The sequence below is a fragment of the Dromaius novaehollandiae genome, chromosome 3, assembly GCF_036370855.1.
Source record: "Dromaius novaehollandiae isolate bDroNov1 chromosome 3, bDroNov1.hap1, whole genome shotgun sequence".
Lineage (NCBI taxonomy): Eukaryota > Metazoa > Chordata > Aves > Casuariiformes > Dromaiidae > Dromaius > Dromaius novaehollandiae.
In genome coordinates this window covers 22,141,627-22,213,371 of record NC_088100.1, presented here as the reverse complement: position 1 = coordinate 22,213,371, position 71,745 = coordinate 22,141,627, and the positions used below count along the sequence as shown (strand labels likewise).

Genomic DNA, 71,745 nt, shown 5'->3' with positions numbered 1-71,745 from the left:
GCAATGAGGAATTTGTAAGACACCACAATCTGTGAATATGATGACTCATGCCCCAGTAAAGAAGCAAATTTATTTTAGTAATAACCTGAGTGGTGCATTCCACTAACCTGATGCCACTGATTCACTGCTTGATTAGATATGGCACACAATGGCTCCAGTGAATAGAGCTAGGAAGCCTTAAAGAACAGATTGCAAGGCTCTTCTTATCAAAGACCTTTAGAAATCTCTAGAAGGTAGCTGATCCTATTTGGCAGCTCCCACTATCATTTCTACCTTATTTTTCAGGATACGCTGCACTGATATTTGCTACAGCTTCCAAAAAAGTGTATAAAAGGTACCTGCACTAATATCTCTCTTTAGCATAACAAAGAGTTGTTGTTTTTAAAAGCTGCTGCTGGATTGGGCACTTCTCTGAAACTTCAATCTGTACACACACACATATATATAATCAAATATAACATGATGTTGCAATTCTTTTCTGATGTAGAAAAGACTAGAAGTACGATCAATCAGAATCTTGATGCTGTAATTCAGTAAGATTTCAAACTGGGAGTGTTAGAGAGATATTTTTTATCACTTACTAATCTGAAGTTTGAAAAATTACATTGCTTTGTGTAGATTAGACACAATATGTTTCACATAGACACAGTCTCACATAAGATATTGCTAATCAAAGTAGGAGAACCATAGTACTCACAGTCTCCTTAGGACTGAAATGACTTATCAACCCAAATCAAGATCCAGGAAAAAAAACCCAGGGATTTTATCTCAGAAATTAAAATGCTGAAGCAATTTTTATAATGATGATAAAGGCTAGCAGCTTGAAGAACTTGCTAGCGTCCACTTTCTATAGGCTTTTTTCTCTATGCCTAACCTAAACTACTGCAATTTAAGCCTGTTTCTTTTTGTTCCAACTCCAAAGGGGAGAACGGTTCATTCACTTCCATTCTTCAGCACCCTTTCATATATCTGAAGGGGATTGTCATGTCTTGCCTTAGACTTCTTTTTCTTTCACTCAGCAACATTTCCACATCTTTCTTGAAGAGCAGAGCCCCAAACTAGAACAAGCACCAACAGAGGAATCACTTTTGAAGAGGGAGGAAAGGTTATTTTACACATCAGGCAGACTATGATCCTCTTTATACACCACAGGCTGTTCATCTGTAGCTCTAGAGCATGATATCACTGGGTTTACATTCAATGCATTGGCCATTATAATCTCTAGATCTTTCTTTTACAAAACTGCTAGCTTGCCAGTTGCTCTGTGTTCTGAATTGCCTAAGTAGATTCTCAGAGTGTATCCTACATTTGACTTTATTAAATATCATATTATTTTAAAGACTATTTTTCCAGGTTGTCAGGATCATTTTGAATTCTAATCCTGTCTTTCAACATACTTGTAATACCTTCAATATTGAATATTGTCTGTTGTTTTTCTCACTATTTATTTGCAATTGTTCTGATTTTTTGAAATACTAATTGTTTCTGACTATTGCAAAATGAATATGACAAGATTATCCTGCTTCTTATGATCCCTAAGCAGTTCAGTAATTCTGAACTACTAAGTAAAAGTATTCACAAAACAGAACACTCATAAAATACTAACATATTATTAATAGGATTAATCAACCTGGAATAAAGCCATGGACACATTATTCCAGGCAGCAATTGTTCTGTGAATAATATGAATAGTATAAAAATAGTCTAGATGATTGTGTGAATAACTGATTTTTAATATTAATACAATTTCTTTTATTTTTTTCTTATAGGGCAAAAGTAACAAGATTTTTTGCAGCCAAATAAAATGTCTGTTAGAACTGAATCAGAACATTTAATTTGGGGGCTTTGTTTGTTTTTTCTTCTGGAGTTTTGCTTGTTTGTTTGTTTGTTTTTTCCTTTTATTAAAAAATGAATAGTAATAATGCATAATTGAAACAGTTTAAATTTTTTAAGTATTTTTTTCTTTTTTTCTTTTTCAGTTTCCTTTTTCTTTGCTTTCTGAAACTCTTGGACTCCTACTGCAGGACTGCAGAAAAGAAATCTTACAATTAGAGGGTTAAACACTGAAACAAGTTGCCTGAAAATATTGTGAAATCTCCATCCTTAGAGATTTTCAGAACTTGACTAGACAAGGCCCAGAAGACTGATCTAAATTTGATCTAACCCTGCTCTGAGTAGGAGATTGGACAACATGATCTCCAGAGGTCCCTTACAATCTATATTTTTCTATGATCTTATGCAAATTAAATAAAGAACATATATTAAAGCTGAAAAATATGAATAATTTGTTTACCTGATAAATTTCAGTATCCAAAGCTTCTACCAAAAGGGATAAGCTAGCATTTATGGGCCCAATGATGTTTTAACACGCAAATAGAGATATATTTGTTAGGTGAAAGCTGGATCATAGGAAAAATTATTTGAATATCTTGAAAGCTGAAAAGATGATTCTGATTCTTTGTGGGAAGTTTCATTACTACACCTCTGAACATCAGTGACACACTTGAGCTACATCAATAATTTCTGCCTGAGGCATTCAGAGGCTGAACTGCATTGGCCAGCTGTATTTCATTTCTCATAGCCTCGTTTTGTGTATGTGACTGTGGGTGGGTGAATATGAGCATGGATTTCACTTCAGCTTCTAGCAATTTTATATAGATACCTTTCACTCCTCTTGCTGTACTAAACATCATGTATCCTTTTTCTTTCCTTTTTTTTCCTGGTGTCGAAACTACTAAGGGAGGTTTATGACTGTATTATTATCCATAAGATGATTAAAACGGGCCCATAAGTCATACTTCTGGTTTCAGCGGTTGCAGTCCAATCCTCATAAATATCAAGACCAGAGGATGTTGTTACAAGTAGTGGCCAACAGAGACGTGTTTGACCTGATTTGGAACAGGATGAAACACTATGAAGTGAGAGTGACCTAGTAGCAACATAGTTGCAGGTAGGTTGCACTAAGGATGTGAGGAAAGCAAGGTTTATAGGAACAAGGTAACATCTTCTAATAATTAGGTGAAATAGCTGGACAGAGCAGGGAACCCTTGCAGGTCTGGTTCTTTTCATCAGACTCGACAAAAATCACAGCTGGGCAATCTGGAAAGCTTGTCTGACATTACTTTATCAGCTAGTGGTAAAAGAAATTACTTCTCCCTGCACATATTGCTTCCTTCAATGTGACTTAATGTATCCCTGACTGGGTAAGCTTCTCCAGAGCTTCAAGGTATAAATCTCTAAGATTCCCCATCTGTAATGAGTACTTGGGGCTACTGCTTATTTAAAATCCCAGTACTCCAAAAAGTTGCCCCTGTTTAAGATGAAGGACAAGTCTTTGGGCCAAAGGTTTATAAGCACCGAAAGTGGAGCCCAGGTAGAATAGGTCTAGGAGTATGATCCACAAAACCCCAGCAGAAATCCCTCCAAAATGTCTTGAAATGGACCGATTTGATTTCTGACTCTGAGGATGATGCGCTGGCCACCATACAGTCAGGACTGGCTACACAGCAAGTTGCGGGAAGCCCAGAGATTAAGGAAGCTTTCTTGTCTATATCTAAAAGATTCACAAAGATTAGCTCCTTAAAAGGGAGGCCTGAAAGGTCTGACACAGTGACAGCATTTTATAAGCATTCACCCAGGAAGCATAGATGGCAGAGGCCGATGCTCCCATTGCTCACAGAAAGTGGGCAGAAGTGAGCCTGCCACCTGACCCTGGCAAGATGAGAGAGGGTGGTTCCTGCGTGTCTTGGTGAGGCTGGGTCACATGGGGACAAGTTAGGGCCACCAAGAAAGGAGACCCTGTTAGCATTGCCCTGTTGCTGAGCTGTTCAGCAGAGACAGCTGGTTCTGTCTCCAGGCATGTACGTGCTTTGGATTAAACACCCATTCAATAAAAAAAAAAAAAAAAATAACCAGGAACCCAAACTCTCCCAAAGGAAACGGCAGCTGTAGTCAGCCTGTGGGTCGGGGCCCACATTGGGCCCGGTGAGGGAAATGGGGGGCAGAAGCAGATTCAGCCCCATGATGGCTGCGTGCTGAGGCGAGGGCTGGGGCTGGGCGGGCATTGCTGTGGGGTCAGGGCCAGGACGGGGGTCAGAGTGAGGGCCGAGACCGGGGGGGTCCCATGGCTGGGCAGGAGCCGGGCCACAGCGGGGCTGGAGCCATGGCCAGGGTGAAGGCCGGGGGTCTCGTGGCCGGGCAGGGCTGGGCCGTGGCAGGGCTGGGGCTGGAACCGCTGTGGTGCCGCGGGGTAGCGACCCACAGCCCTAGCCCAGGGGCTGGGGAGGTGGAGGCCCTGGACATGCTGGGCAGAGCCCTGACACGGATGTCTGAGAGGAGCCCTGATCCTACACGGGACGATTTTGCTCCGAGGCCACGGTCCCCGATGGTGCTGGCTGCCTGCAGGCCCCCTCCGGCGCAGCTCCCTCCAGGAAGGGCCCCAGGGCAGCCGACGGGTGGCTCAGCTGAGGGCACAGCCCAGGGAGCCATGGGAGGCGCAGGCCCTGCCGAGCCTTTTCCCGCTCCGGTGGCGACCGTAGCACTCTCATGTAGCTGGCGTAGAGGGAAAACTGCCCCCAGCAGCACAGGACAGGAAAGCTCAGCGTCGTGCTGTGAAAACACCGCTCTGGCGGGTTATCACAGAGCCTCATTGCTGTTTCAAGTGCTCTGAATGAAGCACACACAGACACACACTGAAATAGAAACCGTGTCTCAGAGACGCTACCGGGAGCCCAGGGGGAGCAAGGCAGAAGATGTGTGGTGCAGCTCTGAGTAACGGGAATGAATAGAAATGCCAGTTCTGAGCAATGGGCACAAAAGTCAGCCTCTGCCCATTGGTCTGGGGCCAAGTTCTCCTCCTGGTGCAGTCTGCAAGTGCATTAAGGACACAGCTCCTGGTAAATCTGAAACTGCAGGCAGTATCAGGCTAATAAGTCTCTGAGCACGGTGCAGTTATTAGAAGTGAACATAGTGACATTAAGTTGTGTCACCTGAGGTAGTATCCTGAATGTGCTGCATGGGCAGCTGCCAGGGACCTTCTGCTTGGACCCATGCTCCCATGCTCGCAACAAGGGCTGGTGTCCTGGTCACTGCGCTTCCTCTGCGGTGGCGTCCTAGCACACAGCTCTGTTTAATGACCTCAGATATAAGGATCTTGAGCTCACATGGTTTGATAGATGCTGCTTCTAAGGTTTTGTTCTTCACTAAGACTTTATTCTTGAACTGCTGACCCTAATAATGGTCATGGCCTTAATAACGCTAAGCGTGACCTGGGCTTTTTTTATTCAAAGTTCTTTCACATTTTAATGGTTATTCTGTTAACTTACTTGATTGTGTGCAACAGGGGACTGACATCAAGTTCTTGCAATGACGTATCAAAGAGAATTTTCATTCATGAATTGTAAGCTATTATCTTACCCAGACCATTACATCTGGGGTTTACTAGACTCGGTTGAAAATTTTCAGACAAAGCCTTTCTAATAGAAAACGGTTTCAACCTCCTTCCTTTTACCTTCCTTCTGCAACTGTCCTGTTTGAAGGATTTGATTCCCCACATGAGCATCAACCTATGCAAAAGATCTCAGCAAGTTAGTTTTTTAACAAATATTCTGTCCGTGAGTGTCTGTGAAACAAGCTGCATTAAACCTCCAGTGAGATAAAGTCCCTTTGAAATTTACTTCATGGTGGATCAGAGTTTAAATTCAGTGACTGGAACAACTTTTCTTTTGCTCAGGAACAATGCCCTTTAGCCTAGCTCCAGGCCTCCAGCCAGATTTGCAAACAAATAGCTGTTCTAGATAATATCTATGAAAAAAACCCACAGAGTGCAGCACATAGATTATAGGCTATAGTTTACAGCTATATAGATGCTTGATAAGTTCAGTCCACCACCAGTTTGTCAGATCTTTCTTCCAGAATAAATGTGTCAATGTCCCTCTGATCAGGGCTGTTTCACTGTACATTGTAGCCTAGGCTGTGGAAACCAGAACTGACTATGGTATATTATCCCCTGAACCTCAGTAGAGGTGATACTTCCACAGATTTACCACCTGCAAGAGTGATTTGCTTTGATTACCCCCTAGTGACAGCAGATTCTAGAGGAAAATATTTTTTAAGGTACAGATACTTATAACATTTAGAGCCTTGTAACATCATTAATGTTTCATTCATCCACTGTATTGGTCATGTCTGAATACAGTTGTCTTTAAAATGTTCATGCCTCCAGAACACTACCTCTCTCAGACAGATTATATTCCAAGGTGACAAGCAGAATTTGTACATGACTTACACTGTGTCCTTACACACTCTAATTCTCTATGTGAAAAGAGAAGTTGCCTGTATTAGATCCTGTTTGTTGTCTGGCACTGCTGATAATGACGTACTTAAGTAAGCCTGGTTTTCCTGTATAGTTCATATCCTTCTTCTCACCTAGTATGTTGTGTTATAGCATTCAGACAATTTATGTAATTATAAACCTTCAGCTGATCCCCACGATCTTGTGAGAGCTGTTGAAAGCTCCTAGCACATTTTAGAGCTCTAGTAAATGCAGCAAGTAAAACTCTAGATTCACTGAAGCCACTGGAAATACTGCCACCAAGTCCAGGTCAATGAGACCAGATTGCACACATTGAAACTGTTCCTCCTCTTCTTTTATGTAATCTCAGTTCATTTTCTCCACAGCAGCTGCTTTGGGAAGATGAACAAGCTACTCACTAGCAAGGTCAGAATTCTGAAATATCCCCCGAGTGGGGGGGATATGCATCTGCACCACCAGGCTGCTGTGCTTCCTGCTTTACACCAGGGCTCGGCCCCTGATGGCACGTTCCAAGTACACGCTAGTTGGCTTCCAGTCTCCAATTTGGAGCTCCCCTTTGCAAGAAAACCTGGACACAGCTGACAGGGTAGTTTTTTCCAGTGTCATTTTGCTACAGAGCAACACGAATGCCAGGAATTCTGATCGTATTAGCTCAGGGAAAAGCCTCACTCCATGGTGAGCATGGTGTTCCAAAGATGCTACAGGAGCAGCCTTGCACACACTCTGCCTAAAAAGAGGCCATTTTCAGCAAGATGTTTGAATGGAATGTTGTGATTACCTGAGACATTTGCATAATTTCCCCACTATTACCCCAAAATCATTCCCAAGGTTTTTGAGGTCTGCTTAAATAACTGTGCTGCAAAAAAATGTGATTGCAGTGATTTTTGTTTCCATTTTCTTTAATGAGGTTAGTAGGGAATTTTTGCTTTCTTACAAGATTATTATTAGTTTCAACTGCTAGCATCTATGTATTCCTCTCAATTAGAATACCATATATGAGAAATGATAATATACACAGTTGTACAGTAATAGCTCTTTTAAAAGGTCTGTAGTATAGAACTTCTAGAATAGAAGACAAAGTTTGACAGGGAAATAGCAACAAAACCATAACCTTTTAGTGCCTAATAGCAGGAGCTGAATGGTCAAAGTTACACAGATGGAGAATGCTACAGAAGAAATAATAGGCTTCTTAACTGAAAACAATGAATACTAAAAATAAAGAGGCAATACCAGTAATTTGTAAAAATAAGACTTCACTAGCAGAATATAGCTGAGGAAAAATCTCATTTTGGTTTTCCAACACTGATATTTTAAATGTTTACTTCTTTCTTCACCTATGTTGGCAGTAACACAACTGTTGTCCAAATAGCTCCTTTGCATGATTCTGCAGCCCAGATAGGCCAGATTAGTGACTCAGAGCCATTCACTCTGTGGGAGAAGGATCTGAGAACTGAAAAAGAGATGTATTAATAAGGATGCTGTTCTTTTATTTTCTTTTTGGTTCTTCTGAACTGCTTCATAGGATCCATTCCTGAACTTAGAGATGATATATGATTTCAAATAAATTAAATTTCTGTAAAGTCTTCTTTAAAATTTCAGAAAACAGGGAACTCACAGATAAGACTTCAGAATCCCTTGTGTCTAACAGATGGACTACACGTATCTACTCTTAAGTATGTTTTCAGTAAAAAGAAATACAGATTTATGAAAATTCACAAACATGTAATTTTGGTATTTACCCAGGGCTGCATTCCAGAAGGGCTTATTTGCTATTTTTGAGTAATTGCCCAACTTCTTATTTCCTCTTTAGTTCAAGGAATTTCAGAAGTATGTAATCGCAAATTCAGGAAATCCAATACACATCTGATAAACCATAATTTTACCTACTTACCCAAGCAAACATATTTCAGGCAAGAAAAAGGAATCCATTTAAAGAAATATGAAATATACTGGTAGCTTTATAACACTGTCTTGCATAATTAAAACAAAAAGACAAAGATTTCCTAAAACTGGCTTAGACTTATGTGAATAATGCCCTGGAATAAAAAGGTTAAGTGTACACCAGTTATATGTAATCATTATCACCCAATACTGCTCTTGCTACATTTCTTGCATCTGTCTCTAAAAGCCTATGACATGTTGTAGCTGTAGTTTAACTTGAAGTTACCAAAATGGACATGTTTATCTAAAACCAGCAGTGATATGTAGTATAGATGACAGCTCTTCAAAGATTACACAAAAATAGAACAAGAACATATACTTCATAAAGACCCAGAAGGAACATGGTTTTAAAAAAAGAAGAGAGAGGGAGGTAGAAAATACATAACTTGTGACATATTTTTTAGTTCTACATAATAGTCGCTCCTAGATTTATTTGTTGTCTTTCTTCTGCAAGGCAAATTTGAGCTAGCAGTTATAGACAATCTTGAGTTGTGTACTTAATTGTTAGGTGGCTGTTAATTTTAGAATTGTCCAGAAAATCTTGAGACCTTATGGCTGAAAGCTTGCATGATAAGGAAACAATATTCTATAAATGGTTTAAAGGTGTTAGGTGGAAAACAAACAGTGTTTAGATTGTCTAACAGCGGTAACCCAGGGTTAAATGTCGTGCACAAGGAGTCTGGTTTTATATTGCAGTTAAAGCTGATTTTGGCAGAAAGGCAAAATTGGAAACACTGAATATAAATGAGGTATTTATGACACCGTTGTAATCAGGATGTCTCCATGCAATGAAATGAAGTATGTCAAAGTGGTTCTTCAATAACTGCACAAATAAAATAAAATTAAATGAAAAACAATTAAATATTGTTATCCTAATCAATTCTTAAAGAATAAACAGCTAGAAGTCACGATCTAAACAGCATCTTTTAATTACTTCATGTAACTTTGTTATATACCAAATATGAAAATGTCAGATGCAATATATATATTAATTAAAAATGTACACTTAAACTTACAGTAAACTTACCACCAGTGATTAATCAGAAAAAAAAATGCAGATGAGCTTTTTTTCAGTGATGATTAACATCTTTGTAACATATTTTTTTATGACTTAGAATTCATTTAATTATACAGTGTTGTGTGTTTCTTCTGCTCCAGGACAGGCTGAATCTTAACTAATACTCTCAGGAAGAGGCTCAGTGACCCTTTCCTTCCCGTACTAATGGTCACCTGGAGATGGAGAGCAATGGCTTTCTGACAGCTGAGCAAAGTAGGTTCCTTTCCTCTCTCTCTCACTAAACAGAACTTGTACATCCTTAACCTCGGTATGTATTGCCTTTTTATATAAAAGGGAATAATTTTTACTCATCTTTGTGAGGTGTTTTCAAAGGCAGTGAAAGGAAAATCCTGTACAAGAGCAAAACATTAGGATACAATAAAGTTGTGTCAAATAAACAAGATCAATTGCCTGTCACTATTATTCAGGCAGTTCGCCAGTCATTTTTACAGCTCTCTTAAGCAAGGATGAGTAGTATACTGGCAGTGGTGAGGTATTTTAGCACCCTTGTTGTATTCGGATTCCTCCAGGACTTGCTGCCTACCAGGCACCCATGTACCATGGACACGCAGCGCCTCTGCCCAGGTAGCAGCAGTGGCAGGAACCGTATCTAATGGGACCTGAAGACCTTTTCTCCTATGCTGCACTTGCCTTAGAGGGCCACCAGGAGCCAGTGTCTGTCTTACCCTGCCCTTCCATGGTATTTCATCCTGTCACTATGGCTTTCTCTGTCATCTTATTTCAGGACATTCAACTCTCTGACTTTTCTCTCATTAAAGTCAAAGACTTCATAGGTGTTGCTAGCATGACTTAACTTGAAACCTCAGATAACTGCTTTCTTATCCTTTTCTTATCTGCTTCCTTTCAATTCAAAGAACAAACAAAACAAGACATTACTAGAGGTTTTTGTTAAGATAAAGTGAAAAGTTATCTGAATTTTATTTTCCAAATTTGGGGAGTGTGGGGGGCGGGGAGGGAAAGACATATATATAATGAAAGAAATAGATGGGGGAAGTCTTATGCTTCATTGAGGCTGGTGCTCACATCACGCTGCCTAGGGAGTGTCCCTTGTGAGAATCATAGCTGAAGTCTGTGTCAGATTTTGCCCTCAAACTGTGAGAGAATTTTAGGCACAGCTTTGACCTAAAATTTGTGAGTTGAACTGCTGTATTTTTGTATAATTAAAGGAAATGAGCACATTTAAAGTAATGCAGGCAAAGGTTCTCACATCAAAAAAGGGCATTCTACTGTCCATTTTCTAATTTTAAAAGTATTTTTGATGTATACTGTACAACTTTGTTCATTTGTGCCTTTGGAAAAAACATAGCTGTACAGTATACATCTGAGAAAGCAGCTCAGAATTTGTCAAAACTGTTAGATACTTATTCAGACCAGAATTCCAAACCTGTAAAGTTTACCCATTTTTCATAAGACCTGAACAGTCAAGGTCTTTGCCTGTATTTCTGGAAAAAATTATACAGTGGAACTGACACAAGTGAAACAATAACATAGCAATACCTACAACATTGATGGACATTAAGAATGGTCTATAAATTAAGTATTAATTTATCTTTTCATAGCAAAAGTTTCAGATATTATGACTTTTAAAACTGACCAGCAGCAGAATGTTTAACAGCGCAAAGTAAAGAAGGCATTGGGACATGGTGCTTATTCTTTTATACTCTGTGTATTTTAAGTCTGTAGTTTTCTCATATGTTAAAGTAATCAACTCCACTTGTAATACAAATGTCAAGTACCATATATTAAGGTTAATGTAAATTTTCCCTCTTGCAACATGAAAACAATATTCTGTAAACCTGGAGAAAAGCCACCATATAATACTAAAATGTTTTCAGCAGTTAAGCAGGAAAAAGCTGTCAACAACAACAAGAGTAATGATCATTTAAGCTGCTACAAAAAGATTAGCAACAGCCCTTCCTTGACATGTGCATGCGGTTAAGAGTTAATTTTACTGTACATATTGGCAGTCATTATCCTACAAATTCCCATGCACATGAGTACTTATAAGTGGGCAAATAAGATTATTTAAGAAAAGTATGCATATATATAGGGGTTTGCAGCACTATATTTCTTTGTTCCTAGAATGTTGCATTGCTAATCTTTTTTTTAAAAAAATAGCAGAGCTTAAACATTGAATAAGCTGGAATTGTTCCTACAGTACCTCTTGATTCCTTGTTTCAAAATTTTATTGTTATTAGTCCAAATGTGCTATATTTGAAACATTTAAACTAATTAATATTCCTATTTTTAAAGCATGTTTTGCAGTGTGATTTCTCTTTCCATTTCTTTAGTGATCCAGTGACAAAAAAACATTTCTTTAGTGATCCGATGACAAAATTATCCATACAGAATAACTTAAGATTTATTGAAGTATTCCTAAAAGCAGTTCTAAAATATATAGCCTATGTTTACATTCATATCAAGATAAAAGCAAAAAACAAAAAGTAGAGAGGACCTCTCCAGCATATTTTGATGGCTAGACTGCTTGCCAAAGTTGAAGGAAATCAACAGGCATGTCAGCAACTGCACCTGGTCACACCAAGTTAGAATTTGAGCCAAGTTTTCTTGTTGCCTAATAACTGAACTTTGAAGTCGCTCTCTTTCAGGCTAAACTGGCTTTCTGACAGGAAATAACAAGAGGCTGCCCAGGAAGATCTAATAGGATATTGATAAGGGCACTCCACTAGGGTGAGTCTCAAGCTTATGCCTAAATCTGATCAGGGGTATGCATCTGAGTTATACCCCTTTCTAAATGAGGGTCCTGTTCACTGAGTTGTCAGTTATTCTGAGGTTCCCTCCAGCTGTTTCTGTCTGATCAGCAATTCCAGCCTAGACTTGAGAAACCTCTCCCATCAGAAATGTTGCTGAAAACAGCTCATTCCTAAAATGTATATATCAGTTTCAACAAATTACCAGAATACACTTGGTCAAAAAAGTCCCAATCACCTTCACTTAGGAGAACAAGAAAGCAGCAGACATGCCATTTATCCACAGTGAATTTGTCAAACTGTAAGAAAGGTCAGAATAGCACTGTCAGAGTCCAATAGTCTTTGACCAGGTTCTTTTAGATATTCCACGCATGGCAGGTTTAATATTTAATACCAAATTTATTTACTTTAAGATATCTGACATTACACAGGATTTTGATTTAGCAGAATGATACAGCAATGTACTTAAATCACAATACAAATACAAATTGCACTTAGCAAAGTATAGCAATTGCAATATATAGTTGAATCAAAACACAGAAGCGATTCTCATTACTTGTCTCTCTAATATGCTCATTGTCATGATGCTTGGCATCCCCAGTCACCAGGAAGGTGATTTCAATGAGGGCTGAACCAGCTCCAGCCCACTGTTCTCTTCAAAGTTCTGTTGTTCAGTTTTTATACTCTGTGTTGGGCTGAGCCACATATACATCCCCTCCTGCACTAAATGCTGGTTTGATGGACTCAGGAGGACATTTACACTTTTTCATTAACTCAGAGACAAACATTGACACAACCAATTGATTCACTCAACTGATATAGTCAGCTGATCCACTCAACTGATAAAGCCAGTTGATCCATCCAACTGATACAGTTTTTTATTTAAAACAGAGGCAACTCTCTGGTCTCCACTGTGTTGAGCCAAGTTCAGTTTCCTTTGCAACAGCTGTGGTCAGTCACTCCCTATACTCTTCCCTGAGCTTCACAAGTGCATCACCCCCGCCTATCTCCCCCGAGCCTTCTTTCACTGTAGGAGTTTATTGATAAGTCACAGGCATCCACTTGTCCTTTTAAGCAGGGACCATCTAGTCCAGCCATCTAAAACGGAGTATCATGTATAGTGTACACGCTTACTTGTGTTCTCTCATTTTGCTTTAAGAGTTGTCTAGAAGTCATTAAAAGCTTGGAAAATGCTGAAAAACTTTATGCAAGTTAGTATTGAAGTTACTGAAAGTTTGAATGAGTTAAAAAAAAAAAACCAACAATTGGACAAAATCTTGGGGGGGGGGGGGGGGGAAGTGCATTAAGAGCTACTTTACACAAAGGTTCTGGCCTTTTCATATGTCCCAGTATGAAAATCACCAGATGTGGGGAGGGCCTGCTGGGGCCATGTGATTTTTTGTTCTTATACACTTCATCTGCTATGCATCTGCTATGGGTCAGAGGCATGAGACTTGATTAGATTTGGTCTGATACAGCAAAGCCACTATTTCATTCATTTTTGCCATTAAACAGAGCTCTCAGGATGGTAATATCATATCGGTCTTTATAAATCATTAATTTTTACCTTTTGAAAAAATTAGGAAATATAACCTACACAATGTAAAGGCAGACAGTATTCTACATGCAACTATAAGCAGTACTGTACACTCCAAACACTGTCCACTGCACGGTATGTATCAGATTTCAAACTGATGTGTAAATGAAATAAGTGGCCATAAACTGTAATGATCGGAAAAGCTGATCTTTCTAAGAGACTAGGGTGGCAAAGCATAACATTCTGAGAAGATCCCACCGTCAACATTGGAGGGCAATATGTGAGTTTCTCCGATTAACTCCTTTGTTTCAATGGGAAGGGTCATAAGTCCTCTATCTCAGCTCTTCAGTTTGCTAGCAGCTTAAGGGCAGAACCAGAGCTGTCGGTATGAGACCACCTACAGGCACGGTAAGTCACATCCACTTTCTTAACCTACAAACTGTGATTTAATGCAGTTTGAGGAAAAGCACAACATGTCTTACTGCAAAGCTGGATGGATTCTGCCTAGTGTAGATGCTTGCATATTAGTTTTCACTAGTCTGGATGACCTGTCTGCCTTCAAAAAGGGTCAGAAAAGGAACTATTATTGGAATCCTTGGTATGGTCTCCTATTGTTCTTTGTGCTGAGATGTGTTTTAATGAGCTTTTCAAAGTGGAGTCAAAATAGGATCCAAAATAAGATAGCTTCATATAAACATTTACCCGAAGCACTGAAGTGTGAAGGAAACATCTGCTATAAAAAGCAAAAGCTGGGTAAGTTTGAGTATACTAAAGGCAGAATCTGGTAAGCTTCATGTAGTAGACTTCATCGCCTAGATTTCAGCAGAGGAAACAAAACTTCTTTACCATGGAATTGTTAGTGATCCTAAAGGCTTGACTTAGTTGCTCATTTGGAAACAGAAAAATTCTTGAATACTTTAGGGGCTGAAAGTTCTGACAGGTCTGAAGTACTTTGATCTGAAGGGAATCACTATCTTTTTACATCTTTTAGCGTCAAATTAAAAATCCATTCAAGTGGAGAAAGTAGCCACTGAGAAGTTCAAGCTAGTGGACATTGCATAAATATTCCTGCCATTAATTTGCTCTGTGACTGCACAGAGGTGTGTGCATGCCAGCCACTCAGGGTTTATTCGAGAGGCCATTGTGGCTCCCCCGCTGCCAGTAAACAGGTAGCTAATTTAAATCCAGCTCAGTATGTCCACAGGAGTTGTAATTACTATGTGTGATACAGGGTTTATAGTTTCACTCTTCTAATTTCTGCTTCTCTAGGGGAATTATGCTACCTCTATTCTGCCCTTCATGTCATAAGAGCAAAGGCTGTATTTGTCTTATTTGTATTTGTCTGTGAGCCTTTTAATGGAAGATAGAAAGTTACATCCATAACCACATTCTACGATTGACTTGGTCTTATTTCTATACTTTGTGATTTAAATAAATAGTTTACAGTAAATGTTAGTGTAGAAAAATAGATTTAAGGCATGCCATGAGCCATACAAAAGCCAGGCACAATTGTAGATGAGGTACCTTTGAGACTGCAGTCTTAGGAAAGAACATTGAATACTTCATCTTTTTAGCTGAGTGTAGAGGCAGGTACTATTTTAATAGCCAGATTCTTTAAGAATGAAGATTCTAGTCTTTTCATTGTATTGACAAAAGGAGTTTGAAGGATTTGTGAAGTAAAGTAGGTCAGATATAGTTACCAGTTTCTCATTTTTATCTGTAGTATTTCCCACACGATTTCATCCTACATCTTCTTCTCACTTTACCATTTGCACTTCTATTGTAGCTAGAGTATAACTGTCCACATACCCGGTTTGGGAACCTTATGTCTTTTATTCCCACACTACAGTTTGGGAATGGTAGCTAAAGTTCATACGTTGGATAAGGTGAGCAATATAAGTGATTACAGCAGTATTACAACATTTTTACATGTGTAAAATGATATTTTTAAATGTATAAAAGACATGGACTGTCTTGAACTCTTGCTGTAGGACAGAGTCTATCAGTATTTGCAAGTTGAAAATCTCATTTGAGAAGAAAATATTAAGTCCTTAGTAAAGTCAGAGAAAAGAAAATATCTCCATTGGCTCTCCACTAACTTCTGTTTCTTGTTAGTGTTCACTCTCTTTCTTGAAGACTTCATACCAAACTTTTGGCAATACTGAATTATTTCTGTATATGGTTAGGTTTTTACATGAGAATTGTAACATCATTCCAATACCTTCCTGCTAGTTCTGTGCAAAAACTTTCATGGGTCAACTGAAATTCTGTCTGGGGAGGGGAATTGCTAGCATCAACTCAAGGTGGGAGAGCAATCACAAAAAAAACAAGGAGGAACTGAACTAATGAACTTGGGAGATCACATCAAGATAGATATAACCAAAACAAGGTTTCAAAGTGTTTTAAGAAAACACTGGTCTATACTGTCTGTTTAGGGCTCAAATCAATACTCCTTGATCATGCTTACATGCTGACTCTCACTCTGGTTCAATTCTGGAGTTAGCCCTTGGCTAACAGAGGAAGGAACCTGGGCTCAGTGAGAGATTGGCTTAAACTTGGACCTTTCTAGTAAAGAAACTTGAGCCATGTAGTGTAAGGAACTGACACAAGCTAGACCATGCCAGAAATACCTGTTACAGGAAGATAACAAGGGCTAAATTCAGTCAGGATGATTAAATTGGTCCACAAAGAAGCACTCTTGCAATTCTGGCTGCTTGCATTTGTTAGGGCATCATCATAACGTACCATCTGCTCTTTTATATGCTTCTTTATAGCTCTGACTTTCAGAGAGATGGTTGTGATTACCTCACATCTTTAATATATAAAAAGAACCGTTTGCTAGTTCAGTGTTCAGGGGAAAAAAAAAGTTTTTTGTCAGTTACTCATCAATTTGCTCATCTGTTTGTCCTGTGCAGCATGATGATTTCAAAGTCTGCTGACACTGTTACCCAAAGGAGTATGATTCATGCACTAATTTTCCTTCCTTCCTGCCTATTTCTTTTAAACTTGCTGGAACTTTAATATATCCCATACACATTTTTCACCTTAAACTATTCTGCCTTTCACTACCAGCACTACATTCATTTCACTTCTAGAATCTTATTTACTTCTTTAGATAGGCGACTTACTAATGATAGAAAAATACTCTAAATTAAGATGGCATAACATTGTGATTTATTATTGTTAACACCCCATTCTTGGCAAGATACCTATTCTTTTAAAAAGATCTGTATCATTTCTCTTGGAAAATGAACTCCTTTTGCAAGAATAAAGACTAATATTAATAACAGTACTATTGTGTCTGTAGAGCCCATCTTTACCAAGGCTATCAAAGTATTTTAGGAAAATAGCTTGTTTCTCTTTTGTCAGTAGGGAGGTCATTTAGCATGCTCCAGGATACATAGTAAATCCGTGACCTTCAGAATGAATCTCCTGACACTGAATCTTGTAGCAACTAGAGCATGGTTTGTTGTAGGGAAACCCACCAGGGACTTCTGAGTGGATCAACACAGGACTTTCCATTTCTACTGCAAGTAAAAGGCAGCTGCAGAGGAGATCACACTGGCAATCATTTTAGTTTGGAGAGCTCAGATCAGAAGATTTACTCTAAAGTTTGAAAATGCAAACCTGGAGCAAAGTATTGATCCTGGCAAAGGTCCTTCCTTGTATTTGTCTCATTTGTGACCCTTTTCATACTCTAGGTGAATTGAGCTGAAGGAAATATTTTGACTCATAAAGGTCACCCTAATCCACAGAGTAAAGGAATATCTTGCAATTAGTCTCCCTGTTCAGGAGAGAGCTAGCAGCAGTGCATGAGATTAAACAGCTTTTAACTCTCAGAATTGACCTATTTTGTAAATGTTTATTTGCTATTTCTGAAAGAGAATTTTCACTCTTACGTATTGGTAGGTTTAGCAGAGTTTACAGCTTATACAAACAACACAATTTTGCCTCCCCTCACAAGAACTCTTGTAGAGGATCTTCATCCACAGGAACTCATCAGTTTCATCCCAGATGAAGCTGGCAGGCTCTAAGGATCCTTTCTGCTTATTTCCCTGCTCCCTTATATAAATGTCTTATACTGTGTCAGATATAAAAATGTCAAGTACCTCTCTTACTTCCTCCATTTTCCTCCAAAATTACACCTTCTCTGGTGATTTTTTCATGAACTTTTTCATTGCTTACTCTTTGCCTTGACTTTCTTCTTTCTTAACTTTTTCTTCAAAATATTGGCCTGCTTTGATTTATTTTTCTTTATTTGAACAAACAGAAGCACATCTGACTTTAACGCTCCACTTCACTCAAATTCATTTCCATGAACGCCTTACTTCCAGTTCCTTTCTAGACTCCCTGTAGTTTGCTATGTACACTGGAGTCTAAGGGGACCTCTCCCAACACAAGTCCTCATGATTTCCTCCAGAGCAAAGCTGAAAACTCTGTGCCTATCCCTCCTTATTTGCCACCTGCATTTGGCAGCACTGAGTATTTCTTCCTTCTGCCTTAGTTTCTGTGCTGGTTTCTTTCTCTTCTTCCTCTATATAACCTCACTCGTAACTCAAATATAACTACTATTGTTGTCATGTTGACCTACTTACCTATCTTTCAGCTCTGCATATGCCTTTTTTTTGTCTGAAGTACAATCTCAGTCTGTCTCTCTGGTAGCGTTTCACAGAAATTTAGGTAGCAGCTGAAGCTCAATATGATTAAAACAGGAATAATTATCCTTTCTCTGTCTCCAGCTATATTCTCAAAAACTATCAAACTCCTCCTCCTTTGTTAAGGCCTAAAAATTGTGCACCATCTTTGAGTCGAAGTTCATAGGCCATCAGTTTCAACATATATCTAAAGACTGTGGATTTGTTTTCCACAGAACATTTCAAAATCTTTTGTTATATACTTATAAAGTTGCAGCTGTTCTTCAAGTTCTCTTATGTCTCAGTGTGGTAGCCCTCCCTGTGACCTTAAATACAATCTTCTTCTAGACATAGCCACTCAGTATGCTGGTGCAAGTTCACTTTTACCATATCTTTGCTCTTTTTTCTCTTTCATATCAAACACTTATTTTTTGTGATTCTAGCCCTTTGCCAGAGTTACTGCTACTATTACTATTACTGTCATCTGTTCTCATATTTCTTCTAAAAATGAGCTGAGTCATACATGAATCCCCTGGCAAGAGGATAGGAGGGACTCTTATACTCCCTCTCCCTGTAAAAGATTTGCTGTTAGGAGACAGCACCCCATCCCAAACTCTTTAAGTAAGTAAATTAGTTTGACAAAGAGAAAAAACTGCACCGCAACACTGTAATTTTACACAGACACTCTCGAGGGACAGTGAAGCATTTAGAAAATCATGAGACATCATTAAGTCATGATTTAACCATTTTGTCTCTCGACCAGTCTTCATGATTTTGAAATTTGGGGACTGAGAATCCTGTTACATTTATGATACTAATTCCGGTAAATCTATATAACAGCTTTGTAGACATTTTAGTTTATCTCACAATCCTAAATCTACGTCATCAGCCATTTTAACCAGCTTGGAAGATTCGGCACACAGTCAAAGCCATGTAAACAGAGTTATTATAAAGCCTAAATTAAATTATAGTAGATGTCAGAATATGTTAAGATGTCAAATTACCTTATTTCCCAGTACTACATAGCAATGGAGCCCTCTAAGGGTTGCAAAGCAAACTGATTGCTTTCTAGCTAAGATGTAATATTGTCAATTATGTATTTAATTGAAACAATTATGCATATTCTCTATGTTATCTTCTTCGGATGAGTTAATACAGCTATAGTGTATCATATTTAATTGGGTTAAATTTAACTGAGATGACCACTCTGTACGGGTATCTCCTAAGAGACCTAACTTAATGATATTGAATGATAATTGCTGTTGCTTATTAGAACTGAATTAATATCCTGAATTAATGAGCATGTAGACTACAAAAATAGAGGGATTCTGTGTCATTTTGCTGAGTGTAATGTTCTGACTGGTAGCCTTTTAACCTGTAATTTGCTAGAAAATATATAAAAAATTGCTATTAAAACTGATTTTAATATAATTAGTATACTACTTCTGCTACTATTCTTATTCAGCACTTTATATTAAGTCCCAGTTGGATTTTTAAAACAGGGTGTTTTTTTGGTAGGGGGGAGATAAGGTCTCCATCTTTCAATTAAAAGGATTATTAGTTATATTCTTTAAGTTATTACAGTCTGGAATATGTCAATATTAATGTCTATTAATATGCACAAGAATTAAATAAGCAGTAAATTAAAAAAAAAGCAATAATATAAAAAATCGGTAATTTTAATTGACATTTATTTTATATTGCCCAATCATAAAAAAATCATGTTATCTTTAGATGAATTTACTATTTTCCACTTTAAAAATATATTGCTTTAACTTCAAAAAAATCTAAAAGACTGCAATATATTTCACTGCACTTAAATGTCAAAACTATGGTTTCAGACTTATTTTAGATGATTTCTGTTAACATAGAAGTCTAGAAAATAATAAATTCCATGAGTCTTCATGAGCTTGGAGAAGAACGTGCGTTCTGCTTTCTAATACAGATGTACAAATCAATTTCTCTGATATATTTTATTCAAATATAAATCTTGCCAAACTTTTTATAATCTTTAGCAAGTTAATTGTTTTGGGAATTTGTTAAAGTTACCTATAAGCTTACAGAAAATTTATATGCTCTGCATGTTCTATATATTTTTAAATTCTTCTCTTTTAAATAGCAAACCACTGCTGGTAAATCAGTTACTGATAAGGCTCTATTTAATCATATTTTGGAATATTTTTACTTCTTTTTCAAAGAGAATTACATGAAAATCATTACCATGATAACAATTGTCATTCTTCACTCACATATAAATCTGGACAGCTAATTTGGCATATTAAGCTTGTTCCTTCTGTGACATGGCAGCAGATGCAAAAGTAGAAAACTTGGATAACACATGCTTTATTTGCTAATTAATTTGAATCTTTGATGGTATAAATCAATAAACCAATTTGCTAAAAAGAAATCACTCTCGTGTTCTTTTTATAAATTAGCTCATTTTCATCAGAGGGATGTTCCGTGTCCTGCTTTTTTATAACCATTGAAGAAGGATTAGCTTAATTTAGGATTTGGTGCAATTAAAAAAATACAGGAAATTATATAAAATTAGATTGTTTCCTTCGTTTCTGCTAACTCTGTGATTTCAAAAGAAAAATGGACATAGTGATTGATGATAGTGATTATTTAGAAAAAGTCTCACTATTAATTAACCTACAAAACCAACACCTTCAAGTAGAGCCATTAAACCTGTCTTTAATTCCATTTTTTACAACACTGCAGTGGATCGAATGTAAAAATCCCCAAACTGACAGTTCCCTGGATTCTGTTATAAAATATTTTGTCATGAAGGGCTGGACACTTTTATACTTTATTTGGTACATCAGCTTCCTGATTTTTGTGATGCTTTTGATTGGTACAAATCTCATAAATCACTGTCTCTTCAAAGGTTGCTACAGGAAGCTGACTACTCTTGCTAATCCCTAAATCAAAGCATGGAGTATGGTATCAGAAGCATGAATGATAGAGTTATTGACCTAAAATGATTCATGTCTTGCAGGTCCTACCACACATGACTTCAGGAAAAAATATTACTAATGAGCTATTGGTAAATTGTCATTGCAGACTGCAAAGGAGTAATACATTTCTACTTTTGTTTGCATATTTATCCAGATTCCACAAAGCAATTTCTTGAATCATGTGAGGAATTTCTAAAAGCTCCTTGTTTCTACAATACTAAATCCCTTCCAAGGCTAGTGTTCTTCAAGACCAATGTGCATCTGTCCTAATTATATGAAAAACTTCACAACCCACCCTGCCAGTTGTAGTTACCTGGATGCATTTGATTTCACAATGCTAAGATTGAGGTATAAACACAATCCCAGTGAAGGGACTTAGCCTAGGCATCTCCTTGTCCAGCTGAACTTCATTTTGTGTGCCCTCAGGCCATTATGCAAACCCTTTTTCTCAGGTCTTTGCTGGAGCAGATGGGAGGAAGGGGATACTGGATAGTATTTCTTTGATTCAGGATTAACATGTGTGTTATAAATGACACTTGGAACTTGTCCATTTTAAGAAATGTGTCTTGTTTCAATCAGTTCTGCTGAATGCCTTTCTGATTTTTATAATGTTTTCAGACCAGAATGGCCACACATCTGATCCTGACGTTGGTTTCAGCTGGTTCTAACTCTGGACAGTGCCAAAGACAACAGGACCCAGTATCCATGGGACTATTTAAATGTTATACTGTTACAAACACTGACTATTATCGGCTACAGCTCTTTTCCTGGCTTTATTATGTCTGAGAAACTGTGTAAGAAAGGATCCTGCAAGTCATATTTAAATGAAATATTTAAATGTGTAAACACAGACACAAACATAGAGGCCTTCCTTTTGAGTCCTGAATTATTCCTATTTGGTACAACACTGTTCCAGTTTTGCAGTAAAACAGTAGTATCAGCACAGCCACAAAGGGGAGGAACTGGTCAGAGGAAAGCAGGCTGCAAAACACAGGTCTACGTAGCCGATCAGTTTTGAGGTATGAGGCAGGCATTTCACGAGCATGGCAGGTTAAATTGCCAAAGCTATTCATAGTTGTTTTGTGTATGTGCATGCATGCAAACTGCAGGAAGGGGAGTGAAAACAACTCAGAACTGCAAGTCTGTGTTCTCAAAGAGGGAGCAGAAAGAGAGCTCAGATGGATTCTGAGGATAAATAAGAAACAGAGCAGCAAGATTACAAGCTCAACACACGAGATACAAAGGGGAACGTCCAGTGGAGAACTCTGCACGTACAGCTTCTCAAAGGGAGTCAGAAAGCCTCTGAACTTTGCTGGGTATTGTTTTTCAGAATGCAGAGAAAGACCAAAGTGATTTCAGACACTCTGACAACCTCACTGATGGCTATAAGCAACTGATAGCTATATAACTTAATAAGGACAGCCTTGGTAATGATGCCTTATGTAAGGGTAAATCACAAAGAAATGGGAGATATGCATAAGTTCTGTTAGTTCATGAACAAGACCAGTTCAGTACACTTTCCTGCATATTGTTTGCAAAACATTGTAATTGTTTTCATTTTAGTTGTTAATAATTGGTTGGAGATAGGCTCCTCCAGGTGAAATGCAGGTGAGTGAAGGGGGATATTTATTTCCTTGCCTAATTAAGAAGCTTTAAAATACAAACCAAAACACAATCCTGACTTCAAAACACTACATACGTGCTCATCTTCACTGCTACAAGAAGTGCTTTTGAATGAAAAGAGGAAGAATTTGAATAAACTTTTGCAAGTGACTGGAGATCTATCTTGCAGTTCAGATGACAATTTATGCTTTCGAAAGCTAAGGTCCAAGCTTTCCTGGTCATCCTAAAACACTGCAGAAAGTATTTATGAATTTATGGTGAAAAGCATTGCAGAACTGGCTATGAAAGAAATATTTTGAGTCAGCTTTTGCATATGAAACAGTGACATCCAGTGGCTAGTATGGTTAACTATAATGATCCGATGCACAGAAAAACAGATACACTTGTATTTGGTTTGAAAATTAGTTAAAAAAAAAAAAAAAGAGTAAATTACAGTGAATGTGTAAGAAGAGAGAATCCTAAATTCTAGTTCTTGGAAACTCATGTCTTCTCTGTAGGGAACTTTTCCACAGGGGATGATGCCAATTTCTGCCAGCTTATCTTTTTACACAAATTTTCACGCAACAGAGCTTCTTCCTGCTAGGGTAAAGCTGCCAGGTTAATATTGCTTCTTCTCTTTTAATGTTTTTCCACGGTGGCTAACAGCACGTGTTGCGGTGGAAAGGAAGGCTCTTAAGCAAGGCTGAAGGTTGAGTCACTGCCTGCAAGATACACAGCAGCAGTAGCAAATCAGCTCTGTCTAGCCTTATTTACCAAAGGATCCAATTGCTTTTTTGTATGTTTACTCCAAACTGAAAGAATAAATAGGCTTTTCCACAAGCAACCTAAATTCACATCTCCCAATTAAATAGTATTGGCTAAGGTATTCCGCCTGGCTTAAACATTTGGCTCTCATTCACTTATACATATAAAATTCTAAATAGGCAAAACAACAGTCTCTAAATTCATGATGTAATTATTTTGATTTGACAGCAACTAGGCTCTTACTTTATGCTATTGTAGTATCACTTCATAAATCCAGTCACATAACAAATAAAAACCACGCTTTACTTAATTTTGAGGGTTTCTCTTATGGCTAGACACTGATGTCAAATATTTTGCAAACTTTAACTCTTGAACATAGTGGTTTCCTAGGCAAGGCTAGCTAGAGGACAAATCATCAACCCAGATATAAGTTTAAGTCTTTCTCAAATGTAGAAAACAGGATGATTTTTTTGACAATCATATATATGAAAGCAACACTGTTTGTTTGTGATGAGTAAATTAAATAGTTATATAAGATAAATTACTAAAGTTTAAGTAGTCAGGAAAGCTTTAAAAATGCTTAAAATTTTGAAGTTTGAATTTTGAGATGTTCCTCATTCAAGAAAATATTATGTTTCAGAATGAGGTGCTGTCCATACTTTCACTCATCAATACTTTCAGAAAACAAGCTCACTCCTCTGCCACGTTGACTCTCTATAAACTAAGTAATATCCACCTGCTAGCTACCACATTTTACTAGTGGCATCCAAAATTATCAGATAACATACAGGTAAAACAGATTATTCTTACTTGATGATTAAAAATAAATAAATAAAACCCCTGCCTTTCAAATGTAAGGGTTCACTTTATTAAAAGACTCTGGTGTATTAAAACCTTGTATTAAATAGCAACATTGAGCTGTCAATGCAACACAAAACAAAATACTGCCTGAAAGGTCTATTACATGGAGGGGAAAAAGAAAGTGAACTTTGGCAAGCACAAGATTGTTTTTTTTGATTTTGTTTGGGATCCTCAAAGATGTGGAGAATTGTTTCTGTTAATAAATCTAGGACCAAGCAACAGTAACCCACCTGGGCAATATAGAAAGACACTTATTATCTTGCCTATCTTACGAGAGTTCTGATTGTGGCATCTCTCCAGTTTCACATACACGGGAGGAATTTTCATTTTTCCAACCTCAGACACAAGGAAATGGGTTCAATACTGAAATAGGTAGGGAAAGGTTGCCTTGGATGTACTAAATATAGCAGATTTTTTTGATTGTGAGATATTTGCTGCTTAGGGAACATGCTGCTCTAAACTACCTTATTTACTGTGAATCAAACTCCTACACACAGTGTGCAACGATGCCAAAGGCTATTCTTAATAGGTGATCCCTCAGTACCAGGCAAGGATTTCAACTGAAAACATGTGTAATACTAAAATGATTACACCCTGATATTGTTCTGCTCATGACCTTTATGTTGTGAACTGTTGTGACATTTGTGCGGTCACATTTAGGACCACAGAAGAAAAACTCTAGACCAGAAATTCTGATCTTGCCCCATCTATAAAGACCAAAGCTGAACTTTTCCAAACCAGGCTGGGAGAATTATGTCTATATAAATAGAATAGGCCTATTCTTTGGTCCTGAAGACAAGTTGCACAGGCTATCCTGCAGCCATTTGGCTAAATTCTTTTCACACCTCCAAAACACTGGCTTTTAGTATCCACCTAAAGGCACATACTATCCACCAGACTACTGCAGACATTTTCAAGAAGTGCCCAAAATTGCACTAGGAGTTGTAACAGAATGGAACACTACAACTGTCCATGCCTGCACATATTTATTTATATGCTAACATACATATATATATATATGGCCTAAACAGCCTGCAGGTCTTGATAGAGGAATGAATGAGGAAAGCTGTGCTGAGTTAAGGAGTCTCATAACTCATGGGAAAGGTAAAGAAATGGATCCCAGCCTAGCACTTGCACTGCCCTTCCACAACGTTGTGAAGCCCTCCAGAAATAGTTTCACCCTGCCCCATGTGAGGCTCAAACTGTGTATGTGCATGCATTTGCTTATTTTCCTGAAGTATGTAACTCCACCAGCTCACAAATACATGCAAGCTTAGAACCTTAGTAGTGTTCTTTTGCAAGCTAACCTTTGTACTCTACTAAGTTTAATTTTGTAGATCATTTTTCCCATGTCTTAAATGATACATACTTTAGACGAAGCTCTAGGTCTCTGCACAAGGCTTTAACTGCTTCCGCATATAACTTCTACTAAAAAAGTACATGGACTCTTTTACATTGTATTCATCTCCTTTGCCTCACCAAATTCCCTAAATCTAATATGATCTTTTCACCAGGGTCAATTTGTCATTTCCAGTTCTTTATTAAAAAGTCAAACATTTTATACATGTGTATATACATATGAACAGAATTTTGTAGAACACCTTAAAGCTTCTCCCCTTCCCTTCTGTTCCACAAACTAGCAAAAGACACTATAAAAATTTCATTCATATTTAAGAAAGGATATTTATCTAACTGCATTAAAGTGTAAAATATAAATTGAAACAATTTAGAGATGGTTTTGACTGACTTACACAAATTAAGTACAAGATTTTACCAAACCAGTAATTTGTATGAGAAAGAATAGGAAAAAAAAACAATTAAAAATATCAACTGCAATCCAACAATCTGTATTCAAGATACAGTGGATAATTTTATTTATAAAATGATCCTGTATCAGAATTGTTCACTGCCACACAATACATATATGAGATATGAAACCTGATCTACAAAGTAAAATGTTCTGTAGAAGCATGAGTTCTTGAAGTGTTCTGAATATTAGCCCTCATTTACTAGAATCCATAGCACAGCTTCAATTGGCGTAAGTAGAAGACTGGATACTTAATAAATACGTATTTAACACACAGTTAAAAAATACACAGGTGTATGAAAACTGACTGGAAGTTTGTACCATTATCAGTGTTAATTGTCTTGGTCACGGTAAAAGTAGCTTATACTAAAGCACAGAAAGACCTGTTAAGACCAGCCTTTCCTGATTTCATGGCAAAGTTCAGATGTATTGTGAACCCCTGCTTTCACCTCATTGTCCATGGCCAAAGGGTGCAAAGTCCTCTCAACATCAGACACAAAAAAAACATTGCTGTTCTTGGATAAACATACAAGAAGGACTCATTACATGAAACAGTATTTTTACAAATAATAATAAAAATATTCAACACTTTCAATTCTTCTTTTTCTCTGCTTTAATTCTTTGCTGTAGTGTCTTCAGTTCAGTCATTACATTCAAAGTTCTGTAAACCCATGTGACCTGAAAAGTATGAGTATTATTACATTCAACTCATTTTTAATATAATGTGTACACACACACACGCGCACACACACATTTACTTATCAGTTTCATGAAAAAAGTATCCATTTAAATAAACACATACCACAATTATGACAGTATTCACCAGAAGTGGTGCTGAAAAGACTAGTGAAATAAACATTCCTCTTGAATCAAAGTATTGGTATTTAGAAAATAGCCTGATAGAAAAGAAAAAAAAAGAACATTATTCACTGTATTCCACACAACTTTATACGTTCATAATGGCTGTTCTACATGGATATTGGCCAGATTATCCCACTTCTCGGGAGCCCCAAGCATGGGACAACATTCTACTGTATCAAGCCAGAAGAAAGGGGTTGTCAATATCTAATCAGTTATGAACATTCATTACAATACCAGCCTTTCTTTTTCTTGTAAGGCTTTATTGTTTGACAGAACCCCCACACACACACACACATAGTATCTTTCTAGAAAGATTATTACTATTACTATAGTAATCTTTCCCTGTTACACTGGGGAAAGATTAGTTCAATGCTTACGGAAAAAAGTCATCAGTTTAATTCTGGTACACAGACTAAGTAAACCAGGCAGATTTTCATGATATTTATGCACATAATAAGCATATAAAATACTTAGCGATATTTTTGAGAAATGGTGCTTAACTTCACCTTATTAAACACAAATAGCTAATGAAAAAAAAAAAAAGCTCATGTCCTCTTTCCCTTAACTGTACTACTCTGATTTTCTCTTAGTTAGTTTACAACAATCCATGCAAACAAAAAGTGTTTTTCTTCTTTTGATTTTTAGTCAGTAAACACATGTTAACTGTTAGAAAAATTACTCTTTCCTATAAGCTAAGTTGAAACTATATTGCATTGTATGGTTTTGTCCAAAAGGATTTTATCAATCAGTGCAACAGATCCTCCACCATCACATTCTCTTGATGAGACATGAGTGACTCTTTCAATTAATGTTTTTGGTGGAATGATACAAAAAAATAACTCATGCATTTAAATGTGAAAGTGAAAACAGTTACCTCCAATTCATAGCTGCTAATTCATTTATATATTCAGCACAGTAAACTAAACCTACTGTACAACAAAAGAAAAGTATTGTTAGATTCAATACTTCTTTAAAAATAAACAGCAAGTTATCAGTTCTAAGATGTATACGTACTCTACATTAAAATTCCATGATCCTCAGAAAATTGTCACACATTCAACTACATAAAGCCAGTTCTGAATGTTTGAAATGTCCCATATAGATACTAACAAATATTAAGTGATCAGAAAACATACTTGCAATATTACAAAGAGACATAAAATCCTGCATATCTGAGCTTACAGGAAGAGCTCAGTATACACACGAGTATTTTTTTTTTAAATCAGTATTTTTTCCATCAATCTTGTTGATGATTGCTTCTAAAATAAATCTGTAAAATAAAGTCAGCACTCCCCCCAGACTGGTATAGAATTAAGATATCATTTTAGATGCTTTAGGTTTTATATCCACCATTACTATCTAAAGCTAGTGTACTAAACATTAAGAGTAAATTCACCAGAATTATAAACAAGCATTTATGCAGTTCCTTCCTACATTGCATTGCGTCCAAGTCTTAAAAAGGTAAATCCCTTCTATTTATAGTTTTAACATTTTTGGTCATTAAAATATCTAGGAGAAACACTGTATTTAAAACTGCTTCACAGAAGTGTTTTGAATTCACTTATGAGGACACAGCACAAGCTTTGTTTGTGGTAGGTATATAGCAGAGCAGTCCGCTGCAGTCCAGTGAAAACTAGTATATCCTTATTCAACAGTTACATGTAGTATAAATGCATCAAGACAGCAAGAAAATCCATTGAAATCATATGTTTCATAGAAAAGCAATGAGACTATATATTATCCAATTAAAAAATTTCCTTGTTTTGTTTTTTGTGGAAAATGACACAAAGAGAAACTTAAAACTGCTTCAGTCACTTTAAAGATGACATGCCCAAACCAGTTAAAAAAAAAAATTTGGTGATATGAAGGGGAATGCCATAATAAACAATATTCTGTATTGTTTTGGCATCAGCTGGGTTATCTTTGTATGGTACTGCACAATATAGACATACTTATCATGGTTTAGCTGTCAAGGTAAACCAGTGTGATAATTTCGTAGTTTCTTTAGTCATTTTTTACTTTGTACAACATAAAATATTTTTTATTGTGGACGTATCACCAGTGGTTCAATTTTTCAGGGATGTACAAGGCTGTGACTTGATAAGGATTTTTTTAAGCACTCATCTCGCTTACAGGAAAATTACATCATACTTGCATTGAAAAGCCATCAAAGATCAGTTCCACTGCAATTTTCAATGCAATTAGTGCTTGGGTGTGCAAATCCATGCTGGTAACACTAAGAATACTTTAGATGAAGAATCTAACGTAAACCGAGCCAGCATGTCATTAGAAATTCTACATGCCTAACATTAAATTTAAGAAAGAAAATCCTGACTTTTTAAAAGGAACACTTGGGCCTAATGTGTTGTACACGTGGCATCACTATTTCTTCCTCTGTACTCTGCAGTTAGAAATGGATTTACAGAAATTTACTAAGATTTCTATATTAATTTTGGGAGGTAATTTACATCACTGAAACCTTAGCTTTAGCTGAGTTACGTATTTGCAGTTTTGAGAAAACTGTGATTCCCCTTTCAGCTTAACTAGTTGACTAAATGATATTTTAAAATGTCAACATAGTCTTCAAGTGGAATTTTTTGCCTGTGATTCTCTTTAACTTGCTCATCCTTCCTCCATTACTCTGTAAGCATGACAGAACTGAGGCAGTGTGTACAGTCATAACTAGAACCACGGTGCTGCTCGCAGCACATGCATATAATCAAATCCATGACATCTTCTAAAACAAATACCCTCCGCAAGGCTACTCTTAAGCCAGTCAGCCACAAAGACAGAGCTTTGGTTAGGCAAGGCCACAGAGGATCCTCAGGCTGACCTCTGACAAATCCTGAAACAGCAAACACTGGTACCGCAACGATAAGAACCAGGTTTGCTCTTCCTCATGCCATTAGCACAGGTGTTAGTCGGGCAGTAGACCAGATCCAGAAATGAATCCAGCCAAAAGCTGGCCATATTTCCTGAAGGGCAGCATCAGAAGAAGGCAGAGAGTAACTGCCAGCTTGTAAGAGTCCTTGTCTGCTTCTCTAGAGTAACAGCAATCTTCTGTGAAGCTGTGATACATAATTAACTATGAAGAAACCTTATTTATCACAAACCCTCCCTAAGGCCAAAGTTTCAAGTCACTACTTCATATAGTCTTGGAAACAAAACAAATAGGCACATATGCTATAACAGCTTCTGTGACAATGAAATGCAAGTAAGTATTATTGTGTACAGGCACATGTATTAATAAAAGAGAAATACTGCTTTGCATGCTCTTTAACTATTGTAAAGTATATCACAAAACCCAGTATTATGCAGACATATACAGAAAATTGTAATTACTAACCTAGAAGAATATCTTTAACAGTATTAGTGGCATAAAGGATGCAGGTGCCGCCTGCCACCCGAAAGGCAAGTTCAGGGAAGCAGCACTGCACACACTACTCACCCATGCAAAGGAAGTGCCCTATTTGCACCCGATAGTGCTGCAGAGAGAAGCACGTCAGGAGGAAGCAGAGGACGTGGAAAACCGCCAGCCCCACCAGCCAGGGCTCAGACCAGTCCGTCGTCTAGGGACAAAATTAAGACAGACTCGGCGATCACGCAAGCTCCATCAGGCAGCTTTCCTTTCCACACCCCACACGGAAGAGGAAACCCCCTCTCGCCCACCGGCCCCGCTCGCAGCCACGGGGCGCCCCAGAACAACGCCGCCAGGAAGGTGCCCGCGGCCCGGCCGCCCGCCCAAACGCGCCCCCCCGCGCAGGCGCCGAGCCCCACGGCACCCCCGAGGCCGGCGCCGTCCGCACCCCTCCCCTCGCCGGCCCCGCCGCCGCAGCGAGCCGCGAGCGCCGCGCGGAGCCCGGCTGCAGCGAGCGGGGGCGCCTCACCACCAGCACAGTGCCCAGCCCCAGGGGCGCTCCCCGTGGCGCCTCCATGGCGGCGGCAGCGCCCCGCTCCCCGCCGCCGAAGCCTCGCGAGAAGGCGCCCAACGGCTGCCGCCGCCCAGGCCCTGCTCCGCGACAGTTAGGGGCGGGGGGAGGCCGTTTGCGCGGTGTGGGTGGCGCTTCCAGGGCTTCCCGCCCCCCTCTGGGAGCGCGGGGGGTTGTGGCTGGTGCTCTCTGTGGGCGGGAGGGCGGAGGCGGCTCTCGGCAGCAGCGCGGGGAGCAGGGCTGCCCCGGTCTTCAGTAAGAATCGTCTTTCCTGCTTCTGGAACTGAAATTTTCTCAGTGGTGACTCGACCCTCTCAGAGAAACGGCAGAAACTCCTGTTAGGTTTTTAGTAGCTGACATACAAGAAGATTGGCAGAGAGTATTTTCTGTGGCAGTTTGTTGCATAGCGTCAGGCTGCTGTCAGGGCTTTCCGGGCCCTTCAGATCTGCAGCCCTGTGCCGTGTTGCCTCTTCGGTCTTCCCTCAGTAACAGTGCCTGGCTTCAGCTGCTTTAGGATGAAACTGCGGGAAAAAAAAAGGACAGTGTTAAGCCTGATTGGAAATTTCTGACTAGAAACCACTTGAACACTCCAGGCAGGAGCTTAAGTCTAGTGAAAAATGCTAATCTTTGCAAAAGAAAAAAAATGGATTAGTGGGCAATGAAAAGGGGATAAGACATCTCATTCACACCTTTGTTTTTGCTAAATGCGTGTAGATCTCGAGGAACCTACCAGTCTTAAAGACCTATCGCTCTTAAGTAGAAATTTCAGGTTCAGGTTCATCGGCTAAGACAACAGGCTTCATGATCTTAACAGAATTATCTTTGTCTGAACCACAAGGCATACTGTTACGCAGTCGCTCTATGCTGTGGTTTTCATGACATTTCTATTGCTGTCATGAAATTATTTTTTCTGAAGGTTTGGCTTACCAGATCTGAAGCTTTGGCTTACATTTTTTGCCAGATCATTTTTATATGAAATTGGGTTTAAAATTTGATTCATGAAAGTTCATGAAGTGCTGCAGGAATGGGAACTCTGACAGCTTTTTTCAAAATGTTTGGAAGTGCATGTAGAAGTAAACACTATAAACACTTACTCTACCATATAGACAAATACAGGCCTCAGTGTGAACTGTAATCTCTTTTTAGTGTCATACTTCTGCAATTTAGTGTGAGTTACCTAAAACTGAAGATGTTTTTTTCCATTTTGTTTTAGGATTTTGGTGGTCTTTTTCTCAGCAACAATAATATCTGGAGGTAAATGAATGGCTTTGCACCATCCTGCTTAATTTTACAATGCTTTAAGTAACAAAGGCTCTCATTTCTACTACTATTCTGATCTTAGTTTTAAGACTGGAAAAAAGAAAAAGATGTTTTCAGCCCACATTATAGATTGGGAAATAAGGCCAAGAGAAATTGACTTGTCATTTAAAAAATCTTACGATTAATGTACTAGATTAAATGATTTGGGATTTCTGTAAATGGGGAATCAGTTTCTTTTAAATTGCTCAGTAACTGACTAGAATAACTGTCTGCAACAGCTGAACAGGTTCAGTGAATGGAAGATATAGTAGATGCTTTATGAGCTGAATATGCTGGTCAGTGGTGAAGCTATCATACAGGCAAGCTGGCTGGATAGAAAGTTAGTGGCTTATTATGACTACAACATACGGTATTGAAAATTTTATGTAGTTTTTACTGTCAGGCACTGTAGAGAGCAGTCAGTGCAAGCTTTATCACAAAATACAGGCTGCTTCTATGAGACTGGCTAGGATAAAGTCAATAATGGTGTTTGTCAGCAGGTGGTAGCAGATACATAAGTATTACCAACACTTTTGTGTGATATAGGTTAGCTTTCATTTTTCATGGAGAATGGAATGTGAAGCAGAACATACTTAAAAATAACAAATACACACATTGCTCTTTTATAGGGAAAGGCCTGTACATTTTTCCTGTTACAGCTTCTCTGCAGATCCAGTATGCTACATTCAGATCTTAATTTTAAAGATACTATAGAAACAAGAGGTATGCAATATCAATGATGATGTAGAAATATTTCTGTTCTTTTTACTAAGAGTACCTAGACAAATAGGTTTTTAAAACTGAATCTCATTTTTCTATTGTAAGATTCAGATTCCTATATAATTTCTGTCCAGGCCACAGTATAATCCATTTTGGTTTTTACAGGAGAAAAAGGAAAATGTATCCCTTTTAACAAAAGAAAAACTTAATTGTGCATAGGTAGGTATCTAAAATTACACATTTATATAAGTTTAGGTTGCTGAAGACCAAGCTCAATGACAAAAAAGATCTACTTATGGCAGAGAATCTCAAAACCGAGTGCTAAACTATATTTTAATCATAGCACTGGGAGCTGGCCAGCAAATCTGGGTTTGTGCTAGCCACTACTTGGAAGTGCCTTTTCTACTTACTGTGGAAGGACATGCAAGTTAGAATCTCCAAGTAAATAGGAAGGAACTTTTGTTTTTGAAATTCCCCACACATACTGAAGTGCTGCCTTTTTTTTTTTTTTTTTTTGCCTTTCTTTAACAAATCTGTGAATTAGCAGGTAGATAGTTCTCAGTGATCTTATTTCATTAAGATCCTAAGTGCAGGTTTGTTCTTGTGGTATTGTATTCCTAATTTTTACCTCAAGAAGCTAATGTCCCTTGTAATACAAGAGCTGTATTTAGAATATCTTTGAAAAATGAAATATCATACCAATATCTGTTGTCCTTGTACCAAGCCAGCCATGTCCTACACTCTTTTCTTCTTTGCCTTTGATATTGTTCTGTCTCTGCAGGGTATGTTCCATTATGAACTGGAGTTTGTTTAGGAGTGATGGTGGTGGTGTGAGCTATCCAAGCTTTCAAAGCTGGGTGAAACAGAATTTATAATAGTCTTAGTTTAAAAAGGCAATTTCTTGGGGAAATGTTATTAGGAACTTTCTTGTTCTTAAACATCAATGAAAAATACACGGAATACAAAATAGAAATAGCTCATGACTTCCCTAATGTGACAAGATCAGTCCAACAACAGGCGCGTCCTCTGATCATGAGTTGTTCACACATCAAGAAAGTCAGGTCACAGCTTGCGGTTATTCTGCTATTCTTGTCCTTAACATGCACATTGATTTATGGCTTTGCATCTTTGAGGGTCTGCTTGGAGTTGGTGAGACTCAAGTTGTTACTTCATTCTTTGAAGGAAACCCTGAAGTTGGTCCCCAGGCATTTCCAACAACCTTTGAACATGGAACAATGATTTCTTAAACATGTTGTTTTCAAGAGTACTGAGTGGCTGATTGCACCATATCAACGTGCATTGGCCCATTTTTGTTTGCCTTATTGCATTCTGACTGACTCACTCAGAAAGTGTGATCCCAGCCTTGCCAGACAAAGCAGTCTTCGGTGAATTAGGACCAGGTGAAGCCACCCAGTGCAGAAGTTCATCAACAACAATAACCTTGACAAAAAAGCAAAGTACATTACAGTTATAAAAAATGTTAGTAGGAGTTGGGTAGCAAAGTTTGTCTTCCTTTTTTTTTTTATATTATTATTATCTACCTCACACCAGATTAATCTCATCAGCTGGATCTTGACAGATGTAGTCAAGATCTTGTGCAGGTGGTGCTTCTGGCTTAGTTGCACTTAGTGACAGGATTGGGTGCCCTTTTCTTGCTCTTGAGAAGCTTCCGTTTGAAGTAGTAGGTGGCCTCCTTTACCAGGCAGGGCAGGTGAACTGCTGCTTCCTGTGGCTTCTCCCTACAGCAGTTGTGGAATGCTTGGGGAGGGGTTGTTTCTGAGGGCATGAGCTGAGTCTTCTTCAGCAGCATAAGGCAGGGGCTCCAGCATGGAGCAGACAGACCCCAGTGAAGATAATCTTGTTTCTCACGCTGAGAAGGAACTGGGGTACCAAAGGGATGGTGAGTGGGATAGCAGGGAGGAATGGGAGACTTAGACCCACTGTTGCCTTTTCTCCCAGGGGCTCTCCATGCTTTTCCCAAGGAGAGGGCAGGCTGCACTGCTGCTCCAAGGCCAGAGTGCCCCCACTGAGACCCTATCAGCTGTGGCCTCTGCAGTTTGGGCCAAGCCAGCTACCACTAATTTAAACCATCCCTGGACAAGGTTAATTGTTAGAGTGTGTCTGAGAAAGACATACTCAGTGGTGCGCCCTTTACGTGTTCCTGGAGGGTCAACCCCTCAGCAGTGGCACTGATCCTTAGATTTTAGGCCTTGTGATTTCCCCCTTGATTTCTCCAAGTCACTTTCACCTCCTTTTGTGCCTCCAGTCTCCTTTCTCTTCTGCAGTCTCTTGATATAATCATGAACATGTCCAGGTGTCTGGCAATGCACTGGACCCTGCTCTCTGCCATCCTAAGCATGTGAGTACAACTGAGACTCTCCAGGTGCATGTGGCAGGTAGCATGGGTGGTGGGGGGAATGTAAGGATTAATAGTGATCTTCTGTTTCTTCCTTAGGGAGGAAGGTAGCTGTCAAAAGACAGCAAGCTAGCAAGAGGGGCATCCCTCCACCAGAGTCTCAGTCAAGGCAGAGATGGGAGATGAGCATGTATGGCAGGAGGGACACGTATACCCAACTTCTTGGTATCCCCTGCTTTGCAGGGAGCCTGCTCCAGAGTTCTGCTCTGGAGAAAAGGGCTGCTCCTCTCTGCAACTGCTCCAAGGCCTGCTCTTCCTCCGAGTAGTCTGCTATACATGCGTAGAAAGTAGTTAACAGTTTGATTAGTGGTTTTCCAATTTTTGAAAGTAGAGGGATAAAGTCTTGCAAAAAGTTCATTCCGAAATTGAATGCAACTCAGCTTCTCCTGTGGGAATGGGGAGTCTTATAATTAGCTCTACCCATTGATGCGCTGAGCGCCATTCATCTTGACCCTTTTTAAGCATCAGATTTTACTAATGGGGTTTTATCATGATTAATTTAAAACCTGTGTTTTGCATAACGCTGATTACTTCTCCAGTGTACTGTTGTACTTTGACTTCAGTTTGTCCTTGTACCAAAGTGTCATCCATATATGGTATGGCCCCGAGAGTACCATAGGCCATTCTTGTCCAGACTAGCTTTATCTGGGACCTCTACCCACACACCCTATGCCCATGGGCCTGGAAGATCCACCTAATCTTTAGACTTGGCCCCCAGTCCTGGTCCCAACCATATTATAGGTGGGCCTATGCCCAGCATGGTCCCCTGCTGGTCCTGAGTCATTGACTGGACTTCCCAGGATGACAACTCATCACCTTGCTTTGGTCTCAGGTTGCTGTCAGTCTGACCTACATTATTCTATAATTCTAATTTTGCAGTGATCCAGACTGGGACTGACTGGCTGCAGAGCAGCACTTCTGGACAGCCCCGGGGGGCCTGGTCAACATTACGATCAATGTGCCCTGACAGCAAAGAATGCCAACAGTCTCCTGAACTGTATTAACAGAATACCCAGCAGGTTAAGGGGGGTGATTTTTCACCTTTATTCAGAAATCATGAGACCACATCTGGAATAGTGCATCCAGCTTCGGGTGCCTCCAATACAAGGAAGATAATAATAACCTAGAACATGTTCAGCAGAGGGCCAGCAATGTGTTTAAGAGTTGAAACACTTGCCCTATGGGGAAAGGCTGAGGGAGCTGGGCTTGTTCAGCCTAGAGAATAAATGGCTTCAGAGGGAACTAACAGGAGACCCCCAATGCCTACATGGAGGTTACCAAGGAGATGAAGCCAGGCTCTTCACAGTGGTGCATGGTTGGAGGATGAGAGGTAATGGGCATAAATTGAATGAGAGGTTCAGGCTGGATAAAAGGAAAAGCTTGTTCACCATGAGGACACTCAGGCAGTAGAACAGGTTGCCCAGAGAGGTTGTGCAGCTTCCATCCTTGGAGGTTTTCAAGACTCAGTTGGATAAAGCCTAGAGCAACCTGGTCTGCCCTCACAACTGATGTAGCTTTGAGCAGGAGGTTAGAAATAACTCCTTACATCACTTCCAACCTGAATTATTTTGATTCCATGTTTTCACAATAGAGGAAGATCAGCTTCTTAGTTGTGTTAAACAATATTGCATTAGTCTGAAAGTGAAATGAATGTATGTTTTTTTTTTTTTTTTCCAGAATCTTATTTCCTTAACTCAGGTTTGTGATTAAACTCCTCTCTTTCATCCAGTTTCTGTCAGGGCATTTTCCTCAATGCAAAAGAGCTTCAGACCTCTACAGGCCTTCACTATTCCCAGACCTTACAGGCACTCTCAAATGCAAATGTCTTTTTGTTCCCTACCTACCAACATGCCTGCCTATTAAATTATTCCACTAAACCCACCAGAGATCTCTTCAGCATTCTGTCAAAGCCCTGCTGTGTTTTGGCAAAACAACCATTTTCTACTTCTCTTGGGGTCCTTGTCCAGGTTGGAAGAGGCCTAATTTAGCTGAAAGCAAAGAGCAGCCTTGACCGTGTTAGGTCCTGCTCTTCACTGTTCACTGTAAATGTTTGATTTCCTCTGAAGTTTTCTTCTCTGAGAACTGCTGCATTGATTGCTTTTCATCTCAGAAGTGCCATCTTGTGTCATGACACAGGATGGTATGGAAATTGAGTATCTTTAAATTTCTTCAATGAGTGATCGCATTGTGCCTGGCACATACTTCACAGCTTTTAGGTTGCAACATAGCTGTAGTACTGCAAGGCAACCTTCATGGCTTGATCTCTTTTGGTCCCAGAACTTGATGTCTGCATTGTGTTTTCTGGTACTGTGAGGTACTGTGATGATATCTGCTATTTCTTGTTCATCATCTTCCTGTAATGAATCAAGAATGAAGGATGGAAAAACAGGGGAGTAGTTCAGCTACAGAGAAGACAGCCAACAGCTAGAAAGCCAGCATCTCCACCTCCACCTATTGATGATCCTCTAATTATGTGTGGCTGTCACTTTCCGGTGTTTGTCTATTGCATATCCCTAGCTGTCCAAAGCTGTGATAGTATAGCTTGAGTAAATGGCTCAGACCAACAGAGCAAGTTAGTTAAGGTTTGATCTCTAGATATGGAAAGCAATATAGACGCTCTTAAACTTGTGAATTACACATTCACATTTTAACTATCAATTACGACTACTATGTAGTTTAAATGACAACCAAATTCTAAGCACTTATGCAAGGTACATTCAGTATATGTCAAAAATTGCAAAGCTGTAAACATTTTGGAAGTAAACATCTGTAAACATCTTTTGGAAGATTGGACTGATACTGGCTTTCTTTCAGGCCTCAGGCACCTCTCCTGATCACCATGACCTTTCCAAGAGGCTTGAGACTGACCTTGCAATGACATTGGTCAGCTTCCTCAGCACTCGTGGGTGCATGCAAGCAGGGCCCGTGGACTTGTGGATGTGCCGTTTGCTTCAGTGATCCCTAAGCGGTTCCTCCTGCACCAAGGGAAAGTCTTACTTTCTGCAGACTTTCCCTCTGGTCTCTGGGGCCTGGGACTGCTGAGGGATGATCTTACCAGTAAAATCCTGCTCACTGGGATGGACAGTTCTGGAGCTTGGCAGAGGGGATCCTTGAATATCAGCCAGCTTTCTTGCATCCCTCTACCCTTCTCGGGCCCTATGCCATGGCACATTTCCTGATAGAGCAGCACAGCCTCGTGCACCAGCCAGGTGCGAGCTCTTGTTCTGCCACACACATCTCAGCCACTTGATTTAGGAGAGCAACTTGCAGCCAAAGCACTTTGGCATCCACTCAAGAGCAAAGTATCAGTGCAGGCTGAGAAAGACCATCCCGGCAGGTTTCACAGACATTTGGACTGGCACTCAGATGCAGACTGCACATGTAGGAACTTACATTTCAGTACCTGTGTGCAAGCATTTTCATGAGCCTGCCTAATCCTTCTGCATAGTCTTTTGAGTCTTTCTGCAGACTCCTGGGATGGACCTGAGTCAAGCTGGGATTCAGCTGCCTGGAAGTGGGTGTCTACAGGCATTAGGGTATCCCAGGGCACCGCAAGGAATTTTCGAAGGCATCACAAGTGGATGCTGGTGCTAGTGTTTAGGCAACTGAAATCCATTCTCAGACTGGGATTGTAGCTGAGATTCCCACTTCACATGTTGATGCCACCTTTAGACACCTGGAGTGGAGGGAGGTCACTAATGTGGGGCTGACCACTAGGCTGACTGCCCGCAGAGGAAGCGTGAAACTTGGGATTTGGGGCATTGTCTGAGCCCTGGTTCTCAAGCGTGCACAGGGCCTGCTGCTTGCCCCTTCCAGAGCTTGAGTCCTCCTGTGCTAGCAACGACAGGCGATGTTGCAGCTGTGTGGGGAGGCCTGTGCACTGGGGGCTTTTCACCAATACAGAGCCAGCTGCTGAAGCTGGGAGCTCCTCCAGCATGAAGCCTATCTCCGCCCTTGTCCTGGGCACCATTTGCCTCCCTGCAGCCACCACCAGGACACACAAAGGCAGCTCGTCTCTGAGCACGTCCCTTAGACCCTCTCCATGGCAGGAGCCAGCGCTGGGCATGTGGGGCTGAGACGCGGAGAGCAAAGGGGGCATCGTGGGAGCCAGCAGCAGTGTCACTGTGTCATAAGAGGTGCTGGGCGGCCGAGAAGACTGCCCTTTGTGCCCGCAGCCCCCAGCCCGCACCCGCAGCTCTGCCCCATGACCCGGCCGGCGCATCACAATGTGCGGCAGTGACACCCGGGTGGCCACGGTCACCAGCGCCCCCCCTTGCCCCAGTGCGGCGCTGTGCCGGCGCAGGGCAGCAGGGAGACGCAGGCTCCCAGCCCAGCGGCACTGCCAGCACGGGGACACTGCTCCCAGCCTTGCTCAGGCCTGGCCCGTGCCTGGCGCTGCTCGGCGTGGGGCACGGCCACACCATAGCCGTCTGCCCAGCTGCAGCACCATGGGCCAGGCCAACTGCTGCGGCGCCTGGGGCACTCGCAGCCCCGCTCCTGGCACGCAGGCACAGCCCGGGGCCCCTGGCTACGTGGCTCCTGGTGCCAGCCTTGGGCTCATGGGCAGGGGAGCTTCCCGGCCCCCGGCGCCGCTTGGCGCCTTTGTGTCACGCAGGAGCCCCCAGCTCCTGCTCAGTGACTGGGCGCAGGTGACCCGGCACCACAGGACGAGGGACAGACACATCCTGCTCTTCCCCAACGCCATCGCCATCGCCAGATTCAAGTAAGATTAGCAACCGCAGCTATCCTTCCTCCTGCTACCACCTCTACCACCAGCCCCAGGGCACTGCTCCTCCCCGGAGCTGCTTCCGTGGGAGCAGAAAGTGTCTCCTGGGGGCTGCCTGCACAGCACCTGGCCATCAGTGGACACGGGCTGGCTCATTTTAACCTTGGCAGGGCTGCACAAGCAAAGCAGCACGTGCTTTCCCAGCAGCCTAAATGCCAACGGAGGTGCCCACAGCTGGGCAGGAGAAGGGATTTTGGCCAAACTCTTTGCATTTGTTCCTTACTGAACAGCATCTCTCTGCAACAAACAGCAATACTGCCAAATATTGCTGGTCTGGATCCTCTAGGAGCCAAATCCCCACAGAGGCTGCCCAGAAGGAGGCCTTCTGCCTATTCTCACTGCGTATGCGATGTGTGGATGCCCTTTGCTCCCGACAAGGACTTGTGTCCAAATGACCTGCAGTCCTCTGCATGGGTGTCCCTGCACTGCGGGTAGGGACACCCTTTCCCTTTAATTCAGGGAGGTGTAAGAGGAAAGGGGCAGGCTCCTGGTTTTGCTGTCCTGATTCGCAGCCCCTGATGAAGCGCCTGCTGGCACTGCTGACCAGCAGCGACTTTTTGGAAGTGCCTTCTGTGTGCGCTGGGCCTGAAACTCCTTTCTTCTGCCTGAGCCTTGGGGTGGCTGCCTCAAGGCTCTGCCCCTGGGAAATGGCTCTGCCCTGGAGGGCTGCTGGGGCTGCCCCCATGACACAATCTCCAAGTCAGACTCTGCTCTTGCCCCCGGCAGATGCGGCTCCACCTTCCTCCTGAAGCACCGAGTGCGTCTCGGCGAGCTCTGGGTGCTGTGTCGGAAGGATGAGGTGGCGTGCGAGTGGGAAGATGAGGAGGAGGTTTTTGGCCTGAAATATGCCAATACCCTCGTCCTCGTGTGGCCCGGTGACTTCTGCGTGGTCACTTTCCGGTGAGTCTTGGGGACACGTCCAGGACTGTTCTGGGGGGTAAAGAGCACTGTGCTGGCCTTCAGGTCTCTGTGGGCTTGCTGGGGCTCAGCTCAGGCTGTGGGGAGAGAAAGTAGAGGCCCCGCTTGGGTTTCAGATGCACCCACCAGCAGCTCCAGGTGTGCACAAGGCACCCGCCCCTGCCACGTCCCTGCAGCTCTGCTCACCTGGGGGACACCGAGCAGGGGACACCGAGTGGGGGCTTTGGTGTCTGGCCGTGTGGAGCAGGGCCAAGCGGGCAAGATGTGCCTGGGGGCCTCTGCCTCTGCAGAGGAGGGAGGAGGAGCAGCGGGCTCTGAGGCTGTTTCTCCTCTTTGCCGCAGGTCGCAGGAGGTGAAGGAGCTGTGGCTCAGTGCCATCCTCAGGTGAGCCCTGCTGGGGAATTCAGCCTGCCAGCAGCTGGCGTCAAGGCTGCAGGCAGTGGAGAGCTCCCAGGGGAGCTGCCCCCAGCAATGCAGCGGTGGAGGTGGGGGAACGGGACACCCTCTGCGCAGGGCAGCTCCTGGGCAGAGCGGCAGGAGGTGCTTCACCTTGTGAGGGCACGTGAACAGCAAGGCCGTGGAGCTGTCACCTCAGCTCCTTGCTTGCATGGATTGGGACCCCAAGCTGCCACTTCCTATTTCCATACGGAGGAGGCCCGGAGGCAGCAGACCCGGGGGTGTTGCAGAGCGGTGCTGCCAGCGAGCGCTGTGGGAAGGTCTGCTGTGTGAGGGTGGTGTGGAGGCGCTGGGCTGGTGTCAGGGGAGCGAGCAGCGAGGGCTGGCTATGACTGAGCTCTGCCTTTGTGCCTGCCCTGTGCCCAGGCAAAGCCGAGGAGCCCAGGAGACCCGCGTCACCTGCCTGGCCTCCCTTCGGCTCCTTGTGAAGGTCATTGGCTCCTACAACCTCGTAAGTGTCCCTGGGGTTTCTGCTCTGCGTAGAGCACCACGGGGCTTTTGGCAGCAGCCCCTGCTACCAGCTGCTCACGTTGGCTCTTTGCTCTCTTGCCTAGCCGGTGTCGCTGAGTGCCCGGACCGTGGAGACGTTGATTCCGGCGGAGATCAGGGGCTCGCTCCGCCCCGGCCCTTGCCAGGTGCTGGCGGGAGGTGTCTGAGTTTCAGGAGGGAAGGTGGCGGGGACGGAAGCCCTCAAGACACCAGCTGCCTCACGGGGAGGTCTGGGAGGAGTTGCTTAGTGTGGGGGCAGCGCAGGAGGGCTGCGCCTTCTTGACATCCACCAGCACCCCAAAACTGCCTGGGGGCTGTGGTCTGCAGGGTCAAGTGGGGTGGCTGGCTGCAGCAGCAGCCTGTGCCCCCAGCACCTGTGTTGGGCAGAGAGGCAGCGCCATTCCCACACCCAAGCACCTCCTCCACAGGCGTCTGATGACCTCAGGATTGTCCCTGGAGCTGCTCACACATTTCTGCGCTGCTGCAGCGACACTCCGGCCCTTGCTGCTGCGGGGTGGCCCTGTAATCTGAACATGTTTCTTGCAGGCTGGCACCAAGCAATGCCCCGTCTTGGTCCCATCAGCTCCTGAGGAGGGACTCTGCCACTCGCCTGGTGAGTTGGAAAGAGAAGCTGAGCAGCTGCCTTCTCACATAGCGCTTGACAGCAGCTCCAAAGCAGGAGCCCCTCCTGCCCCTCTTGCCAGACCTTGGATGGGGCACGCTCAGACTGCGTAGCCAAAACTGCCGCCACTGCAAGCTGTCCAAGCGACGCATCTGCCTTACGATGGTCCCAGAAACCTCTGCCATGCCCCAAACCTCTGCACATGACAAACACCCCGCAGCTCTTTCTGTGCCCTGTGTGCTCCTACTTTCTCAGAGGAAACAGTCACTAGAAGGTGAAAAAAGCAGGAAAGCTGGTGTGCTCAGAGGGGTGGTCACACTTTTACAGCTGTGGTGGTTCTTTCCTCAGGAAGCCCTTAGCTATCTCCCAGTTTCCCCCGGAGAGTCAGAGTCACTGTTTCAACACACGGCTCTGCTCTGCATTCGGCATCACACGGCACTGCACACAGACAATTTTCCTCTGGCTTTTTTCACCTGCTCTTTGCTTTCCTCTTGCTTGCAGCGGGTGGGACTAAGAAAAGGAAGAGGTTGATCCTGTGGCCGTTTGCTCAGAGATTAACCTCGGCCAACGGGGACTGCCCAGGGCAGCCAGACTCTGGCCTCAAGAGCCCCCTCTTTGGGCAGCCTCTGGCAAGTCTTTGTGGGGAAGAGAAGACCCTGCCCCAGCCAGTCCAGGTAAGCCAGCCTGGCTATGCAGTTACCCTGCTCCCGGCTGTGTCACGGCAGCATCGCCAGCACTTGGGCTGTGGCTCTGTGGAGACAAGGGATTTGGGGGGTTGCCCTCCATGCTCACTTCTCACTGGCAAGGCCTGAAGGTCAGGTCTGATTGTGCAAGTCAAAGGGGTCAAGTCTGCGGGTTTGTGCGGCCCACGCAGCTGCTGCGGGAAGTAACTTTGGAGTGGAGACAACCCCAGAGCAGGAAGAGGAGAAGCAGGTCTGCTCCCTAAGGGGCATGTTGGTGGCCTTGCAGAAGTCATTGAAAGGAAGCTCTCAGCAGCATGAACAGATGGCGATTTCTGGGTTTCCCTGAAGAAGGTGCTCAAGAGGGTGGCTTGGGGTTACTTGGCCAAGTTTCTGCCTGTGTAACCTACCGGCAGTGAGAACTAGATGCAAACCCAAGCAAAGCAGAGTGCGCCTCCCAGGCAAAAACTTGCTTCTGTCTCCAGCAAATGCTCCCCTAAGGCTAAAGGGCCTTTCTTCACCCAAGGAACTCTTCTGCCACCCCTATCTGCTTTCTCCTGCAGGATCTCCTGGCCATACTGTACAGAGAAGGGCCTGCCACTGAGGGGATATTTCACAAAGCTGCCAGTGAGACAGAGCGCAGGGACTTGAAGGAGGCCCTCGACAAAGGGGACACCGTTGACTTGGACAGCAAACCTGTGCACCTCTTGGCGGTAGTCTTGAAGGTGAATTCTTCTGCCTTGCAGCTCTGAGAGGACACTGCGAACCTGCAGGGGCCCACTCAAGTGCCTGGATGGTCCCAGGGGGGACTCAAAGCTGATACCCTAGTGAAGCCAAACGGCATGTTTTTGGACTTGGGAAAGTTTGGCATTTGTGTTTTCCATCCGGTTTTCAGTCCCCCTTGTTCTGCCACTGATTTCCTGCCTGCCCACGGGAAACTCCCTTCCTCCTCCTCCTCCTCCGCCTCCTCCTCCCCAGCACCCTCCTCAGGGAGGAAGACTGAGATTTCTGGGTGGACTCCAGGCTGACAGGCACCAGGGCCTGTTACTGCACTCATACAGGCATGTTCAAGCAGGGCAGGGACCTGTGCAGCCCACTGCTCTGCCAGTGGCCGTGAGCACCTTCGAGAGCAGGTAGCTCAAAGCAAGCTGCCTCCTTGGGTGCCCAAGTGCTGGGGGTGCTCCCTGTGGGCTCAGGCGTGGTGTCCAAAGCCTCATCTCCATATCTTGGCCTTGCAGGACTTCCTCCGCAATATCCCCTCCCAACTCCTGTCAGCGGCCCTGTACGAGAAGTGGATGCTGGCTCTGGAGAAGCCAAGCAGGGAAGAAAAGATTGAAGAATTGAAAGAGTGAGTGTTGTAGCCAGTCATAGTGTTCTGGAGCGGCTGAGAGAGGCCGGGGCCTTCTCCAAAAATGGGGAGTCGCATGGAAAAACCTGCCATTTCTATCAGCTTGCTAGTACTGATACTTCACAACACAGGCACAGGCTTTCATGGGCCTTTGCAAGGCTTCCTGTGATGTTTCCTGACAACCTTACCTTCATTCACACTGTCCATCTACTGAAAAGCAGGCACTGTGCTCAAACGCTCGCCTTTCAGTCAAGATCTGGTCATTCCAGATCTTGCACTTAACCATATACCCAGCTACCGCTGGGGGTTTCTTGATAGGACTTGTGTAAAGTAGTGAAAGTAAGCACAGGCGTTGCTCTCTTTGGAGAAGGCACCGTTTGTGGGAGTTTACTTGAGACTTGCTCACGGCAAGAGGCAGTGGCCACTGCCCCCTCAAGTCATGGCTTGTTGTGTTTGTGTTCACACAGGGTGGCTGACCAGCTGCCCCAGCCAAATCGTCTCTTGCTCAAGCCCGTGCTGGCTGTGCTCCATCACATTAGCCAGAACGCAGAGACCAGCAGGATGAACTCCCACAACCTTGCCATCTGCTTTGGGCCCAACATGCTGAGCCCAGGCACGGACAGCACACTCCCACTGCAAGTCCAGAAAGAGATGAATGACAAGGTATGTTGAACTCACCAGCTAGCTCCCCCCACCGGGGCACAGCTGAGCCATCCCCACAGATCCCATGGCTATTGCAACAGCTAAATGCAGCAGCAGCACCTGGGAGCATGGGGGATGCCCCTCAGCTGGGCTATCTGCAATATGTGACAGGCAGATCTCCTAATGGAGCTGCAGCCACAGAGCTACAGCTTTCACTAGAGAAATGTCAGTCAGGAGCAGCAAGACTCATGAGCACATTTTCTGCCTCTTGCACTGACACCCATGGTTTTCCGTGTGCAGGTGCTGGTGCTGGTGGAGTTCCTCATTGACAACTGCACAGCAATATTTGGGCGGGACATGGCCTTGGCTTGCAGACCCTCTGCTGAGGAGTGTCCCGAGCACACCGGCAGCTCCGCAGGTAGGAGGCTGCACTGGGGATTGGCACTGCCCAGGGCTGCTGGTTGCAGGTCTTGAGCTGGCTGTGGGAAGATGTCTGTGGCAATGCAGAGAGGTGTGGAGGGTTCAATACCTTCCGGCAGTGCCTTCCCCCTGCAACACTTTTCTGGAAGTTCAGAATGACCTTCCTCACACCACAAACTGCATCCCAGCTGTTAAACATCTGTAGAGCTCTGCTCTGCAGAGCCTTGCTCACTATGGGCTAGAGCTCTCCCCCTGTGCAGGATATTGCCCCCAGGGGTATTTGTGTCTCCTGAACTGCCCCTCACATCCATAGGTGTTAAGGCCGCAGCTTGCCATCTGCCCAGGCTGCGTGGTGCCACTGCAAAAGTCCCCTTTTCTCTTCAGAGGGCCAGTACAAACTACCTAACTGGCTCTTTGTGCCTACAGGACACCCAGGTGCTGCTCAGGAGGATGCTTCTGCCCACAACAATCCAGAGCCTGAAGCTGGATGCAGCTCCCCAAGCTCTGAGACGCAGCAGCCCAGAGGGAGAAGCCCCAGCGGGAGCAGGACATATGCAACATGTGTCTCTGCCCCTCCACTGCCTCATTTGAAAACTGACATTAATATAATGCAAAGGAGCATCTCAGAGCCATCCCTGTCCTTCCAGGACCCCTCGGAGGGCAGCAGAAGGCACCAGAAACAGAGCAGAAGTGCAGATAATGTTGCTGTTGAGCAGCAACAGGTGAGCTTGGAGAAGGAGGCACTGGGAGAACAGCCTGCCATCTTGCCTATGCAATTATCCGATGGCGCTCCACTCCAAACATCCTCCAGACGCTCCCTGCAGAGCTCCTGTCCTGCTTTCCATGTCTCCTCCATAAGCCCCCTGGGATCTGCTGCCATTCCCTCTTTCTGCTTCTGGGCAGCGAGAACCATCTGAGCAGTCACCAGCATTCGTATTGCATGCTGAACCTGGGTCAGGAGCCATCAAAGCCCGACAAGGTCATTGTGGGCATGGATCAAGTCAGAATCACCTGTTTGGAGGTGCTTGTAGTCTGAACAACTGGACAGGCTGAGGTGAAAGACTCAGGAGCTTCTGACTTATTTGTATGAGCCAAGATGACATAAAACCTGCAAGGAAACATTCTGGATTCTTGTTTTAAACAGCTAAACCTGCCCCCCATTTGGGCAAAACAGGGAAAAAAAAAAGGAAAGAAAAAGGGGAGGAAAAGAGGAAAGAAAAGAGGAACAATCAAGGAAGGAAAAAGAAACAAGGAAAGAAAAAGGAAAGAAGAGGGGAAGAAAAAGGGAAGAAAAAGAAAACAGGGAAAATGGAAGAAAAAACAGGGAAGGAAAAGGGGAAGGAAAAAACAGGGAAGGAAAAGGGGAAGGAAGAGAGAAAAAATCAAGGAAGGGGAAGGAAAAGGGGAAAGGAAAAATAGGGAAAATGAGCAAAATATAGAAAGAAAAAGGAAAGGAAAAAAGGAAAGTAAAAAAGGAAAGAAGCAGGAGACTAAAAAGGAAAGAAAAAAGGAAAGGAAGGCAAGAAAGAAGGAAAGATAAAAGGAAAAAAAGAAAACATGGGAAAAGGGAAAAAAGGAATGAAAAGAAAGAAAAAAGGAAAAAAGCAAACAGGGAAAGAAAATAAATGAAAGAAAAAGGCAAGGAAAAAAGTAAAAAAGGAAAGGAATTAAAAAGCTAGGAAAGAAGAACACAGACATAAAGAAGGAAAAAAAGGAAAATGAAAACCAAAAAGAAAGAAAAAAATAAAAAATGGAAAAAAGGAAAGGAAAGAGAAAACTGAAAGAAATAAAAGAAAAAGATGAAGAAAAAGAAAGAAAGAAAGAAAAGCAAAAAAAGGGAAGCAAAAAAAGAGGAAAACAAGGAAAGAGACCACAAAAAATAAGGGAAAAAATGAAAGCATATAAGGAAAAAAATGAAAGAAAAAGAGGAAGGAAGGAAGGAAGAAAAGGAAAAAATGGAAAAATTGAAAAAGAAATGAAAAGAGGAAAGAAAGGAAAAATAAGAGAGTAAAAAGCAGATAAAGGGAAGCAAAAAGGCAAACAAAAAGAAATAAAAGAATTAAAATCTAGGAAAGAAGAACACAAAATAAAGAAGGAAAAAAGGAAAGGAAATAAAACTAAAGAAAAAAATGAAAGGAAACGAAATAAAAATGGAAAAAATAAAGAAAATTGAAAAGAAAAATGAAAGAAAAAAGGAAAGGAAAGCAAAAAAGGGAAGCAAAAAGAGGCAAAAAAGGAAAAGGGGAAGCAAAAAGGAAAGCAAAAAAAGGAGGGAAACAAGAAACACCATTAAAAATAAGAGAAAAAAATAAAAGCATATAAAGAAAAAATGAAAATGAAGGAAAGAAAAAAGGAAAGCACAGAAACAAGGAAAGACAAAAGGAGGAAAAAATAGGGGAAGAATAAGAAAAGAATAAAAGGATGGGAAAAAAGCAAGGAAAGAAAAGTAAGGAGAGAAGAAAGAAAAGATAAATGAGAGAAAGGAAGGCAAATGGGAAGAATACAGGGAAAGAATAGGGAAAGAATAAAGGGATGAAAAAAGAAAATAAAAAGGGGAAAAGGAAAGAAAAACAAAGAAGAAAGAGAAAAACAAGGAGAGATAGGAAAACAAGGAAAGGAAAAAGGGGAAGAAAATGGGGAAGAGAAAAAGAGAAAGAGAAAATAGGGAAAACCAGGAAGGAAAAAAAAAAGGGAAGAAAAAGGAAAGAAAACAAGGAAAGAAAAAAAGGAGAAAGAAAAAGAGAAGAATGAAAACAAAAAAGGAAATAAAAATGAATGAAAAAAGACAACATGAAAAAGAAGGAAAGAAGAAAAAAGGGGAAGGAAAAAGGGGGAAGGAGAAAGTGGGAAGGAAAGGAAAGAAAAGAAGAAAAAGGAAAGAAGAACAAAAAACAGGAAGGAAAAAGGAAAAAACAATAGTGAAAGAAACAGGGAAAGAAAAAGAAAAAAGATAAAAAAGAAAAAGAAAAAAGCAACAAAGGAAATACAAATAGAAAAAAAGAAAAATGATAGAAAAAAGAAAAAAGGAAAGAAAAAAGGAAAGGAAGAAGAAAAAAGAAAAGGAAAAGTCAAATAAGGAAAAAGAGGAAAGTAAAATGGGGAAGAAAACAAGGGAAAGGAAAAAACAGGAAGGGAAAGAGGGAAGAAAAAGGAAAAAGAAACAAGGAAAGAAAACAGAAAAAGGAAAAAGAGAAAAAGGAAAATAAAATACTTTTCTGCAGGACTATTTGACTGCTCCTTGTCTCTGCTTGAAAAACACATGGGCACTACAGGTATTACAGCTCCTTTTATACAATTCTGCAGGCACGGCAGGTCTCTTTGGATGGCCTGGCATAGCTGCATAGCAGGAGGGGAAGTGCCTGAGGAGTGGGACCACTGCTCTTGCTGTTGCCAGAGACTGCAAGCAAGATTTGGGGAAGAAATGCCTCTCTGCCTGGGAATCCAGGGCCACCCCCAGAGAACAGCAGGTACCAGTCAGGTGGGAGAGAAGTTACCAAGAGGTAATGCTGCTGCAGAAGCAGCTTTCGAGACAGGGAGCACCCAGGCATGGCAGGTGGGATATTTTCCGACTGCAGTTGTTCCCAGGACACCTAGGATTCAAGTGGTTCAGGTTCAAGAAACACCACGATTAAACAAGACCTGAATGTCAACAGGCCTCATAAGAGATTTACCCCTCATCCACAGAGAACTTCTGTCTTCTGCCATCTCTTTCCTTGAAGACTTGCCCTGTCAGTCTGCTTTCTTTTCATGGCGTGAAAAGCCTCTCTGGGCAACCTGTGCCAGTGCTCAGTCACCCCCACAATAAAGAAGTTTTTCCTTGATGGATGGAATTGCCTGTGTTTCAGTTTGTACCCATTGCCCCTCATCCTATCATCGGACACCACTGAAAAGACTCTGGCCCCATCCTCTTTACACTCTCCCTTCAGATATTTATATGCACTGATAAGATCCTTCCAAGCCTTCTCTTCCCCAGGCTGAACAGTCCCAGCTCTCTCAGCCTTTCCTCATATGAGAGATGCTCCCATCCCTTCATCATCTTAGTAGCCCTTCACTGGGCTCATTACAGGAGCTCCACATCTCTCTTGTATTGGGGAGTCCAGGACTGGACCCAGCACTCCAGCTGTGGCCTCCCCTGGGCTGAGGGCAAGGATCACCTCCACGATGTCAGTGCTCCTCCTAATGCAGCCCACAATACCATTGGCCTTTTTTGCCACAAGGGCACCTTGCAGGCTACCAGGACTCCCAGGTCCTTCTCTGCAGAGCTGCTTTCCAGCAGGTTGGCCCCCAGCCTGTGGTGCTACATGGGGCTATTCCTGCCCAGGGGCAGGACTCTGCACTTCCCTTTATGGAACTTCATGAAGTTCCTCTCTGCCCATTTCTCCAGCCTGTCAAGGTCCCTCTGAATGGCAGCACAGCCCTCTGGTGCGTCAGACACTCCTCTCAGTTTTGTATCATCAGCAAACTTGCTGAGGTGCACTCTGTCCCTTCATCCAGGTCATTGATGAACAAGTGGAACAGGATTGGAGCCAGCTTTCAGCCCTGGGGTTCACCACTAGCTACAGGCCTCCACCTAGACTTTGTGCCACTGATCATAATCCTCAGAGCTCTGCCATTCAGCCACTTGTCAATCCAGCTCACCATCTGCTCATGCAGCCCCTACTTGCTCAGCTTGCCTGTGAGGATGTCATGAGAGACAGCGTGGAAAGCCTTCCTGAAGTCAAGGGAGACAACAGCCACTGCTCCCCTCCTCCACCCAGCCAGTCATGCTATCGGGGAAAACTATCAGGTTGGTTAAGCATGATTTCCACTTTGTGAAGCCATGCTGACTGCTCCTGATCACCTTCTTCCCCCTAATGTGCTTAGAAATGGTATCAAGCAGCAGCTGCTCCATCACTGTGCCAGGCATTGAGAGGAGGCTGACCAGGCCTGGAGTTTGCTTCAGTAATCCCTAAGCCGATCCTCCTGCACCAAGGGAAAGCCTTTCTGCAGACTTTCCTCCTGGTCTCTGGGGCCTGGGACTGCTGAGGGCCACTCTTACCAGCAAAGACTGAGGCGAAGAAGGCGTGTAGTATCTCAGTCTTTTCTGTGCCCTTTGGCACCAGAGCCCCTGTCCCTTTTGGCAGCACAACCACATTTCCCCTAGTCTTCCTTTGGTTACAGATGTCTTCAGAGAAGCCCTTCTTGTTGTCCTTCACATCCCTTGCCAGATTCAACCCCAGGTGACCTTCCCAGCCCTAGCCCTGAATGCTCCAACAATGTCCCTATCTTCCTCCCAGGTGACTTGTGCCTCCTTCCACCCTCTGAACACATCCTTCCTGGGCTGCAGTTTGGCCAGGAGCTCCTTGTTCATCCAGGCAGGTCTCCTGCTCCCTTTGCTCAACTTCCTGCTCACTGGGATGGATACTCACTTCTGGAGCTTGGCAATATCAACCAATTTGCTTTCCAGCAGGTTGGCCCCCAGCCTGTGGTGCTACATGGGGCTATTCCTACCCAGGGGCACGACTCTGCACTTCCCTTTATTGAACTTCATGAAGTTCCTCTCTGCCCATTTCTCCAGCCTGTCAAGGTCCCTCTGAATGGCAGCACAGCCCTCTGGTGTATCAGCCACTTCTCCCAGTTTTGTATCATCTGCTAACTTCCTGAGGGTGCACTCTGTCCCATTGTCCAGGACATTAATGAAGATGTTAAACACTATTGGCCCCATCATTGACTCTGGGGGTACACCACTAGTTGCTTGCCTCCAGCTGGACTTTGTGCTGCTGATCGCAACTCTCTGAGCCCGGCAGTTCCACAAGTTTTCAGTGCAGCTCACTTATCTAGTCCATACTTCACATGATGTGATGGGAGACAGTGTCAAAAGCCATGCTGAAGTCAAGATAAACAATAACCACTGCTCTTCCCTTGCCCACTGAGCTAATCATTTCATCGTAGAAGGCTATTGAATTGGTCAAGCATGATTGCTCATTCGTAAATTCATGTTGTTTTCTCCCAATCACCTTCTTGTCCTTCATATGTTTGGTAGTGGTTTCAATGATTATTTGCTCTATCACCTTCCCAAGGATTGAGGTGAGGCTGAGTGGCCTGTAATTCCCTGGGGCAGTCTGCCTTCTTCCCCTTCTTGAAGATAGGGATGACATTAGCTTTCTTCCAGCCATCAGGAGCCTCTACTGATAGCTAAGACCTTTCAAAGAGAACTGAAAGTGCCCTTGCAGTGACATTGACCAGCTCCCTCAGCACTCATGGGTGCATTCTGTCAGATCCCATGGACTTGTGTACATCCTGTTTGATTAAATGCTCCCTAACCTGATCCTTCTCTACCAAGGGTCTTCCTTGCTCCAGGCTCTCCCACAGATGCCATGGTCTGGGATTCCTGAAGGCAAGTCCACCAATAAAGAATAAGGCGAATAAGGCATTGTACCTCAGCCTTCTATTTGTCCTTTTTACCAGGTCCCTTGCTCCGTTCAGCAGTGGGCCACATTTTTCCCTAGTGCTGTTGGTACACCTATAGCAGCCCTTGTTGCCCTTCACATCCCTTGCTGGATTCAATGCCAAATGGGCTTTGGCTTTCTTAATCCTATCTGTGTGCACTCAGACAATGTCTCTATATTCCTTGTGGGTCACCTGTGCCTCCTTCCACTTCTTGTACGCTTCCTTTTTATGTTTGAGATTTTTCAGGATCTCTTTCTTTATCTGCACAGGCCTCCTGTCACCTTTGCCTGATTTCCTGCTTGTTGGGATGGACCATTTGTGAACATGGAGGACAAGATCCTGATAATCATCTAGCTGTCTAGGACCTTTCTACAAAGCAAATCCCTGAACAGGCTGAAGTCTGTTCTGAAGTCCAGAGTTGTGATCCTGTGACTTCCCTTGTTTCCTCCTGCTGAACTCCACCACACTCCATGGTCACTGTAGCCAAGTCTGCCCCCAGCCTTCACATCCCTGACTGGGGTGGAATCTCTGTGTTGGAAAGTATCAGGTCCAGCAAAAGTTGACTACCTTGAATGTTTGCTGAAACTGTAGTTTACTTACATTCCCATGCCTCACTGGGTCATGCTCTGGCCTGCTATCAACTCATGTTCCATTGAAATAGAGAAATTCGGCAAGGAATATATCTTCCCAGTGAACTGTCTCCCACCCCTGCTTTCTGGAAAAGTATTCCTCAACTGGAGATCTACTCTTCCATCTCCCTCCTTCCATTTTACTTTCTGTGTCCGGTCCTTCCAGTCACCACTTGTACCATAAAAAGTACTGCCTGCAAGAAAGGTAGTAGCCATTTATGCTAAAAATTCTTTCTCTCCCCTGTGGTGCCTTTTGACTACATAATGGAAAATACAAAGTGAGCAAGGAGAAAACACAGCAGATCAAGGACAGTGACAAAATATGTTAACACCTGGGGCACTGCTGGAAATATATTCCAGAGCCTGTGTTATCAATTACAGGCTAGTGCTGATCTGTGTGCTTGGCCCCATGCACAGCAGCATGCAGAACAGCACCTTCAACATTCACCCTTTTGCAGTCTTGTAGCATCCTTTTCTTGTTACTGCTGTTTTTTGCTGGAGTGGAATTAAATTTTACCTTGTTTAACAGCACTGTCTGTCTATGGTTTCAGAACAGACCCTCCTAATGTATTGCCAGATTATGCATTTATATGAGTATGGGTAACACAGTCACACAGGGGTAGGAAAAGAAACTGATTGACCGATGTCCTAATAGAAGCAAATTAACTGTATGATCATAATAAACAGCTGCTGTACCTTCCTTTCCCCCTATCCATTAAGTCACTGCTGCAACTACATGGAAACATGGCTTTAGTATGTCATTAGCTGTTGCTAGGGGAAAGATGTAGGCAGAGATCTTTTGCTAAATGGTCTGGTCTAGGCTTTCACCACTAGCAATAGATAGGCAATCTTCCTGAAGTCATGAACCACAGGAATTACCATCTCCCTCCCAGTGCCATCCTGTATCGAGTTGAAGTCAGAGCTCTAATATTACCAAATCACTTCTCTTTCAGCATTCGCATGTTGAGACTTCAGGGTATTAGGATGTTCTCATTTGGAATGCTGGTGAATCATCTCTCTCTCTTTTTTTTTTTTTTTTTTTTTCCAAAGCCTTTAAATGTCTCTCAACAGGGACCTCTGTTTTCCTCTGCTTTAGTGCCCAATGTAGTAAGGAGGTGAGAGTCTCTCAGGACCCTATTTCAGGATAGCTGCAGGTCCCAGAGACTGTATGTTGAATAGTGCAGTAGCCTTGTTTTCATTCTCCCAGACAAAATTATCCTGCAGCTCATTGTAATAGGGATGGACTTCCCTGGCTGTACCAGAAACTTGATTTCTATCCCTGTTTTTCAAATTTGTTGCCTTCATTTATTCTTTTAACTCAATGCAGCATTGATCCTGTAGGAGGGAACTCTACAGAGATCAGCTTCCTTGTGATCTTTGCATACTAACATTGTATTGTTCAGCCTCCCAGTGAAATTCTTGGTCCTTGCTTGGGTTCACCAGAGGAGTAGTCTCTGATAGGGTCCAGGTGGTAACTGTCAGATAGCTGCTGTTGGTTTGGTTCTCCTGAACTGAGGATGTGATGGTGGTATGATATCACTTACATTGATACGGCAAATACTTCATGAAAGTTGTCCTCTTTGGAAGTAGAAAGGCCAAGAGTAAATTTGTATCTGTCAGCTAGTGGCTTGCAGTGATGAACCTGCCAAGATGCTGCTTTGGTTCATATTTTTTTGGAGGGCCCAGAAACCAGTGATTGATCTCTACCTTCTTGATCATTTGGGATTTCCTTGAAGGAAGAGAAGAGAACTATAGAATTTTCAAGAATTATTGCTTGCATGTAGCAGGAAGACTTCAGAGTTGCTGAATTCTTCCTCTGAAGGCTGAACTTTGTGACCCTGCTTTGTGCCCCACTGGGCACTCTGGATCACAATCCAGTATAAAGCTCTCTGCTTATTTCAGGAGAGAAACCACTGTGCACACAAAGTGTGTTCCATGTAACTGTGAGTGTGGATACACAGCACATTCATACCTAAGAGAAATTATGCTGCTCACTAAACTGCTAATGTAGATGCACCTTGACTGTTCAAGTTAAACATGTTATCCTCAGTTGCTTAAAGTTATGTAAGGTCTCAGAAGTTGGTCATTACTGGAGATCATATGCTAGAAAATAAAATCCAAAAGACAGGCTGAGGAAGAAGGCCTAATGCAGAATTTTTGGTAATTGAGAAATGAGAATTTTTTTCTCAGGGAAACATTCAGAGCCATATTTATTTTCAGTTTGTTTTTGTTTAAGTTGATGTAATTAAATGCTTGCCCTATGTGAATCTGATTACCAGTAACTTCCTTTATTTAACATATGCTGAAAAAATCAAAATAGTGGATCCTAACATCTTTGAAATACTAATCATTGCTATTTCTTGCAGATATAAGAGACTTTTTGAGGACTTAACTCTATTTTTGCTTTTAGTGCTGATATCAGACTAACGCTGTAGGAAAACATTCCTTCATGGACTACTACTGTACAGAACATTAGGATGTGCCCATCGATGTCCAGTAGCAGATTCCCAGTGAAAAATATAAGAACAGGACAATTGTATAGTGATAGTTTCCCAGTACATTCTCTCAGTATCTTGTATCTCTTCACTTTTTCATACTGAGAGCTGCAAGAAATTTGCTGTGACTAAGGCTCAAACTGAACTTGCTACAGGCTCAACACAAATGTTAGACAGTTCCTGGTGAATGCCAGAAGGAGAGGTTTAAAGAGTGCTGTCAACAAAATATATATGCAATAAAAACAGTGTCATTCAGGTAATTGCAAGGATAAGCATAGTTTATTTCACAGTGAAATCTAAGGAAAAGAAACTAGCATTCAACGGTCTTCTGTTAAATAGGAACAGTAGATGGCACTGTTATTTTGTTTTTCCTCAGTATGTTACTTTTTCAGGAACATTATCTCATTTGGAGCAATGTTCACAAAACAGGTTTTGAGATACTCAGATGAGGGAAGCTTTGTGCTATAGATCCTCATCCTAATAAAAAGCCCAGCATACCTTTTAAGTTTATGGAACAGTACCTGTGCTTCCCGTAGGTGTTACTAATTGCCCTTTTAGTCCCTACTGCTAAACATATTTTATGGCCCTGCAGACTTCAGTAGACCCTGCTTTTACATTAAAAAGCACTAAAATTTCACCACTAAGGCTTGTGGCTTAGAGAACTGCATTGGGCCTTCTGTGGAAATGCTGAAAAATGTTACTGTCTTTCTATCTGAGTACTGTCATAAGCCTACACCACTTCAATTATGTCTGCCCTATGCACACTGCACTGTCCCCTTTTCCAAGCATGCCATGCATGAGGAACAGTGTACATCTTGGTCGGGAGTTACACTGTGTCCTATAGCTATGCTGGTGAACAAGTGGGCAACAGCTAAAGCTATTCTGAGGTTCCCAGCCATGCTATGTATAAAGTGCCTGAGCACTGCATCTAGCTAGTGGTAACCTGGGATGTGACATGTTTTTACTAAGCAGGATTTCTTTCTGGCGTACTTGGTCACTGCTGCCTTCTAATCACATTTATCACTCTCATCTTAGGCTATTTTGAGATTCATGGGGACAAGGGAATTGTAACAGGCTACTAATGTCTAGGAGAGTCTGCCCCTGATGCAGCCTAAAACGTGCCCCCGCACTGGCTGTTTCCTTCACAGAGTCTGGTTCTGGAGCCCCAGCCAGCAACATGGAAGTGTAGGACCTCAATGTGATGATAGACAGCACCACCCTAAAATAAAAATTAATTTCTCAAAGAAGGGAACATCCAGCCTCCTTCCCAAGAAGGCTGATTGCATTCCCAGGCATGCAGTTTATCCTCTGTTAGTTTCTTAATTTTAAATGTGTAGTACTCAACTGTATGGCTAAAGCTGGTCTGGGCCGTCTGTCATGTAAAAGCAGTATACTGTGAAAAGATATTGTTGGACATGCATTCACAAGAATCCACATTCCCTGTCGGTCTCTCTCTAGACACACATGATGGTGGTGCAGGGAGAAACTGCCCTAAAAATAAAAGGAGTACTTTAAAGCCTTCCTGAAAATTAAGGTTTTGGTAGAGAATGGGGCACATGGGGCATTCTGGGGCACAATGGAAGAGTTTAGTGTGTGGAGGGACATGTGCCTCTCAGTCTTATTAAGATAGCTTTGAAAGATTATGGAAAATCTAGTATGAAACCAATCTTGTTGCATTCATATATATTTTGTCAGTAGGATTAGAACTCAAGTGCAGCCTGAACTTTCTCTATGCCCCTGTTTCTCCATTTGGGGAATTTATTGGTATGCAGCCAAGCTGAGTCTGAGTATTTACCAAAATGCAGGCAGTATGCAATCAAGGAAAGAGGAGAATCCTAAAATTTGAGTGCAAAGTCAATGTACGATGGATGGATTCCAGTGAGTAGCCATATTAGAGATTAAGGGGAAAAAAAAGGGAAAAAAAAGTATCTGGAACTTGTATAGTGTAAACCCAATTTTAGATTTTTCTGTGATAATTAACGTTGGTTTTGAAAACCTCAGAACAGACCGTTTGATTGCCCAAGATCAGTCTCTGAAAATACTGCTGTTAATGACTCCCTGTTTGAAGAGTCCTCTGTCATGATCAGTGAAGATCTTTGCTAGTTACAAGCACCGAAGAAATAAGGAAAATGCCTGGTTATAGGTATCAAAAATGTGCATCTTTAGGAGTACTAATTAACACTTCTGTCAAAAAAAAATAGAGAAATAGAAAAACTCAGTAGAACGTACGTGAATGTTTTTCATTGAATAATGAGATAATGAAAGGACAATTGAGTTTTCATCTCACCACATTTTCCTTGGAAGCTGTAAAGTCTTTTGCAGTGATGTGTATAAAAATTATAGTAAAATGAAAAAAAAAAAAAGAATAGTAGCAAGATTGACTGCAGTTTCATTACATTAGCGTCAGCTGTAAGCAATCTTAGTGATAACTTGTATATTGTAATTAGTGGATTTGGACTGTAAGACAATGTTTAATGTACTACTTACTAATGGCAGATGGAAAGCTGAAACAATTTTATTTTTTCAAATATATAATATTCCTTCTGAAATTGTAGTAATAAAAATGTTTGAAAATGGTTGAAGTTAAATTATTCCTAAGATATCATTTTTTGTAACTATTGTTAAAGGAAAACTCCATATAGAAGGAAAATATTAAAAATGGGAACTTGAATTGCAATGTCAGAAAATAAGAACTATTGACTTGCAGTATTGATTCTTTTAAAAATGTGTATGTGCCTGAAAATCTCTGCACTTGGTGTTCTCTGCTAACGAAAAGTTTGAGAGAAAAGTGTTAATTACAGAAAAATCTGTTTTTCTGAAGAGGTTTGCTAGAAGTAAGAATTCTTATTTTAGTCTATATTAATATGAGGGTTTGACTATAGCTGGTAAAGGAGGCAAGAGTCATGAAATCCTTGAAGGAGGTTAAGTTTTATGGGAAATGTGCACAAGAGCTAGTTGGCACTCCAGTTTCCCCTTTTCTCTCTGACTGCACTCTTTAACAAGCCAAAGTTGCATCAAAAACCTGAGGAGGAAGACTCCTAGGGTATTGTCTAGGATATTGTCTAAACAAATTCTCTCCTCCACCTTTTCAAGGCAGATCAATCAATAAGTGGCATTCCAAACCATCATCCCTAGCCAGTAAGGCTGTTAGGGATTTGCCGTTTTCCAGAGTACTCAATGTATGTGGAAGGCAAAAAAATGGTAGTACCTTGTGTTAGTGTCTCATCTTCAGCCGTGTATTTGTAAATAGTACAGAAGTACCAGTTTAAAGTAATGATGAGCCTTCTTGGACAGTTCAATCTGTTCTCTCACATAAAGATTCAGAAACTTTTTTTGCAGATCAATGCTATCATCGAAGGATTGTGGATTCTTCATCTCTGGAGATGTTGAAAATTTGAGTGGACAAGGCTCTGAGCACCTTGATCTAACCTTGACATTAACCCTGCTTGGAGCAGGAGGTTTGACTAGATGACCCCCGCGGGTCCCTTCTATCCTAAATTTTTCTATGATTTTGATGCCTCAATTTCAACTATTAAAATACCCCTTTTATAAAGGACAAGGTAAGTCAGTTTTATTCTGATACAAACTTTTCAGTATAAGGCATATGTAACAGAAATTATTTTTTTCATAAACCAATATAAGAATTTTGCTTCATAAAATAGTTTTGACTTTTTTATGAGGAGAATCCTTTCTGCATACTTTGATCATTTCATTCAACTTCATAATGAATAGTCGTGTTTTTGATAAGTAAGATTATTTTTAAAGAAAACAGGCTTTTAAAACTATATCAATCCCTATGAGTCTGCCTTTGCTGGTCGGTGAATTATTCTATTAGCTTTCCCCACATTTCTTGCGGGTTTTGATATTAGAGGATGTTTCTTCTTGTACAGCAGAGTAAAGTTGAAAGTTGAATTTTTGCTTTTGTAACAATAAATTTGGCAAAGCTAAAATTTCAATCCATGATGCAGTCTCTGAAGTAGCCATGTGAGGGCTAGATTGTCTGAGAAGGGGTGGGAACCAGGAATTTGGATAGGAAGCCATGCAGCTTGAAGCCCTTCCAGGATCAAATACCAGAGCAGGAGGAGCTAGCATGGTGATAGACATAAACCAGCTTCTTCGGCCACACCAAGGAGACTTTAAACAGGTGTGTATGCTCAGCTTTGAGAACATATGGTTTCTGATAATCCTGTTGAAAAATGCCACAGCACTTATGAGCGTCAGGGTGCACATCCTGGCCATAGGCTCATTTAAGCAGTTGATCAGAGAAAAGGTGCTAGTGGAGTGACAGCCCAGCATGTATCAGTTGATCAGAGTGCCAGTAGAATTGGCAATTGTTCTGTAAAGTTCTCAAGAGCCCTAGACTCAGGTCAAGATAAAAATGGTCTTTCAGACTCTAGTCCGATTGCTGAGGATATTTGGTATCGTTGATATGACCTTTGCAAATATCTACAAACCATGCAGTTGTGCCTTGGCCTGTGAGATGAACATGATGGTAGTCTGCAACACACAAAGTTGTGTCACCAGTGTGTGACAAATATTTGAGCCTTTCTATCTTCTGGATGTTATTTCAAGATCCCTCTGTAGGCTGACAACCTATCAACCTAAGCTTATCAAGCTGAGCAGTGTAAGTTAGCACCTGTATCTCAGATCAGTGATAGAGAAGAGCTTTTGGGTTGCAGTTTTTGTGATTCATGAGCAACAACATTTATGGTGTGAGTTTCTTTATCACTGGGCCCTGACAGAGCTCTGATTAGCAGTGTTTGTTACTATTAGCATGGTTCAAAGTCGTTGTGATTCATGGCACATAAAGTTCATGATAAAGGTGACTCCTTCATTTGGATAGAAAGACAAAGAATTGGTTCAATTTATATGTGATTGGGAGTAACATCTTGGAGAAACATATGTGGGGATTCTTCAGTGCTCTGCAGAGAAACGTGCAGTTTAAAGAGCAGGAGACGAAGGAAATAGATACTTTGCAAGATTCCAAAACTCTTCAGATGTCTTTTGCTGATTAACATGTCATTAACAGATAAACTGACCATGCTAAAATGCTCCCTTCTGTGCTGTGGCACATTTTATCTCAGATTATCAAATGTATTTTAGTCATTACGAGCACCATCTCAATCTCCTAAGGTCTTCTATATAGAGAGAACTGCAAGTAACTTCTCAGTAGTCAGATGACCGCTGCAATACCTGCTACCTGTTCAGCATTCAGAGGGCTCTTTGGAAACCAAGTTGTAGTTGACTGGGATACTTTCTGGGTGCTCCTTAAGTATGGTTGCTTGTTTGATACCATCTTGGCTTTGGCAGTCTGCCTGAAGCAACATGTTTCGTAGGCTCCCTTGTAGGAGACATGTAAATATAGATGTGAAAATAGTAATCAGTAAAATTATTTTGACAATACAAAGTCATTTTAAACTTACAACACCTCTACTGAAACTGAGATAAATGATTTTTGACACATGATATATGAAGAATATAGGAAAAGAGTTACATTTTGGGTTGCTTATATTATTAAGACTAAGTAAGGAAGTCTAGTTAAGTTCAGACTAGTTAGGGAAGTTTAGGATGTTTCTGCTTTCTGTCATCCAGGGACAAGTTTCAGATGTCAAGAAGTATAATAACATCTTCAGATAGTAAAACACCATCATTTTTATACAGATTCTGGAATTCAAGGTTCTTTAATTTCTTTTTTTGCTTCATTTTCTTATTTGGTTCTTATACTGAGTATATATGAGAGAGAATGTATTATCGTGGTTTCTCTTTTGAGTCTAATTGCATGCTATTTTTAGTATAAATTATATTTTATTGAAAAAAGATAATTTGGTTGATAGGCAAAAAAAAAAAAAAAAAAAAAAAAAAAAGCCTTGGAGTTAAAAAGAGTACAACTACTTCTTTTGCATAGATGCTATTTCAAATGGAGAAACTTGGTGAGGTGTTTTTATTTAAGACTGTTAAAATAACACAAAGTCTATGTCTGTTCAAAGAATGTGGTATTGCTAGTAGCACTCAGAGAGATGGCATTTTCTGATATCTAAGCCTTCTCACCAGACCTCTTCACTGAACCTTTACAAGTGAACCTTTCCTTAAAAATTAAGGAAAATGCTGACAGATAACTGCCACAGAAGTTGCTGGCTGCTTTTGACTCACATTTCTTAAGTGGTGCAAGTCTTTACAAACCCTTAAATGTTTCAGGATTTTGAGCAAGCATTTGTTCGCAACTTGCTAACAGTGTGAATGTAGAGTGGAGCAGGCAGTTTTAAGCAGAGAATGTATCAGCTGGAAAATGAGTTATCTGTCAATGCTTAAGCAACATCTTTACCAAAGTCAAATGTTGCCACTCATAAAACCAATAACAAAGCCTTTTAGGACAGCTGTTTAAGATTAGTCTTAAAAACTACATTTTAAAAGGCTATTTTGAGAACTGAGAAACATATATATATAAAAGGAGGTATTAAAGCAGGAGGGATAGCTCAGAAAGTAGGCTAATAAAAGCTGTTCAGATTATTCTGTGCCATCAAGATAAAGTCAATCTGACTGTCAAGTTCAGGGAAAGTTACAAATTAGAGCATATTTTGCAGCAGTTCACCTGTGGTACTGCTAACAGGAGAAGCCAAACAATGGGATAATGACATTATAATTACTAATATTTCAGTCTGAACAAACCCACATATTCTTATCTTTCCTTGAAATTAGAAGAGAGGGTAGTTATGAATTTTCTCAGTGGGGAGAAAGCATCCAAGAGCTTTCTGTTTTCATCTTTAACAGCGCTCAGCTTGTTATAGAGGCAAACTAGCAGAAACAGATAACTGTGAAAAAGAACAGAGAACCAGAGATTAACACAATGCAAAGAACTAGCAGCTATCCAGTTCTTCACTGTTTCTATTATTCATTATCACCCCTATTGCTCTGGTTGCTTCATCGTGGGTAAGTTGAAGTCACAATGCATTGCCAAGCAATTGAATTTTTTTCTGTTACAATTTTAAGGAGGTACTGGAGTGCTGTTGCAGTTTAAGGTTACAGCTTATCAAATTACATGAAGTGTAGTGAGCTATTCACTCTTGCAGAGGAGACATGAATTAATGTTAGCCATCAGAGAAAGTTTTTCCACATCTGGCACTAGATAAGAAAGTACCATTACCAAGGGAATTCAGAAAAAAAAAGAAGATACTAACCCATCTGTGGCAAGGTGAAGGAGGAGGTGGCAGAAGCCAGTGTGATGTGGAGCAGACAGAGAAGAGCAAGCTGATACAAAACAATAAGACTAGGAGGAATGGCCTGGAAAAAAAAGGCCTGAAGCCTCAGTAGATGAGGAGTAGTTGTTTCACAGGTGATTTTCACATCTATACAGATGTATATTTCCAGAGCAGCTGAGTACCAAAGAGAAGGAAAGTCTGGAAGCAGAAAGAATATGGGTAGCTAGCAGTGTGGCCTTATCCAGCATCTCCAGCACACTGTGCTGTTCCAGGGTTTTTCCTTTGTCAGTGTAAAAAATCTCTCTGCATTTGCACAAATTTTCCTTTTGCTTCATCTACTTACTCTTCCATGGGCAAGTTACTTGGCATCATGACATCTCCCCCCATTTCCTCCAATAACTGTAGCAGACAGAGAGTATATATCCTGTCATGACATGCTGGGGCATGCCTGTTTGAAAAATATTAGTGTTTATAAGTTTCCCATTGGCCTAGAACTGAAGAATAGTGCTGGAATTTCCTTCCCTCCTCCCTTCCCTCCCAAACAGGGACAGAAATGATTGATGGAGTCATCGTGCCTATCTGCACTTTTCTCGTGCCACAGTGTGATGGAGCATTCCTTTGGTAGGCTTTCTGCAAGGCAGAGATGCCTGTGGGATTTCTAAGTGCCAATGTTTCAAACACTCTGTGAATAACTGGAGTATGCTGTGCCCTTCATTGGCTAAGTGAGGATGCAGGAGAAAGATTTTACCCTGGCTAGACTACAGTTTCTGCTACAGCTTTACTCTCAACCTACTGCAACTGCAGGAAACATAGTACATGAGAGGATCTCAGAATTTGAAATGCTATTTGCAGACTTATTAGTGATAGTGGTGATAACTCTGCCTGTAATTAAAAAAATCTATTAAATGATTGTTAGTGAAGTGCCATTCTAGGAAAAAAATACTATAGTCCTGTAAATGCATGCTGGTTTTCAAAGACAGTACTGTGATTTCTGAGTTCAATTTGCTTTCTGTGTTCTATCTGGCTTTTGGACAGTCAGAATCTATTTAAGGATTGGTATTGAGGTGAGTAGGTATAAAATAAGAAATTCACTATTTTAGAGAAATATAGATACCTCTTTCATAATTGCTCTAGTTTGTTCTGAAGGCAAACTAAGGATATACTCTAACAAAAGACCACATCAATGACAGCTGAAACTGCATAACCTTTGCCAGTAATAGTATATGCCTCCATAGGAGAGTGAGAGGAAAGGAATTCTAGCTCTGGTCTTTTAAATGTGGTCGTATGGGAGTCTTTGGAACACCTTCTTGCTAATGTGGTCTGGGTAACAACAGCTGATACGATAAGAATATGAGTGTGAACAGAATACCCAAAACTGTTCTGAAAGGGTGTTTGTCCAAAACCAGATAGATAGTGCTAGAAAGAAAGTAAAAATGACTAAGTTTGCTTTAGATGACCTTCATCCCAGTTAAATAGTAACCTGGGGATTACAAGAGAATGTTAAGAATAGAAGGAGTCAGCTTGAAAAGTACAAAATAAGCATGAAAACTTGTGATTGCGGGGAGAGACCTTGGAGCAAGTGTGACAGAACAGCAGTCAGATCAGGTGCCATTAGTAGACTGGATCCAGCTACTGTGTGAGTGCAACATGTAGAGACCCACATCTCAGGTGTACAAACTAGTGGGGTGTTTTCTCATCACTGTGTGGCTTGGTGGGTTGTAGGGAGCAGTAGAGACACCCATGAAGCTAGAGTACCCAAGTCTCCAACAGGAAATGTGGGTAAATAGGAGAATTTGCAGGCCTGAAAGGGCATGCTTCTAACCCATACTGCCTATGAGAGGGGATGTGTGTGCATGTAACTGTATTGAGTGTGTATTTGGGAGGGAATTAGAACCTTGAGGGTTAGTTAAGAGGTTAGTTACAAAAATTTGTAGGTGCTCATTAACATTTTGTAATTGTTGAGTATTTTAGTTTATCCATTGTATTGCTGATATTGATTCTGAATGTATGGTTCACTGATTGTCGGTTAATTATGTGTCATTAAGAAATCAATAAACCACTTTGATCCTGACTGGATTTAACCCAGGTGAGCTGAGCAGTTTTCCCCTGTAACAACAGTGTTCAGTTGCTTTACTTAGGTATTATAGTGGGAAGGGTGTTGACATCCTGTTGGTCTGTTTTAAAACCCATAAAATTGCAGGCCCTAGTAGCAACCCTCTACCATTTCCTAAATGAAGAACCAAGAACAGGAAATTTTCAGAGAACTGTTGATCTCCAGCACCGAATTGTTTGACAAATCCCTATGCCTCTCAGGCTTGAAAGACAAGTTAAAGCATGGGGTGGAGTTCTTTGATCTGCACAAGTAGGTGAAGAAGGAGCTCTCCACTTCTCTTATGTAATTACTTTGGAAAGTTACTTTAGGTGCCTGTGAATGTTTGTGCTGCTAATGGACCTCTGATACTGGAAATTAACTCAAGATTGTAGGCAGTCAAAAGTAAACGTGAGGTGTGTGCTTATTTTATTGGTGACAAGATTTTACATTACAATTTTATAATTGAAAGATTGAGCTACCACAGTTCAAAAACAACTCTGTCAATGAACATGTAAGGATGGGTGTTTCAGATGGGAAAATATGGTTAGACAAGGGGCATGGCTAAGCAACCTGTATTCGTGAATCTTGTTCTGCCAGAATAAAAACTCCACCTTTCTTTTGAGCCAGGAAACCATATCATACAGGCACTGAAAAATGGACAGAACCACCTGTAGAGGACTGGTTCTCTACATGTGGTTTTGTCTCGACATTGCTGCTGCTGCTGCTGCTGCAAAGCCGCTGCCGCCAAGGCACGTCGGGCAATGCCACGCCGGCGCCCCTGGGAGCCGTCCGCGAGGTAAACAACCTTGTGCACCTGCACGAGGTAAAAAGGGTGCGAAAAGGGCAGAAGGTCATCTCTAGGGCATGAACTGCACGTACTTATTTGCCATCTGCGCGTGAGCAGGAGACCCCCAGATGCCCCAGCCCGTTTCTGGAAGGTTCCGAGAGGGCGGACTGCGCATGACAGCTAATCTGCATGGGAAGTGAGGAAGCACCTCCCGGAGGTGGGGCAAGAACCTATAAAAACTGCAGACGGCGTGAATAGAGGGGGGGCTTGCTTGCGATGACTGAGGAACTGGAGCGGAGTCAGTGGAACCAGACGGGCGCTTCCTCCCGCCGCTGCGCCCCCGCCACCGAGACTCCCAAGAGAAGAGGACCAACGGGATGCCGCTGGATCCACGGGTGGTGATATCTATCTTTCTCTCTCTCTCTGTCTTCTCCTTTTCCTCTTTTTTCCCTAAACGTGTGACGCGGGACGTGTCTAGTTAGTTGATTCCTTAATAAATCTTAAAATTGGTTGGCTGGTGTCGTTTCACCTTAATTCAGTCCAAGGGCATCACGAACTTGGTCGTTTGGCCCCAAGGGGAGGGAGGTCGTCCTGAACGACTCCCTTCGGGCCGCGACACCACCACTCACAAGATGGCCCTACTCATCACTGTTTTTAATGAGGTAAAGCATACCTACCATACCTAGTTATGCATATACATCAAGCTAGTATGGATACAGAGAGAGTACCAGTGCTTGGAGAGCAGGAGATCTTCTTCCTTTGGTGAACCGAGAAGCAACAATAAGCCAGCAAGAAACCAATATCAACATTTGAAATTAAGGGAAAAAAATCAAGTGTAAGTCACATTCCTTAAACAGCTGAGCATGTATATCAGGTCTGCTGAGGAGGAGGAAAGGGTTGAGGTAAGAGAAAAGCTTTGTGGATCATTATACTAAAGAGCAGTCATTAGAGACTTGTTGGATGTATGAGAGGAAAGTAACCAGCTGCAGAAAAGCTACTATCAAGGCAGCAGACTGGAAAGTCGGTTATTCGGCACATGGTGTGGGGGTGTGGGAGGGAGTGTGTCTGCATGTTGTTAAAAGAGTAGCTCCAGAGGAGTGGTGAATGAGAGGTAAGGACGAAAACACACCTGCAGAGTTCACTGTGTAAAAGGATGTGGTGTTTATGGGGGGAGGAATGGGTCTTCTATTAAAAGCAGAAAAGCACAAAGAGTTCCTGTTTCAATGGTAAAAAGAGGAGGGGGAAGAGGAATTATGTGTGTGGGATAGATCAGCAAAAAAGACAGCAAACTGGTACATAGGTAGCATCAGAGAAGAAATGGGGAAGGTGGAGAAACCGAGCAAGCCTAACATAGTGTTTGGTACAAAGTACAATACTGGAACACGATGGTCCACAGAGGGAGGAAAAGCTGTGGAGCACTTGACAACTGCAAGCCAAAAATGAAACATGGTTAAGGGGGGCTTTTGTGAAAACTGGCAAAACAAACGTTTCTTCAAAGGTGACTGTGGAACTAGTTCTTGCAAACATAAGAAAGCCTAATAGAAGAGGGCTGTGTGCTGCAGAAAGAAGCTGCTTCCCATTCAGATGAGCATTATTGTAAAGTTTGTAAGCAAAGAGACAGGGAGAGGTGAGGGGATTTCTTCCAGCAGTGACTGGCTGTTTTCCTGGAGGCTCAGCAAGCCTGGGCAGTGGGAGGCGAGGTGAGGGCCTGCCAGTGCTCCGCACTGAGGAAGTTAGAAGCTGCTCGCAGAAGGTGAGCTTGCTTGCAGCTGCTGAGATAAACTGTTCATGTGTGCTTCTGTCTTTGTTTTTTTTCTTCCAGCAGCACAGATTTTAACAGCAAGAAAAAAAGAGAAGTTACTCTAATGAAACAAGAGTAAAACATCATTCTTACTGGAACCATTCACAGCTGCTTGAGTGACCAAAAGTCTGCTAAAGGAGGTTTTCTCATTTCCTCTCTTTCAGGAAAGATGGGTAGAGGTATGCATTTGACAGCATCCCGAAGCAGAGTATTGCCCACCTGTACTCAGCTCTTTATGTCAATAATCTGTACATTTATATGTCTTGGAAAGGAAAAGCTGTCCTGACCTGAATGTTCTTGTCCCTTTGTTTGCCAAAGTTGAAGTGAGTGCTGGAAATGCCTCCCTACAACAGCAACTCACTATGTAAAAACCTCTCCCATATCAGCTACATAGCAAGGAGGGCAATGGAGGGTAGCCCCTGAGAACAGGAACCTCCCAGTACAGTGCTCATGTTCTAAACAAGACAAAGGCTTAGATTAGCACAGTAATACCTGAGGTAAATTACAGCCTATTAGAGATTAAACATGAGATTTTTTTGTAGTGGAGTTGCTCCAGCTACCTCTATTATCTCATCTGGGGATACTGGTGGAATGAGCTATGGCTTTAAATAAAAACATTACTTTCATCTTTAGACTTCCTTCATCCCTGAGGCCAATTAGCAGTTGCCACCTAATGCAGTTTCTATCATCCTCCAGACTCCCTCCTTAGTGTGTTACAGAAAAATGTTACTTTTGTTATCCAGCTCCTACCAGATTAATCTAGTCACCTGGAGCTGGGCAGATGTAGTCAGCTTTCCTTTGTCTGGGCAGTGCTTCCAAGTAGACCACAGTCAATAGCCGGCCAGTTTATGGGTAAGCAGCAGCAGTCAATTGTCTAGGTATCTCCATGTGTTGCATCTGGGTAATATGACTTCTGAGAAAGGTTTTGACCCTTCCCCTACGCCATTTACAGGGAGTCCCACGGGAACCTCTTGCTTGGTGGTCTGTGGCTGATTTACCATTGCTGGAGGTCATATGGGAAACGCCTGTTCAATAACAATTTAGTACTGAGCGGTATAATTGAGGTAAAAGCCTACCTATAAGTTTATGCCTTGGAAGTTCAGCTGTATAACTAAGTCTCCTGAGTGGCTGAAATAGATCCTGTCATCCTGCCTCCATGCAAAGCTTAGGAAACAGTGCTGAATTCCAGTAATCTTCCTCACCTTTTAAAGCTGTTTTAACATGAGAGGGAGGGGCATGGTCTGTAGATGTTTCCACTGTTGTATTTCTACACAGTAGTTGCTGAGATGATGCAAAGAGACCTTGGTATTGGTGCCTTTCCACCTTCCTTGTGGTATCTTGTGTTCTCAGTACAAAAGGGGCACTGTAGGTAGGCCCCATCATGCAACTCTTTGCTTAGTTTCACCAGGAGAGCAACTTTTCTTGTGTGTACCTATGTTGCCTGTTAGTGCAATGAGCTATAGACACATGGAAAAGTCACTGCTATTAAGAATCTGTGTTGTGCACTAAATGGCTGATGTAGATGCCCTTGAAGTGCTTCAGATGGCACTAAACACCTTGTCTGCCTGAACCACTGTATCATGCCCCATTCAATTTCTTCTGCTTCCCAAGACTAGAAGACTAGAGTCTGTAGAAAAGCATTGTCTTATTTCTGCACTATTGCTGAAGATATATTTGTTGAAAGGAACAAATCATGTTTCTTTAAAAGACACTACACTCTGCCATTGTATCCTTACATAATGTTGTGGCAGGCAGAAAGAATGTGCTTGCGTTTTCAGAGTCACCAAACACAGGAATTCTCTCCTGTTGTTTCTGAGCAGGGTGGAGGAAGGAGAGGAGATGAAGACGGATCAAGGGAATACCTAGCATTTCCAAAATTGCAGCTGGTGGCTGCGAAAAGAGCTCGTAAAAGACTATATTTAACCAGGCAGAGAAAATCTCTTGAAATTTGGGTTTGAGGTTTCTATCTTAAATTGGGGCTTTAAAGAAGTGCAAAACTTTTTGTGCTGTCCACTGCCTATGGACCTGCTGATAAAAGAAGGCTGGGCATGATGGCTGAAAAGGGAGAACTAGAAGTGTAGGGAGAAAAAAGGAAGAACTAGCAGGTACCTAATTCTGAGGGATGCTGAAATGCACTTTAGACACCTAATTTGGCCATGGGGGCACAACTATGTCATAAAATCAACTGCAACAGAACTATGTGATGAACAAATATGAGTTGATATGACAAGTTGTTTCTGAAGCATGACAGACTGTTCTTTGCTTTCTCCAGCACTTTTTTAATCCCTGCAGAAAGCGAGCACAGACTTTCCATGTTGCTGCAGTTAAAAAAAAAAAACCTAAATGTACGCAAATGCTTTCCTGTCTTTCACAAGCATTTTGTGCATAATCTGCCCCAGCAGAAAAAGCTAGCTATGCACTACTCCTGTGCTGCTCTGTTAAGGTGGCTCATGTGGTAGTTAAAAGCAGAAATGTGATAGTATATCCATTGTTTACCGGAGTAAGAACCTGCAGCTAAGCACTATATAGTGCAGCTGCTGAGCTGCAGAATAGGTGGATGATAGCTTGAAAGTGCAGAGCCTCTGAGAAGCTTGTTTTACGAAGTCCCTTACACAGTGCATCAGTGTCTGTCTGTGATTTGGAATGCACTGAACAGGACGGTAACTTGCTTCTGGTAATGTTAGATTAGATGAACTGTCCTCAATGCTCCCTGCGTGCATCATGCCAGGAGTAAATGCTATTATTACTTTCCTTTTCCAGTATTCAGCTATAAGTGTTTGGGGCAAAAAAGGAAGATTTTTTTAGATCATAAATACAGAGTTTTGCAAGACCCTTTCTTCAAAGAACTGCAGCTTATGTATGTATTAAATAGAAAGTTTTAAAGCTTAAGAACATTCTGCTTGAAATTATCTGAGCTGGTAACTTTAGTATTGAAATGTCAGTGCTATGATATCAATATTTCTGACAAACTGAAATGTTTTATAAATGAGTATTTTCTTTTCTGGAAGAAGTGCTTATGTCCATCTCTTTTACATATATAATGAATTGTGTGGATTTGTACATTTTGTCAGGAGTTAGGCTTTTGTATACATTGAAAGAAAATGAGTACAAGGTCTCAATTCCCTGGCAATACTTAAGCTCACAATACCTGGGAAGCAAACTACAACAAAAGTTATATAGAAGTGCCACCAGATAAGTCATGCATTGATTACAGGAATTTTTTTTTTTTTTTTGGTTGCTTTTCCATACTTGTAAAGTTTTTTCTTGTTCCCATTCTAACTTCCAAGTACAGCACTACTTTCATTCCTACTGATACCCAGACCAGCCCTTTCTGAGTCCTAGGGTGTGGCTGACTTTCAGGAACTGAAGTTATAGTTTAAATCGTTCTCTTTAATTTGCCAGTCAGAAAAATCTCTTGTTTTTTTTCTGACTAGCTAGAGGCATGAGGTTTCCTAGGAACTGTCATAATAGTGGGCAACGTGAAGGATTCTTAATTTCAAATCAAGGATTCTTGATTAAAAAAACAACAACTTTCAGCTGGCAACAGATGCATTTGGAATGAAAACAGAAGAGGTATAAGGAAACCCTCAACCTTGAGTAGTATTGTGTGGGCTGAGGTTGTAGCTCAAGATGGAGGTGGATAATGCAGTTAGAAATACCTGTTTGTGTTACTGCATGTGTCTCTATCAGAGACCTGCTGCTGTTGTGTCCAGCCAGCAGGCTGGGCAGCAGGCCCATTACCAGACCTGGGCAAATCTACCTAAGTCAGAGATATTTTGACCAGCAATATTCCTCAAATCTTTCCTTACCAGATCTCTTAACTTCAGCCTCCATGTAGTATCAGTTATCGTAGACAGCAGCTACAGAATAACCTTCACAGACAGCAGATCAGGCAGAGGATGCAGTATACAGACAACCATTCTTTTTCCAAAGGCTAGAGAGAAGGAGCCATTGAAAATATGCAGATAGAGCAATAGAACAAGGGAGATTTTGACTGGAAAGAGAAAAACTGCAAATCATAAAACCCTGCTAAAAAAAAAATCTTTCTCTATGAAATTAATTGTAACCATTACATCTTCCATTTAAAAAGTTGTAACTGTTCTAGTTCTGTGCTGATTATTCGTTGATAGTCAGCTGTGTTGCCACATTTTGATATGCATCTATTTTTCCACCTAATTGCTAATCTATCCGGAATAATACAACATGGCTTCTATCATGTCTCAGTGTAGAAATTTGAACTTTAAATGTGCTTTCAGTCAGTCAGGAAACTTGTTACAGTATAGTTGTCATAAGTAGTCATGTTTACTGACTATACTTACGAAAAATATATGCCGTGTGGAGCAAACACTTTAAAAATCAATACTTCTCCTTTTCTAGTCTTTCATCAAACCACCAACACACATTAACTCTTACAGAGCATTTCATGTTATTCTAAGGTCATGCAGTACATAACTGGGAAAAGTGCCTGAAAGTAATGACAAAAATGACTGTTAAGTAACTGGACTGTTTAAAAAACTGCTTAGATTA

The 71,745-nt window shown here is 41.9% G+C and overlaps 2 protein-coding genes across 2 annotated transcripts; one reads left to right on the top strand and one right to left on the bottom strand.

Moving 5' to 3' along the window:
* Positions 1-25,912: 25,912 nt before the first annotated feature.
* On the bottom strand, positions 25,913-31,111 carry TMEM18 (transmembrane protein 18). Its single transcript, XM_064508518.1, has 5 exons — positions 30,952-31,111; positions 30,513-30,633; positions 27,939-27,993; positions 27,006-27,099; positions 25,913-26,881 (listed from the first exon to the last, which is right to left on the bottom strand). The coding sequence occupies exons 1-5, from the start codon at positions 30,997-30,999 to the stop codon at positions 26,795-26,797; spliced, it is 405 nt and encodes a 134-aa protein (XP_064364588.1). The 5' UTR covers positions 31,000-31,111; the 3' UTR covers positions 25,913-26,794.
* Positions 31,112-38,591: 7,480 nt separating this feature from the next.
* Positions 38,592-45,399, top strand: LOC135327739 (T-cell activation Rho GTPase-activating protein-like). Its single transcript, XM_064508092.1, has 5 exons — positions 38,592-38,637; positions 43,201-43,373; positions 43,943-44,104; positions 44,618-44,727; positions 45,195-45,399. The coding sequence occupies exons 1-5, from the start codon at positions 38,592-38,594 to the stop codon at positions 45,397-45,399; spliced, it is 696 nt and encodes a 231-aa protein (XP_064364162.1).
* The last annotated feature ends 26,346 nt before the right edge of the window (positions 45,400-71,745 follow it).

Excerpts from the sequence above, each read along its gene's own strand:
- TMEM18 (XM_064508518.1), bottom strand. The coding sequence starts at position 30,999 with ATGGAGGCGCCACGGGGAGCGCCCCTGGGGCTGGGCACTGTGCTGGTG. Across the intron at positions 30,634-30,951 it reads GGCTGGGCACTGTGCTGGTG|ACGACGGACTGGTCTGAGCC; the intron begins GTGAGGCGCCCC and ends TTTTGTCCCTAG. Across the intron at positions 26,882-27,005 it reads TGAATACTGTCATAATTGTG|GTCACATGGGTTTACAGAAC; the intron begins GTATGTGTTTAT and ends CATACTTTTCAG.
- LOC135327739 (XM_064508092.1), top strand. The coding sequence starts at position 38,592 with ATGGCACATTTCCTGATAGAGCAGCACAGCCTCGTGCACCAGCCAG. Across the intron at positions 44,105-44,617 it reads TCTTGGCGGTAGTCTTGAAG|GACTTCCTCCGCAATATCCC; the intron begins GTGAATTCTTCT and ends TTGGCCTTGCAG. Across the intron at positions 44,728-45,194 it reads AAGATTGAAGAATTGAAAGA|GGTGGCTGACCAGCTGCCCC; the intron begins GTGAGTGTTGTA and ends GTGTTCACACAG.